This window comes from Lotus japonicus, chromosome 1 (assembly GCF_012489685.1).
Source record: "Lotus japonicus ecotype B-129 chromosome 1, LjGifu_v1.2".
NCBI classification, from domain to species: Eukaryota; Viridiplantae; Streptophyta; class Magnoliopsida; order Fabales; family Fabaceae; genus Lotus; species Lotus japonicus.
The window spans coordinates 1,385,113-1,442,553 of record NC_080041.1 but is presented as its reverse complement, the minus strand read 5'-3'; the positions used below and the strand labels follow the sequence as shown (position 1 = coordinate 1,442,553).

The window sequence follows — 57,441 nt, the reverse complement described above, 5'->3', positions numbered from 1 at the left end:
GTGATCCCTCTCTTCTGACTCAGTTTATTGCTCGCCTTCATGCTGAGTTCGCCATTAAATATCTGGGTAAGCTTGGCTACTTCCTTGGTCTTGAGATCACTTATACTCCTGATGGTTTGTTCTTGGGACAAGCCAAATATGCACATGATTTGCTTTCTCGTGCTATGATGCTTGAAGCCAGTCCTGTTTCGACGCCCTTGGCTGCTGGTTCCCATCTTGTCAGTTCTGGTGAGGCTTACTCAGATCCTACGCATTATCGCTCTTTGGTTGGGGCCTTGCAGTACTTGACTATTACTCGTCCTGACTTGTCATATGCTGTTAACACGGTTAGTCAGTTCCTTCAGGCTCCGAATGTGGAACATTTTCAGGCTGTCAAACGCATTCTGCGTTATGTCTGTGGCACGCAACATTTTGGTCTTACGTTTCGTCATACCTCATCCCCCACTGTTCTTGGTTATAGTGATGCTGATTGGGCTCGCTGCACGGACACTCGCCGCTCTACTTATGGCTACGCTATTTTTCTTGGTGATAATCTATTGTCTTGGAGTGCCAAGAAACAACCCACTGTTGCTCGCTCTAGTTGTGAATCTGAGTACCGAGCCATGGCTAATACTGCTTCCGAGCTCGTTTGGTTGCTTAATCTTCTCCATGAGCTTCGTGTTCGGTTATCTGCAACTCCTCTTCTACTCAGTGACAACCAAAGTGCCTTGTTTATGGCTCAGAATCCTGTTGCTCATAAGCATGCCAAACACATTGACTTGGATTGTCACTTCGTTCGTGAGCTGGTTGCTTCTGGCCGTTTAGCTGTTCGTCATGTGCCTACTTCTCTCCAGCTTGCTGATATTTTCACTAAGGCATTGCCTCGTCCGTTGTTTGAGCTTTTTCGATCCAAGCTTCGAGTTGGTCTCAATCCAACGCTAAGCTTGAAGGGGGGTGTTAGCGATAAATAGCCATAATATCCTACAGGATATTCCTCTGTTATTATTTGTTCTATTTTGTAATATGCCTCAGAATATTCCTTAGCATATTCTGTAATTTTCTATTATAAATAACATTGTCTACCTCACACACAATTTGTGGTGAGAGTATCCAATCTTACAATATTGTATAAGCTTATACTATCATGCTTAATACGGTGTACCAAACGAGCCATAAAGAAATCTACCAATATTGTGTAGGTGCAAGGAGCGGGGCACAAATTCTTTTTTTTTTTTAGTTCAAAAAAAAAAAGAATTGCTTTTTTGAAAATTAATATTTCTGTTTTAGGAAAAACCAGATGAAAGGGTACACTTACTTTTTTTGTCTTGAGCGTGTACGTGTTATTTTGTTGTCAATATTAATTGATTGGGATTATGGGAACGTGAAAGGTGATGCGTTAAAAGGAGAGTGGTGAAGTGGTTGAATACGTTACAACAATAAGCTTCGGTATTTGCCTCAAAATTTGGTGATTGGTCGATGGTGAAGTTGACTTAATCCACTATGACAGATACATTAAGCTTAAATTAAAAGGCACTTTCTTTGTATACAGGTCTAAACAGAAAAGAGTATCCAATCCAAACAATTAACTTTGCCGTTTTTTTATACCAGTGAGCTTTTCCCTAATCAAAAGCCTTCCTTGTTAGGAGTAGTAAACATTTTCTTTGGTAACATTTCTATACAAGCATTCAATTTTTATTTTCGACTCAATAAATTAATGTTTAGTAATAAAATGATGTGAAAAATGTAAAGTTAATTAAAACTTTTGTTAGGAGACAAATACCCACTTTAGAGTTGAAAAATTATCTGTTTCATAACAGTCGACTGTGAAATATTTTTGGCGCGACAAGAAAACAAATAAAAAATTTGATGTTATATATACAACCACTATTTTTAAGATATTAGATCATGATCAATTTTATTCTTCAGAGTATTATTTCATAAAGACTAATCTTCCGAGGTACTATCGAGCTCAACCATGAAAATAAGGATTTATTCGTTCTTCCAACAATGTACAATGATTTGCTGTAAAAAAAAAGTATAATGATCGAATCCACGATTAGATATGGATCATTTAAAATATTTGGTAAAATATAATAACATGGATTAGCAAAATTTGAGAGATGTGATTTAATGATTGTGTAAAACTTATTTACATTGTCGGTGCATACAAATTAATCTCTTAATATTTTTTAATTTTTTAATTATCAAGGTATAGCTAAGGAAAGATGGGGTGTGCAATTGCGGTTCGAGATGAGCATGGCCGATGGGTAACTGAAATTTCTCAGAGTTTTAATCAGGGAGGTCCTTTCCTGCAGAGGTATTGGCGTTAGAGTTGGGCCTGAAACACGCGATAGAGAGGGGAATAAGGAAGATGATTTGTTGGTCAGATTGTGCTGAACTTGTCACCCTTTTGCAAGCTGGGAATGATACAGCAAGCTTCTGGAACCGTGATGAGATCCAGCGTGTCCGACAACTGATGGCAGCCTTATCAATTTGGTTCACATTGTGCGAGACAAGAACAATTTAGCGGATGCTCTAGCTCGGGAAGCCTGTAGGACTGGGACGCCATTTCAACAGTGGAAGACCCCTTCTTTTGTTTATGCATCACTGCATTTAGATGCAATTAGCTAGTTTTTCTCTTCTGTTAATTTTCCTCTTGTAACAAAAAAAAATTGTTTGTATTTTGTAAAGTACGTTTCAGCCCAGCATGAGTGACTAGAGCAATAATGCCCATGGTTCCATTTTTATAATAGATCGAAGGCCCATAACGTTCGAATTAGGTTGCCATACTTTTTTTTTTGAAAGTAAGGTTGCCATACTTTGCTCCTATAGATTTAAACATTGTGTGGGCATTATATAGTCCAAATCCTAGCTCTGATCCAATTATCAGATGGGCTCGATCGACCAAAAATATAAAAACTGATATAGTTCATTCCAATTATAGATTCAAGTGCACCATAGATACATTGACCCAAAAAAAAAGTGCACCATAGATTTTTGTAACCCGATCCAGCATTTGTAATTGTTTTTTTTGTTAAATGGCATTTGTAATTGTAGGTGCAAAATGAGTGTAATCATTTAGAGAGTGATTAGCATTATTGCCTTCCTAATTATAATCACGTAATTGTCCCTAGTTGGTTGCACCTTTCCACGTTGTATATGACACCATGCCACGCGTATGGTCCGAATCCAACTTCCACATTCCAATTATTGTTTGCTTGACCTAATTACGTTATTATGCTCAATGATTACATATTAACAAATATTTTCTCTTCCGTATGTAAAAAAAAAAATTAACAAATATTAAAGGTCTAAACATGGCTCACGAATGTTTAAAGTAGGCCACGCATGGATATTTTATTTGGTTTGTAGAAATTTTTTGTGAGATGATAATGTCTTCCATACAATACAAAGAAAATTATTAGGTTTAAAGAATAGAGTATATTTATGAAAAAAATTAAATCCTTCGATTGTGTCACTGAGTCGTCCGAACTTCATTTGATAAGTGAAAAAGCTAAGTAAAGACTTACATTTATCTAATCTTTTTATTAATTTTGGCTTTAAAATATTTTATAAAAGGATATATCAATGCCACTCTCAATACTTCCAATGCTATAACCGCAAGAGATACTGCTCACACCATACTATACTATGAAACAAAGCTGAACTAAAACATACACACACTTCAATTGGGCAACCCCTTAAATTCATTTTCGTGTATTACATAACTGGAAATAAAACTTCTTTCTTTATACCTTAATTACTAAACTAAATCTACTAACTTAAAAAGCAAGAGGAAATGTCACTGTTCATCAGAGCCAATTTTTTTTTTGTTACAAATCTCTTGCTTTTGGGCCTGTTGGAGTATTGGGCTGCTTGGAGCATCTCAACTTCAGTTAGGGTCAGGGTTTAGGTTGTTCAGTATCCTACCTCCCTCTTTCCGTCTTTTCCGGCCGCCGCCGTCGCCAATGAAGCTTTTGTGCCTTTCTCCGTCAGGCTTATAGGTAGGAGCTCACCCCTCTCACCCGCCAGCTGTCCCAGCGTTCATTTATCGATGTCCGATCCCTAAGGGCCTAATATTTCCCCAAACCATGGATTTCTATCTTGGACGAACTTTCGACCCTCTGCTCCCTATACCGTGTAGCCTCTGCACCATGGCCGTCTCCCTTGTACGAACGCTCGTCCCCCTTCATTGCCTCTACCGTGTAGCCTGTGCAACAATCCTCTACTCCTTCCCTGGGCTATTCGGTTTTCTCATCTCTGCTCTGCCCTATGGAGATCACTTTACAAGTAATTTTCCTATCCCCTAATGTATCCTCTATTGTCTTTACAGCTGTTATGATTTGAAATGTTAAATTTCTGTTTTTTATTTCCAATTTGAATTGGTTTACGAAACTGCTGAGGGTTTTTCTATAAATTGAGCCATCTTCTCCTCAAATTCCCACATTGTGTGCCAGTTTTCTGTTCTTCTTCCCAACCATTTTTTTTCTCAAACTTGATCAACTTTTTCAAAGTTTGTGTTTGATCCATGGGTGGTGGTGTGACTCCAGTCAAGAGTCTTTGCCCTGGGAAGAGTTTTTTGAGAATTAGGACTAGGGTTATCCGGATGTGGGAAGCATGCCCTGTGAACGATCCCTTGAGTCCCTATGCCTTGCATATAGTTCTAATTGATGCTGAGGTTTATACCTTTCTTCTGAATGTTTACTACATTGCAGTGGTTATTTAAATTGTAGTTTTTCTTCTTTATTTGAATGAAATGTTGGTTTATTCATGTTCTGATAATTGTTGTTTTTATTTCGAGGGTGACAAAATTGAAGCCATTGCTCGGAAGGGTCTGATGTCCAAATTCAAGAGCGAACTCCGTGAAGGCAAAGTTTACACCATCACTTATTTCTCAGTTCTTTCAAACAGTGGCGGTTTTATGGCTTCTGAGCATGATTACAAGATTATGTTCAATGAAAAAACTAGGGCTGCAGTTGAAGAAGCAATTGGAATCCCAATGACTAAATACTCCTTCAAGGACACTGATCAGATATTGGCTACTGGTGGTGATTCTGACTTTTTAATTGGTATGCTACCATCAACTACATCAGCTACTTTTATTGTTTTATCAGCTCATATGTTAAGATGTTTATTGTTCAGTTTCGAATGTTGAATCCTAATTTTTGTAATGAATCATGTTTTGTAGATGTGATTGGATTAGTTACCAATGTATCAAGTGAGAAGAAATATCCTAAGGCTGGCAATGTAACACGGATGATAGAGCTGGAGCTGACAGATGATAAGTTAATCCCTATCTTACGTAACATATTCATGTCAAGATTTTACAATTATGATTGATTTCTAAATGACTATGAGCACATTACAAATTTTATGCTCTAATTTGAATGTTTCAAGAATAATTAGTTGTGAAGGATGTAAACTATGTTTCTGAGTATACCTTAAGGCTGGAAATCATGCTCTAATTTGAATGGTCATATATATATTTGGTTTGAAATGTTGCTTGATATATGTGAGATGTCACAAAAACTGTTCAGTCAACATATGCAAGTTTTCGTTGAGATCTTTAATTTTTATCATGCCATGAAATTGAAGTTGTGTTTTGAGAGACATGAGGCATTAGTAGCAAAACTGCATGTGGAGGATAGGTGAACTTTTAACTTATTTACTACGGAGATAAAGTGTTGATTTGAAGGATCATGTATACATTTTGTTGAAAGTGTTGCTTGATATAAATGAGAGGTTACAAAACTGTTTAGTGTACATATTATCTTATCTTTCTGCTGAGAGGCTTCGTATTTACATTAGCTTTCCTTTTTTTGTAGAGGGAAGATTAAGTGTGCTCTATTTGGCCACTTTGTTGATGTTGTAAAACAACATCTTGCTGCTGATCGCCAAATGCCTGTTGTAGTTCTTCAATTTATGAAGATCAAGACATTCATGGGTTGGTTATGCTATCTATTTTCTTAATATCAGATATCATTCACATGACATTTTTTTTAACAATCCTCATTAAGTAAAACAGGTCAGATTCTTATTGTTAGTAGATTTATTTGCATGGTGTGTTTTAGTTGAAATTATATTTCTTTCATTTTGTAGGCCATGTTGTAATTCAGAATGTCATGAATGCTACTGTCCTATTATGGAATCCAGCTATACCTGAAGCTGTCTCATTTCATAATGGGTGAGATATTTGTACTTATCTCATGTCATTTTAACATTGAATAATTTAGTATTATTTATGACTACTAACTTATATTGATATTGCTAATGATATGCTGCCTCTAATTTATTTTTATGGTAACTATTCCACTTCTAGGTTGGCCCTTCATGGAATCGATGCCGATTTGCCTCTAGCTGAAGCTGTTGATTCTGATCATGTACCAGTGATCACCTTAGAGGATGAATTTCTAAAGCTTTATCCTAGGAAAGACATAAGGGAACTCAATGATACTGCTGAGGTATACCTTAAACCACTTCTTATACACTGCACGGATCTTATGTATTCACCCCTCTTTCTTATGTCCTCCTTCTTTAATTTGGTAGGATGGTATTTTTATTGTTATGGCGAATATATCTGGTCTGGTTGAAGGGGAAAAGTGGTGGTACTCTGCCTGTAGTTGTCATAAGGCTGTGACTGTGGAAGATGGAATCTCTTATTGTCCTGGCTGTTCCAAAGTTGTGCTAAGTGTTACTCCAAGGTAGTTGTAAGCCCATTTTGCAATATAATGTACTGCTTTGAAACTGTAATTTTTAATTTCGTTGCATCTTATTGCAGATTCAGAATCAAGTTAGAAGTTGATGATGGTCTTGGCTGCGGTGTATTTGTTGTTTTTGACACAGATTGCCAACAATTGCTGAGCAAGACCTGCAAGGAACTGATCATGGCTTCCAAGGTGAATGTAGTTCACCTGCTAACTTTTCTTTACATGATCTAAATTAAAGTATGTAGCTGATTTTTTTTGTGTGATAATTGATTCTTTGCTGCTTACAAATCTGTTTGAAGGGGAAGGCTGCAAAAGATTACCCAAATGAGATTAAGTCCATCATTGGAAGACAGATTTTATTTAAGGTGCAGAAATCAAATGGCCATGGTACCACTTTTGATGACTCCTACAAAGTGAAGAAAATATGTACTGATGTCGTTATGGTTGAGAATTTCAAGGACAATTCCAGAGTTCAAACTCCCACCAAGGTATGTATTTGTTACTTTTAATGTTATAGACTATATATATCAAAATCTTGATATTCTTTTCCTTTTGTTCTAGATGATCAGCAGCCCCAAATTTTCTAAGTTTTCTGGTGCGGAACTTGATAACAACGGTGACTCTTCTGCAAAACTATCTGAAATAGGCCCCAGTGTTGTATCCCTTGATGAAATTTCTCTCACTGATGGATCTGTTATCTGCTCTTCTGTTCAGAGTGCTGGTAGTGACCTGAGTTCTAACAAACCTGCTAAGAGATTGAGGATCAGGCCTGTGAAGTTGGAGAAGGACTACGCACTGTAGCTGAATAAGATAGTTATAATTATAATATGAGATGCAATTTCCAACAATGTGTCTAATTGGAGTCTTTTTGTAATGTATTTACTGTAGGAAGATTGGTTAAGTTGCACTCTTAATATATTAGTAGTATTTCATTTTGTTATCATAGATCTAAGACGTTGTGGTTTGTAAGGTCAGTTGTTAGAGTCTCCTATTTTATACAATGGGTTGAAGTCTATTGAATGTATCTTTGTTGAAGACATCTTTCTTTGTTAAAGACATCAAGTCCAAACATTGTCTATTATTTGTCAAAATACTTTTATCACAATTGTTTCTTTAACATTTCAATTATAAATTTCTTGGTTGAGTTTTTCCAATAGTAAGCTTCATTAATTAATGTATACATTCAGTGTTGTTGCCTACCATAAAATTTATCTCTCTTCAGCTCATCTAACATTTGGTATAGCATTTAATGTATCACCTTTTAAATGACATAAAGCTATCAGTTCCCCCCCTGCTGCTTCCTTCCAACCCCATTCTTCATCCAACCATTTCCTTTCTTCCTGCTATTTCCCAAAATCTGCTTCATCTTCCTTCCAGATGCATAGTGCTGTTTTTTATCTATCTTCAATTGTTCCATACTTTCAGTAGTTTTCATTCAAGTACTTGAATTAAATGATCTGCTTGATGATATTTACTTCGTAAGTTAGTAACTCACTACCTCCTCATGACTTTTTAATTATTTTTGTCCATTGTCACAAACTTCAATTTGTTTCGTTCTATGTTTGGAAAACCATTATTTTTTTGACATATTTTGGCAGATTTGTAACTATGAAGTTACTCTTCAGATTATTCTTTCATCTATTAGTTAACTTTATTCTTTGTTGATTACAATATAACAACCTATGATTACTATAACATTGCTATTTTGGCTATCCCATTGCTATTTTGTAGATTTACCACAAAATCTATGTTTCATCTCTTATCATTTTTAAAAACATCTCCCATTTTATCTCTACATAAGACGGTGCTCTTAAACTATGTACCATAATGCTCATATGCAAAAAAAAAAAATCACTTTTCATATGTTGTTTTTAAAGCCTTTTAATGTTATATATACATGTATTGATATATTTGTATAACTCTATTACTTAAAATAATTAGGCTAGGTAAAAATTACTATCTTGGATTGCTCTCATAAAGACATGTGTGAAATACTAATTCATTTTCAAATACATGTAAGATGATGAAATCTTTTTTTTTTCCACATTTTATATTTGTTTTCAATTCATATTACAGATGTTAATTTTTTACTATAACCAAAATTGTATTAAATCCAAATAACAAATCAAATATTAGTTTGATCTAGCACACGTTTAAGTTTATTAAGTTTAGCAAAATAAACAACAATTAAAGTATTTGTGAACTTAATTTTTTTGTAAATCTGTTTTAGTATTTAGGATTATCTATTTTTCTTTTTCTTTTGTGATTTAATAGTAACTGACATCCTGCTAAAAGATACAATCTTTATAGTATTTTGTTTTCAAATCAAAACTAATTTAGTTTCAATAATAAATCAATATGAGTTTTAAAATAACGAAATTCTTTTTTGTTATTTAAGAGTATCTATTTTTCTTTATATTATGTGATTTAATTGTACCTGACATCTGTTAAAAGATCCAATCTTTGAAGTAATTTGTTTGTAAATCAAAACAAATGTATTAAGAAAGTTAAGAAAAAAAAAAACGTATTACATATTTAATAAAATCAGAACGCGTTGATTTCTTATGTGTTCTACTTTCTTCTTCCTCTAACGCTCATAGCCACCTCATTGCTCTCCAATGTACTTGATAGTTTAAAATAAGCCAATTCTCTGTCAATTGTGTGTCTGGGTCGTATGATGATAGCTAATCTCCCCTATCTACTGAAATCTATTGACCTAATCTCCTTTCCCACCCCCCCAATTCGACGCCTGTACTCCATGATGGGAAACAACTGTTCTTCACAACTACTGTTCCCTAAAGGTAGATTTTGTTGCTGGATACTCATATACTTCTCCTGGTTACTGATAAGGTTAGAAGATCATCAACTTTGTGCCTATAAATAGAAAGGTTTGGAACCATGATTCTGAAGATGTCCTTAACAGAACGTAGCAGGTAATATCCGAATCTATCGCCGGCTCTGTATCTTCTTATTTTTTGCTGCATAACTCTAGACTCTTGTGCTAAATAATCATCACCTCTACTCCAATTAGACATTCTATGTTCATTTTTTATTGTTCCCCCCTTATTTCCTGGATTCAGTCTGGGCTGTATTTTGATTTTGCCACTGTTTTGGAAGATCTTCATGTACTTTATGATGCAAGAAGCCCTCCAGAGCCAAGACCTCACTGAACTTAGCCTTTGACACTACTGCATCTGTTAATTTGAATTGTCATCTTCATTGGCTATAAAAACCTTTCATATGTTCCCAATTGATTCACAATTCTCTGAGTTCTCCAAACTCCTTTTCCTGCAAATTTGATTTTTTGATCAATTTGCTTAACTTCTAATGGATACTCGGTTGTCAGTCATTGACCATGTTACCTCCATTCATCAACAGGGTCCCTACTGGAGTATCAAGGTTCGTGCTATTGCTGTGTGGAGAGTTCCATTTGACCATGTTACACTAAGACCCTCCTGCATGGACATGATTCTGGTGGACAGATTTGTAAGTTCAAATCCCTCCATCTTCAACATTTTATGGACAGTTTATAAAAGTAAATATTGTGCTGTTTTCTTCACTCATAAATTTCCTCTATTTTTGTTAGGGGACCAAGATACAGGGTTCTGTGTGCAGGAGGCACCCTCCTATTCGTGCCATGCAGACTGGCAGAGTGTACCAGATCTCTAACTTTAAGGTTGTTCTGAATGATGATATTCGACTAACGCCACATCAATTCAGATTGATCTTCCATGCATGCACCATCATTGCTGAAAGTTTTGATGTTCGCATTCCTCGAAATGGCTGGTCCCTTTGCAACACTCAGATAATTCGCAACAGGAGTGATGAGTTCACCCACCTGATTGGTATGTAGAAGCCATATTTTATTCAAAATGACCCGAGTCCAATAATCCATGTGTTACAAGTTCCATATTATTTTGAGAAATAACACAACTCTAAATCTTATAATTTTTTTCCAGATTGTTTGGGAGTTATGTTGGCTGCCTCTCAGGAAAAGATATTTATAAAAGATGGTCAGCTCACTAAGATGTTATATGTTGATCTGCAAGATACAAGGTATCTTTGCCAAAGTAATTTATGGCTTACATTTAGTATATTCATTATTATGACTTACATCTCAAGCACCTCATATGTCAGGGGAAATATCAGATGTATGGTGATTGGGAGTCTGGTCAACATTGTTGCTGAGTACTTGGCTTCCAACTGGACTATGAGGCCTGTAATTGTATTACAGTTTGTTAAGGTGAAGAGCTTCAGAGGTATGTGCAAACTCTTTTGAATAGTAGTCAGAATTCTTCTACCTAATATAATTTCAAGTAATCTATGTAATCTAATTTATCTTTTGTCTCTCAATAACTATACACACTTTTTCTATATGTAGACAAATTCCTTATTGAGGGTACCCCTGTTGCGTCAAAAGTCCTCTTCAACCCAGATATTGAAGAAGCTATTGAGTTAACTCAAAGGCATTAACTATATACTACATCATGATTAATCTTTCATTACAAGTACCCCTTATAGTACTATCTCTGACCTTTATTTAACTGGTCTATTTGCAGAATGGATGCTCTTGGTTTTAATTACCATGGTCCTGTTGGTTTTATTCGATCTGATCAACCTAATCTGAGTCTTAGGGATGATATGCTGAATACTCACCCTAGGAAAACTTTAACTCAGCTGCTGGACAACAAAGAGGTGTTAAATTTGCTACATATTATCAACTTCATATTTATGTAGATTTGCTACATTTTTTGTGCTTTAGATCAATTGTTTTGTATCTACTGTAACTACTTCAATATTCAGGGAGGGATATTCATAGTTCACGCTGGAATAGTTGGAGTCCTTAAGGATGGACCGTGGTTTTACCCCTCATGCAGATGTTTTAGTGAGCTTAGAGTCAATGGTGTTAAATATGATTGTCTTAAGTGTGGACGCACCATTGATAAAATGATTAACAGGTATGTTGTAAGAATTCATATTTTTTAAATTTATTCAATTGTTAACGTTATGCTTTAGTTACCTAATGATTTAACACGTTGGTACTATACCTATTACAGGTTTCGGTTCAAGGTTGAAGTTTATGACGGTGTTGACAGCGCTGTTTTTGTTCTCCATGATCCTGAGGCAGAGTTGATTGCTGGTTTTTCCTGTGAAGAATTGATGAATTCATTTGAAGTATTATCTTCATGATTCTTGATTTTGATTAGTGTTTCTTCCTTTATTTACACTTTCCCTACAACTGCTAAAGAATTGATAACCAATCTGTTTCGTTTACACGTTAGCTTGAGAAGAAAGTGATTCCGGAAGGAGAATATCCTGATGACATTGAAGACCATATAGCTGGGTTAGAGATGCTTTTTAAGGTCCACAAAAAAGTTGGGAGGCTGTATGGCAAGGAAGGTTGCTTTGAGATTTTGAGGATTTGCACTGACCTGGACATCATTGCAATGTTCCATGACCATGATGCCATAGTTACCCCGGATAAGGTTAATTGTTAATTAACGGATGTTTTGCTGTCTTTTAAACTTAACACATAACTTCTTTTACTTATTTTCACACTAGGATTCACAATTGAATAACATGGTAATTATTTGGAGTAATTTATCCAGTTTTTTCTATCAATGTTCTAATTGTTTTGTACTCATGTATGTGGATGCACATCAGGCAAAGTTCATGCCATCTTTTACTAAGATGGGAAGTGCTGAGGGGAGTTGCTTGACCTTGAGTGACAAGGGTCATGCATTATCTGAATCTCACACTATTGAAAGAGGTGATCGTCGCCTGCGAAGGAAGCTGTTCATAGATTTTGAGTCAGAAGATGAGGATGTTGTTGCTGCGGATTTTGTTGCTGCTGAGATGGATGGAAAGAAACATATTGCTGATAGTGAGATTGATCTAAATAATGATCCAAAACCACCAATTGCTGAAATTGAAACTAAAGATGATGGTGAGAACAAATCTTTAGATGCAGATGGAGGCAGAGATTTATCCAGTGATGGTTCTCCTATTTCTGATGAGTTTGAAGTTCCTAAATCTGGAGTCGCTTATGCTGAAGGTGATGCTGCGAAAGAGATGATTGATTTCATATTTGATGATGATGACCTTACTGGCATAGTGTCTGATGAGGAAAGCATGGAAGACAGCGATTCTTCTGAAGGAGAAGACATGTCTGATAACTTAGATGAATGTGGCCTTAAATATAAGGTCAAGATTGAACCTGTTGATGATGACAAGGATAAACTGTTGAAGAAAGTTGCTGAGGATGATTATGTGATTGTGATATCAGATGATGATGAGAAGGGTGCTGATGAGGTGATTGTAATCTCAGATGATGATGAGATTGCTCCTTGAATTTCACTCTACTTATGACTAGGAAGTTTCAGACTATATGTGGTCTGCTGTGCTGACAAAGGATGCAGATTGTCTTCCACGACAACAGCCAAAATTCTTTTTGCTTATAGTAGTAGTAGCATTAGTAATGGTGTCAACTTCAGTCCTCACTGTTTGATGCATGAATTGGAATTGGTCACTGTACTATGACCACAGTTACACATTCCAATCAATGCTTTTATTTTTATCTTTTAATGTAATCCATAGGTATCTCTATGGTGTAACTGGTATATCCAGTAGATCCTGTATTGTGATCCTATCTATCTATGCAATGCTTTCTTTATTATATAGCTGCTTTCATTCCTTATCATTCTTTCATTCTCTCTTGATAAAGATAATAATTGATTGAAACTAGAAACATATAAGATAACATCACAGATAAGGGAAATGTTGTACTTAAAATCTGTTGTGTATAGATTAATTTTAGAGAACTTGTATGAAATTCCATGCTATGTTTCTTAATAATATGGTCCTGTGAGATTGATAAAGATTGTACATCCATTTGAGTATCACTTTCCAAGTTATAAAGACATAAAAGCTTTGAAGACAATTCAATTAAGCAAGCTATACAGGTGTCCAGTTTACTTATACTCAGTTTCGGCAAAGCAGATTAACTTGGTCACTGAAGTGGATAGATGCACCTTTCCTTCCAGGTATGATGATCAATTCATATAACTAATCAAAAAATCCTATATATAATTGTTAAATGTTGAGCTTGGTCAAGCATATGCTGCTAAGTATGAATAAAGACAGCAAATTTATGATTTTTTTTGCAGGTTAAAGTGTTTAATCCTTTAACATCACTAATAGAAAGAAAGAGTGCAACTTCTGAAATTGGCAACTCTAATGAATATTTGCACATGCCATTATTTTTCCAGCTATATGACCTTAAGCTAACTGTTGTAAATTTGATTGTAGGCACATAGATATGGTTTTTTTTATGTTGAATGTTGTTGCATCATGTAGATTGCTATTGATGTGGACACCACTTTGAGAGCAAAGAAGAAAACTCCCTGTGAGTAGCTTAGGCAAGCATCCCAGATAATGTCTTCCCACCAGCAGTGAAATACAAAACAGCAACTATCAAAGGATCAAGAGACAAGATATGGCGCAGGTGCACTGATACAGAACCTTATATAGCACAGCTAAAGCAAACACCACCCGAAGCTTCATATGTAATCTTATTTGAATGCCAGAATGCAATGATACCAGATAAATCATGGATGACTTTGTTCATGGCTTTGGGACCAACTATAGTCAATTTTTGATTTTGATTCACCATTTAAAATCATAAGTTACAAATGATTTTTGTACTGGTATATATCATATTTATCTCCTTCAACTATATTTTTCTATTTTTATCTAAATAATCTATATTTTGACTTGTAATCAAAGCTAATGTTTTAAAAATCCATATCTTTTCTATTACATAAACGTTATCATAAACATATGTCAGCAGATTTTACTTTTGCCCACAAAATCTGGTACTTCATATCTCTACATTAAATGGGTTGTACTACACCTATTTAACCACAGCTATATCAACAGTAAATATAATATTATTTAGAGGTATAGACTACCACTATCTCTATTCCATTGCTCAGCCAGATCAATATATAGAGGTGGTATTCATCATCTTTCTCTTCCTTATCCACCAAACTGATCACCAGGTTCTGTGTTCAACACTTTTATTTGGAGTCATCTACTTGAATCAATTACTGTCATCATTCCGGCCAGTTCCAATTCCGTCGTAGCCTCATTGCAAGGTAAGCCCTTTACTCTACCAACCTCCTATTTTGATTTTCATTCTGGGTATGTATCAATTTGCCTTTGGTTTCATGTTAGTTTGGTACTGTCAAGTGTGTGTTTGAAACTGTTGGTCATTGATAGTGATTATGTTTGCCATTGATAGTGGAGAACTTGGAATTGGGTTCGGATTAAGCTCAAAGGGTTTTCTGAAATCGATATTTCAGTGGTCTACACAGCCTTTAATTTTTATCCTGTCGGTGTAATTTATCAAGTTGTAGAGTTGCCTCAAGCTTGCGTGCTGGTGTTGTATGTTTGGATAGTATGTTGGTGCTTTTGTTTATTTGGCAGGTCTTTGTTTGTTTAGTTGTTTTGGCAGTGGACCTTTAGTGGGATTGTGGGCATTGTTTACTGTTGCTGGTGTGGGAATGATTTTTTAGGTTTTTTTTGTGGCTGTAGTAATTGAAGTGTGTATATATCCTGCTTCCACCATTTATTGATTACATCATATTCTGACTTGTATACATATAGATAATCTAGTCGAAATCTTAATGTTTTATCCAAATTATTTACTACTTATTACCTTTTTTTGCGTTCAATGAAGTTTCAGGTGCTACATCTGTTTTCGAAATATAATATGGACCAAGTTAGATTATCAAGCCTTCCCCAAGACGCAAATAACTTTATCATTATCCACCGATCTGACACAGTAAGCATTTAGCCCATCAAGTTTATGCCTTTTAGACTATCTTATATAAGTGCAATATCTATGATATAAATATATGTTGTACAATTTATTTTTATTTGTTCTTGGGCATGATTATTGCAAACTTCTTTGTAGGATTTTGCGAAGTTTCCTAGGCGGTTTGTCAAGAATAACCCTATTATCATGCCATACCAGAATGCTCTCCTCACTGATGCGGCGAACAACATATTCTCTGTGAGTCTTAAGACAGTGAACGGAGACAAAGGAATAGAAAGTTTTCAAGAAATCTATCAAGCGCACCACATTAATGGAACTGTTAGGGTGCATTACACCTACATTAGAGGGAGCCAGTTCTATATCCGGATATTTCATGATGAATACACTGAGGTAGCTTACATAGAGCAGGAGGATTCTGATGATGATTACATAGTCATGGAGCAGGAGGATTCTGATGATGAGGAGGAGCTTGCTTGGTTGAGTGATATCACTGAGGCAAAGTCATACGGAAGGCAATCTTTGGTATTACTCATCCCACTTCCATTTTCATGTTATCAAGTATAACCGTTCATAAGTGATTTTATTTTTTGCTACATTTTTGCAGCATGTCCCTACTAATGTCGCAATTGAGCTGATTCCACACAAACCTCCATCACTGAACATCATATTACCCAATGGCAATTCGGTTGAATGGATCCTGAAATGGGCAGATGGTAGGACCAATCAAGTTGACTTTGGTCATGGCTGGTATGAGTTTGGTAGGGAGGAACACATTCGTGCTAGGGACCAACTGCGGTTCTACAAGACGCATCAACCAGACACCTACCGGCTTGAAGTTCGACGTTACTAGATTATTAGATGATGAGTGTTATTTATGTTTTTGATTGTGATGTTTATTCAGACGATGTTTATTGCTTAATCTTTGTTCTTCAATTTTATTTTTGTGGTTCAGTAAGGTTACACTATGAATTATTTTGCTTAGACATTTTAGCCTTAGCATTTGTGTTGTGCTTGGCAAAACAATGTAGTAAATAGATAGTTTCAAGGAATATTTTACAAACACTGTCTGTTTTTATTTTACATTCTTGACCCCCCGAGACTTAGTAAAATAAACTATATGTTGCTTGATTGTACCTTCACACATGACACAAACTCAGTTCTTCAGGTTCAGTCACAGGAAAATTAGCATAAATATACATTACTGTGCTTTTATACTTGTATTTTTGTTCAATGGCACACCAATTGCACTCACATGCGTAACCAATTAGTTTCCTCTTTTATTTACAACTGACAACAAGTAGTTTATTGTGCTTTTAATTTTGTTGTAGGTAACCCTAAGTAAAAAAAATGGATTCTTTATTTTACGCAGACATACGCACTCAATTGCTATATTGTTCGATTAGATACGAACATAAAAAAATTGTGTATAAAGACCCCGTGGATAGCACGGGTCATAATCCTAGTGTACTTAGTAGTCGATCGCTTTCTTGTACTTTGCATTTTTTTGTGTGTGCATGCCCAACAAATTTGACAATTAGGAAATGCCTCGTGGGATTTGAGGTGTACGTGACAAGATGGAATATATCTTAGCCACCTCGTCAGTGCCACGTAACATGGTCATGGTCTCTAATTCTCTATCCTGACATCACAAACTCCTCCTCGTTTTCGTAAATCAAATGAATCCAACCCACCTTGCTTCCTTCCTTAATCAATCAAACATTGAAATTTCAAAGGCCAAATAAATGTTGTAATAATTACTCAAGGAGTAATAATTACATAGTGTTCCAAAATGATAAATGTGTTGCATTGAATGAATTTGAATGAAGTCCCACATAAAAAGTGGAGTAACTATTCAAAGCATTTATATATCATTAAATGCCAACCATTCAACAAAGAGACAAAGAGAGGATATAGTGTCACATGTGCATGGTTTGGTGGTCCCAAGTTTTTATGTCACATGTTCCATTAGGCGGCTTGTAGACGGCACGGCACTTGAGGCACTTGAGCACGACGCATCGACGACGACTCGGTTGCCGTAACGTCTGTTTGTTTTGGTCGTTTTGGAATTCGAATTTTGCACCTATTCATGAAGGGTCGCAAGTATTCACATATTTGTTGGTAACAGACATAATTCATGAAGGGTCGCAACCTTATGAATTGTTCTGTTTTTGCCTATAAATAGAGTGCATGTTCAGAATTCATAACACACACAATCTTATCCTCTGTTTTCCAGAAAATACTTCGCTGCTTATCGAGTTTTCATTAGTCTTGTGCGAACTCGAATCAAGGCTGATTATCCTGGGTATTCCTACATCCAAACTCTAAGACGAAATTCAGAAAGTGCTTGAAATACTTTAAGGAAAGTGATTTCTATCACGATCAAGCCTATTTTTCTAACAACAAACACAACAAATCAGCTGAATCAATCCACTCCATCTCCAAGTGTGTCAAGTTGCTCTCAATAATAAAAATATCAGACACGAAACGGTCACGTGTGCCTCGTCTCACCGGATATCTTCCCTCAATTATTAGATATATTTGTCTTTCACTATGATTTTCTTCGTTAAACCAACTTTTCACGTGGACTATGACCCACAAATCTCTATTCTTCCACGTCTGCCCACAACTTTTTCGGAAAACAATGATATTTTGTCCAAAAATATACTAGTGATTTTTATTCTTTTCATAATTAGACGACAAAACTGGATTTTTCTAAATGTAACAAAAAATAAAAAGGAGGATAGCATTATATACTACTAGTCTACTATTGATAAAATGAAATAGGTACGTTACATCCCAACAAAATAATGATAATTATGTGCATGTTTAAAAAATATCAAAGAACTATGTGTTATATGAAAATCGCTCAAAAATACGTGTTCCCTTCCTTCTATATATTATATATACATGATTATATACTCTCTTTTTTTGAAATTTACATGATTATATACTCGGGTAGCACTATACTAAATTACTAATTATACTGTATTTTTTTTACTGTAATCATATTTTTAAGTGACGTACATCACAATTTTGTAATTAGAAATTTAATATAATTAGTGCAATACCCATAATAAAATAACAAATAATTGAGAACTGTGCTTGTGAGTTGTAACTTCTTTATTTTGATTTGTTTTTTTGGCATTCCATGATGAGAACCTTTAGCTTCAAAAAAGTGAAAAGTAGACAAGAGTAGACCACATCCAGAGTATAAACTGTACCTGCAGAATGTGTCAAGTTGGCACCACCGAAAATTATCATTAATATTAATAATACAGCTTATGTCTACTGTGATTAATTGGAGTTAAATAGTTTTTTTTTCTCTTGTGGCGATTGCAAAAATATATATAAGAATATATCTTTTCTTTTCTAGATTGACAATTCATAAACCATTCATTCATTGATTTCATTCATTCATTCCTATAACACGGCGTTACGTGTTATCATCATCATCTTCATCCCATCATGTATACAATAAAAAAACATGTGCATAAGTTTTGATTTTTCATAAAGTTGAATAATGTTATTGGATAGAATAACAAATGTGTTTCCTTTTAAAGATAAAAGAAAGAAAAAAACCATCAAAGTTTAAATACTGATAGTTGATTAAACCATTTTGTGCAAGTTTTGTTAGCTATAAATACCCTTCCCCTGTTTCACTGCACATCACATCCTCTGTTTTTTCTCATTTGCATATTCCGAAACAGAGTATTTTCAGAGAAAGATGACTGTGGGAGCAGGAATTTCTGTTTCTGATGGCAACTTGATGGTGTTGGGGAACAAGGTTCTGAGTCAGGTTCATGGCAACGTTCTTGTTACCCCTGCATCTGGTGGTGCTTTGCTCAATGGAGCATTCATTGGGGTTCAATCTGATCAAAAGGGTAGCCGCAGAGTCTTCCCCATTGGCAAACTTGAGTATGTTCTGTTCATTCTATCTCTATTAGAATTTTTCTGTTTTCATTTCTTGTTTCAGTTTCTACATGCATATGTGTTATGTTGTGAATCAGTGAATGAATATCAGAACATGAGTTCAAACTGTTCTGTTTTTTTATTCTGTAGTTTGTGGGGGAATGCTATATTTTTTGGCGTTTTTGTTTCAGGGGGTTGCGGTTTATGTGTGTATTTCGCTTCAAAATGTGGTGGATGACACAGAGAATGGGAAATTGTGGAAAAGAAGTTCCCATTGAGACGCAGTTCTTGCTTATTGAAGCACATAATGGTTCTGATATTGATGGAGGGATCAACAATGGAGAAGACCAAGCTGGTAGTAGTAGTACCTATGCACTTTTCTTACCTATTCTTGAAGGAGATTTCAGAGCAGTTATTCAGGGGAATGATCAGAACGAGATTGAGATCTGTGTGGAAAGTGGTATGTGGTGCTCAGAACACAACAAACTAGTCATTAATTTATTTCATACATGTCATTTTTTAAGAGGGAAGCCTCGGCACAACGGTAAGGTTGTGGCCATGTGACTTTGTGGTCATAAATTCGAGCCGAGTAATCACCCTCTTGCAAAGTGCAAGGAAAGACTGCCTTTATAAGGCCTCTCCTCCTAGGTCTCGCGCATAGCGGGAGCTTTATAACATCAAGTTTGTCCTTTTATATGTGATGATTTTTGGTGTTCTTAGAGTGATGGAAAAATGTGTTTGATTGCAGGTTGTCCTGATGTGGAGGAATTTGATGGGACTCATCTGATGTTTGTTGGGGCTGGATCAGATCCTTATGAAGTCATAACAAATGCTGTTAAGTAAGTTTGACCTTTCAATTATCCACCAATTACATAACTCTTTAAGCATTTTCCCCTCCTTTGTTTTTGTTTCAATGTTATGCCTTATTTTCAATTCATAAAGGTCTTAAGGCTTGGTGATTTCACTTTACTCTTTACTCTTTAGTTGTTAAAAGAATTGGTTTTCAAGTTCATTTCATTACTACTTCAACTTCTAATCTTCTGAAGTAATCAGAATTGGAACAATCTTCATTAGTCTAGTAATGTTTGTTTTAGGCTTTTAGCTTTAGCATGCTATTGGATATGCAGTGCTTCTTCTTTTAAATGTGCTTAAAACACAAGTCATTGATTTAATTTATATCCAATTTTGATCAGGTCTGTTGAGAAACACTTGAAGACATTTTCTCACAGAGAGAAAAAGAAGGTTTAATATCTTTTCCCTCACTAAAATGAAAATATCATGGACTAACTTATTCTGAGTACTGAATCTCAAAGTTCATCACCTCTAATTTATTTCATTTTTATTTTCCCACTTGTATTCAGATGCCAGATATTTTGAACTGGTTTGGGTGGTGTACATGGGATGCTTTCTATACTAGTGTCAATTCAGAGAATGTGAAGCAAGGATTACAAAGGTGCTACTTCTTTCCAGGAAAATGGTCCAAGTTATAAGTTTTAATATGCATCCCATAGACATTAATTTGTGACCATTACTTTTTCATTGTTTTGCAGTTTTGAAAAAGGTGGAATTCCTGCTAAATTTGTTATAATTGATGATGGATGGCAATCTGTTAGCATGGACCCTAATGGCACTGAATGGAAAGCTGATAATGCAGCCAAGTGGGTACTTTTTTCTAAGTTTCATGATCAGATTGTAGTTTCATGTATGTTTGGAAACTTGGTAGATTTCTACAATAGGAGCAGAAGTGATTGTGAGAGAAGCTACATAGCTTTTCTGAGGGATAAAGTGATTCTAAAAAGTTTAAATGTGAAATCAAACATATTATTTATAAGGATGAATTACCAGATTGTAGTGCATGTTTGTTATCACCATTGACACAGAGTGCAAGACACTGAGAAGCTATGACTTGTAGCTTCTACGCATAAATGATTTAGAGCAGTTGACTATTAACCAAACATGCTAGTAGTTTCATACATTTTCTAACAATGAATTATTATAATTATTTTCCTTTTTCTTTTCCAACAGCTTTGCAAATTGCTTAACACATATCAAAGAGAATCACAAATTCCAGAAAGATGGCAAGGAGGGTCAGCAGGTAGAGGATCCAGCTATGGGACTTCGTCACATTACCAATGAAATCAAACAAGAACATGCCATAAAGTATGACATTTTCATTTTCTCTCTTGTGTTTCTTCAATGTTTCAGGATATCTAGTTTACACATGTTCATGATCTTTGGATCCCCTTTCAATTTTTCAGGCACGTGTATGTGTGGCATGCAATAACAGGATATTGGGGTGGTGTGAAACCTGGTGTTACAGGCATGGAGCACTATGAGTCAAAAATGACCTTCCCTGTCTCATCTCCTGGAGTAAAATGCAATCAAGAAGATGAATCTTTAGATACCATGACCATCAATGGGCTTGGGCTTGTGAATCCTGAGAAAGTTTTTCACTTTTATGATGAACTTCACTCATATCTCGCATCTGCTGGTATTGATGGTGTCAAAGTTGATGTTCAGAACATCCTTGAAACTCTCGGCGCAGGACATGGTGGGAGGGTAAAACTTGCAAGGAAATACCACCAGGCACTGGAGGCCTCAATCTCTAGGAACTTCCCTGATAATGGAATCATATCTTGCATGAGTCACAACACTGATGGATTGTACAGGTTGAGATTGCTTATAAAACTATAGCGAATGATTTTATGAACATTCCTCTAGATTTGTATATCAATAAACATAAACAAGCCTTATCCCACTTAATGACATCGGCTATATGGATACCATGTCATATTAAAAATACGGCGAGTTTTATGTTTACTGCCGCATGCCTAACACGAAATTCCCTTTGTGCAGTGCAAAGCGTTCAGCTGTTATCAGGGCTTCAGATGATTTCTGGCCTAGGGACCCTGCATCACACACTATTCACATTGCTTCTGTTGCTTACAACACTATTTTCCTTGGTGAATTTATGCAGCCAGATTGGGATATGTTTCAGGTAACTAGTCAAATATTGGACCATCTCTATTTATATCCTCCCCCCAAAAAAAAATGTACATACTTCTCTATAAGCAAATTAACTTGGATTTTTTTATGCATAATAGAGCTTACATCCGATGGCTGAATATCATGCTGCTGCTAGAGCAGTAGGAGGTTGCCCTATTTATGTCAGGTAATGAATGGTGATAACACTTATTTTTCCCCATACTTTGAAACTGAATCAGATTAATGATATCTACCACTTCAACTGGTCGGGGTTGTTCTAGTTTAAACGGAGGTTTCGGGTTGAAGCTCTTGTCGATGCAACTGCATTAAACAAAAATAATCAATGGTATCTTACATTAGGATGTTGTTATATTGTGCAGTGACAAGCCAGGACACCATGACTTTAATCTTTTGAAGAAGCTTGCACTTCCTGATGGTTCTATTTTGAGGGCTAAACTTCCAGGAAGGCCAACTAAGGATTGCTTATTTTCTGATCCTGCCAGAGATGGAAAGAGGTAAAAACAAATCCAAAATGATCTAGTTACCTAATTATATATATTTGACCAATTGATATAGTAGTAGCTTGTTCTTTATGTGTTTTTCTTAACTCGTTCAATGCTGCTTTTGCAGTCTTCTGAAGATATGGAACATGAATGAATTTTCCGGAGTAGTAGGTGTTTTCAATTGCCAAGGAGCTGGGTGGTGCAAAGATGGAAAGAAGAACCTTATCCATGATGTGAGTCCAGGCACAATCACTGGTATCATTAGAGCTAAAGATGTTGACTATTTACCAAAGGTTGCAGATGATAAATGGAATGGGGATTCCATTGTATTTTCACATGTTGGTGGTATGTTGTTATTCTTGACATAACACTTTCAAACCATGCAAAAGTTCATAAAATTTCTTTTCGTATAATGGTTTTTTGTTTTTATATGCAAATTTGCAGGAGAAGTAATTTACCTTCCAAAGGATGTGTCTATCCCTATTACCTTGAAATCAAAAGAATATCAAGTTTTTACAGTAGTTCCCTTGAAGGAGTTAGCAGATGGTATCAAATTTGCACCTATTGGTTTGATCAAGATGTTCAATGCAGGAGGGGCTGTTAAAGAGTTCAGTTTGGGGTCTAATGGAAGTAAAAATGTTACCATGAAAGTGTGTGGTTGTGGTCAGTTTGGTGCTTATTCATCAACTAGGCCTAAGTTAGTTACAGTTGATTCAGAAGAGGTGGAATTCAAGTATGAGGAAGATTCTGGTTTGGTGATCATTGATTTGAGAGTGCCAGAAAAAGAGTTGTACCAATGGAGCATTTCCGTTGATTTGTGAATGAGTGACTACTGTCTAAACTTCTGAGTATATGAAGAATTGGTGACATTTTGATCTGTATGAAGACCAGTAGCAGGAAGTGTTAGTAGTCACTGATTCTTGTAATGCATAATCAGAAGTGAAGTGAATGAATTTCACAAAGCTTTTTATCAATTTATTGTAATATACATGGGCAGAATGCAAGAGTAAAGCTTTGTATCAATTTTCTTGGTGCAAGAGCAAAGAGTGCAATTTGCAAAGCAAACACAATCTATAAGCAGAATGCAAGTTAATCTTACAAAGCTTTGACAAAAAATAAAACACCATGCAAAGGTAGATGAAATAAAACACCAATCACTCAACCTCTTGCGCCACCACCAGCGCAACTTCCTCCTCCTTCAACGCGGCTTCCTCCTCCTTTTGATGAAATTCAATCTGATGATGAATGGATAACTAAAAAGGTAGATGTAGAGGAGAATGATATTGATGATCATGATGATATTGTGGATATCATTGAACTAGTTTAAGACAACATTGAGAATTTGGTTCTTGATCCTAATGTTGGAGGGTCTAAGTCTATCTCATCTGAGGAATAACTTGATGGTGATGATGGAGATTATGATTCTAGTTGTTCTAAATTCGACGGTGTTGTAGGATTTTAAATTTGGATGACTAGTGACTTACTTGTTCTTGTTTTAAGTTTATCCTAACTTGTATTGATGTTTTGTTAACTTGTTATGACTTATGTACCTTAGGTTTGGATATTTGGTAATTTTATGTATGATTTTAATTGTCATTGTTGAGTAATTTGGATAAATTTTAGTACTATTAGTGTGACTTAATCATTATTATAGTTTTAAAAGTATTATTTATTGTATAAATATAGATTTTATTGTAGTAATTAAATAATTATTTTTAAATTAATATTGTATAAATATAGATTTTGTTTCTTTGGAGTGTAGCCTCTCATTTGTAACCAAAAACATATTAGTAAACAAATTTTCTAAGTATATATTGCACCCATTTTTTTCCTAGTTCCATATTCTAATGAGGATGTTTATGTTTTAACTTTTTGGTGCACAAAACGACACGTCGGTGGAGGAACATCACAAAACCTTGGTTAAACCCTCAAACTTAGAATTGCAGAAACAAAACAGAGTGAGAGCAAGAAGAAGAAGAAGAACAATGTTTGGGAGAGGAACAGCGTTTTCAATTCTGAAGCGAAGCAGAGAAGCTGCAATTCACAAGCTTAGAGCCACCACCACAAGGCCTTTCTCTCACCCTTCTGCTCAACAATCATTCAAGTTTCTTTCTCCTTCCATTGCCAGCCATGGCTTTCGAGCTTTTCGATCCCTTCCTATTCCTAAGGTTTTACCTTCACTTTCATCATTTCCACCTTGTTTTTTCATCTGGGTTCTTTTCAAAATTCATTTTTTTCATTCTTTTTGTTGCTTTCAATTCCATGTACCTTAACTCTGAAGCCAAGTTCAGTTTAATCACATATCACACTTTGTATTGGATGATCGCATCCTTCATGTTTTTTCAATCCAGATTCACAATCAGAAATAGAGTGTGAAATGTGTCAATGGTATTCTGGTGGATAAAAAAAGCTACAATTGTTGATTTTTATGCTTTGTGTGTGTGAATGTGTTTTTGTATCTGAGGAAAGTGTTATGGTGTTTTGATTAGGGACATCATGTGTCATTCACGAGGAGCTTTTCTAAGGTGGTTTCTGCTGGGGCTGAACATAAGGAGGGGTTGAAGCTGCTTGTTGCAGGAGGTGCTCATGCTCAGAAAGTGGTGGGAGTATGGCTATTTGGCTCTGCCGCATGGGTGTTTAGCATGGTGCTTCTTGGGGGTTTAACCAGACTCACTAGATCTGGTCTTTCAATGACTGATTGGAAATTCACAGGTGGTCTTCCTCCTTTGTCAGATGAGGAATGGTTGAAAGAGTTTGAGAAATATAAGCAGTCACCTGAATACAAACGGTAAGATGCAAACAATTGCTGTAGCTCAGCATCATATACTTGAAATAAACGTTTTTGGCACACCTATAATTTTTCATGAATTTTATAGGAAATATTCTGTTTCTTATTGTTCTGCCTAATTGAAAGTGTAACATATGGAATGCACAGAGGGATTTACTTATGCGAATTGAATGGTAAAACACTTCCCAACACTTGCACAGAAACCTTCCTGAAGATGGCTGAAATGAATGAATCCAACCTTATAAATTAGATGATTAATTTCTAAGGGATAATAACAATAGTACTCAAGTTTGTCATAAAAAATATCTACGTTTTGCTTAAGAAAAATTGTTTCGGTTATGTCTTTCAAGGAATATAGATGATAATAAGTATGATAACAATGGAGATAATTTACTAAATGAATCAATTTTTTAAAATTGGCATTAGGGGGGCTGTACCAATGGACATTTTTATTCAAGTGCTAATTACATCAATTTTTTAAAATTGGCCTCAGGGGGGCTGTGCCAATGGACATTTTTATTCAAGTGCTAATTACAATTTACAAGTTTAAGCGTTGATTATAGATCGATTGTAAAAATAAAAGGATTGATCAAGTGGAAGTGAGTTGAAGCTCCGCCTGAAAGAGCTGTAGTAGTTCTTATGAATGGTATGATGATAACTTATTGCAACTTGTTGCAGTGTTAACAAAGGGATGACGATTGAAGAATTCAAGTTCATATATTGGATGGAATATGCACATCGTATGTGGGGAAGGGCGCTAGGAGTTATTTTTGCTTTACCATATTCATATTTTCTCCATAAAGGGTATATTACCTTGAGATTAGGACTGAGACTTTCTGCTCTGTTTGCCCTGGGTGCTGGGCAGGGTCTCATTGGCTGGTGGATGGTCAAAAGTGGATTAGAGGTTGGAACATAAAATAAAATAAACGTCTTGTTTATTTCAAGTCAAATTGACTAGAACAGCCAGATTCTAATGACATTTTCCTTCCTTAGGAACCCCCAACTGAATATTCTCAACCAAGGGTAAGCCCTTATCGTCTTGCAGCTCACCTTACATCAGCATTTGCTATTTACTGTGGCCTCTTTTGGACTGCACTTTCGGTTGTTATGCCAGAACCACCAGCTGAATCAGTTACGTGGGTTCGTGGAGCAGCTAAAGTAAGGAGACTTGCATTGCCTGTCAGCCTACTTGTTGGTCTCACTGCTGTCTCTGGTGCGTTTGTTGCTGGAAATGATGCTGTAAGCTTGCACAACAGTTTCATGCCTATCATATTTGTGCTTGAAATTTTGATTGCGCCTTTGATGATGTTGAAAGATAATCATTTTGCTTCCATGTTGATTGCCAGGGGCATGCATTTAATACTTTTCCGAAGATGGGTGATACATGGATACCAGAAGACATTTTTGAAATGAAACCTCTGATTCGAAATTTCTTTGAGAATACATCGACTGTACAGGTAATTCCATGCTGATTTATTACTGATAAGTTTTTAAAATTGTTGTACCTTTGTTCTTTTGACTTATACTCTAGATTGGTTTCTTATGCACTATTCAAGAGTTTTAAATTTTGCAACGAATGAAGTATTCAGAAATACTTTTTGAAGCATCTAATTTTGGAGAGGTTAGCAATTGATTTATCCTCATGACTGTGATTTGCCAGTCAAAATTTAAATTTCAAATGTCAGCAGAACTTTTCCATTTCTTTCTTCCTTTGAACTTCGAAGCCATGAGTTTATGTTGTTGGACACTTAGACTTGTCTGCTACAAGGCAATAAAGGCACTTCAGCCCAGTTCCTTTAGTGGTTTGTGCTTCGAAATTTAACAACATGAAGTTTAAATAAGTGTTTTGTTTTAACAGCTCGATCACCGTATCCTTGCAACTGCAACTCTAATTTCCGTGGGTGCTTTGTGGGGGGCAACAAGAAAGCTGGACATACACCCTGCAGTACGATCTGTGATTGGAAGCATAGTTGGCATGGCAGCTCTTCAGGTCATTATTTCAGTTTCCAGATTTATATGTCTATAACATTTTTCATTTTATGCTGTTGGGTTCCATTTTGTCACTGGTTAGCTTTTTACCTCATGATATATTGCCTCCCTCCCTTGTCTGAGATGAATACTCATACTTGTTCCATTAGCATTTTACTGATTCATGAACTAGTCGAAGATGATGATGATGGTAATAGCTAGATAAAATAAAAAAATTCAAGGAAAACTGTTTGATGCTTGATTTTTTGTCATCAGTCTACTGTATAATATAAAGTCATTTGTGTGTCCACCAAATAGCTTAAACTATTGAGATAGTTGTTTAGTACATAGTATTAGAGTCTCTATAACCAAGTGGTATTGAGTTCGCTCCTTGTTATTCAAAGTAAAAGGTTTAATCTTAGCACAAGGTAATTAAGTCTGTGCATTGTCCACGCTTCTAGCCCAACAAACTCTTGCCTGATGGGACTTGTTGGAAATATAATTATAAAACTATATATGTCTTCACCAAACAACTTAAGCTTTTGGGATAGTTGATTAGTTTAATCTACTATGTTTGATTTTGTCATTAGTTGTATTATGTTATTAACTTTGTATGGTTACAGGTCACATTGGGGGTTTCAACACTTCTTTCATATGTACCTGTTTCACTGGGTACTGCACATCAAGCTGGAGCCTTAACACTTCTGACATTTATGTTACTGCTTAATCACACGGTTCGAAAGCCATCCTTGTCCCTTCTCAAATCTCTTCCTCAGGTTGTCAAAGCAAACTAACTGAAAAGAGTTGTGATATTTATTTTTTGATGCTGAGTTTGGCATTGAGCTCCTTGTCCAATTTTTCACTGTTGGAATCTTTAATTGGTTTGCACATTTGAGGCCTGAAAATTCATTATGATGCAACTGATCTGTTAATTATATCATCTATGATTTATGTAACTTATGCTGAAAGTCAGTACTGGGAATCTTATGTAAATTAATTCAACTTAGAGTGGAAGAAGAATCTATGGCCTTCCATCTTTCATAATGACTTTTTTCTTGACACATATCATTGTTCCAAAATTTACTCAGCTACAAATATCTGTCACTGCTCTCAAATTTTGTTTGTTTCTCAATCAAAGGTTCTTACTTCAAAGATTGAGGCTTGGTGATTTGAGCAAGTTGGGGACTAAAGCCTCGTAATACAGGGAAAGAGGTAGGATGATTGAACTGCATTATGCATCAAACTTTTTTTTTTTTGAACGGTGCATCAAACTTAAGTATATATTATTTATTAACATATATTCATAAAACACACACACAAGTATATTATATATATATATATATATATATATATATATATATATAGGGAGCATATCAGGTGAGAGGAGTGTGCTATTGTGAGAGGTGAGAGGATTCAATAATAACCATCTGATTAAAATCAACGTTTAGGATTCAATCTAACTTTACAGATGTCATGTTCTTCTCTCTCATGGTAACATTTTAATCCCACGCGCGTGTTCTTCTTCCTTATTGAGTATCGACTCCCCTTCTTCCACGATTCCATTGCCAATTTTCCACCTTTGCCTTTCTCATCGACCTTGTTCTTGCTGTCACCGTGACACCGTCGCAACTCTCTGTCACCGACGCAACTCGCGACCACCGCGAGGTGGCTGCGCCGCGCTCCGCCGTGTCCGGAGTTCCATCACGCACCGGCTTTGTCGCCACTGCCCTTCGCCGCTGCTCCTCCCTCGATCTCGTTCTCTGCTACTGCCAAGCCAGCCAAGGTTCCCCTCTGCCTATCTCAGGTTCTCTCTTCCATGTAGGCTAGGGTTCAATTCGTGCTCAGGTTTGAATCTGGGCTTTCATGCTGGGTAATTGTTGAATGCGCAAGTCAAAACAGAGGAGAAGAAGAAATTTGAACGTCGTTTGAGAACCTCATAATTTCTCAAATCCCTTAGTTACAGTTCTTCATCTATCTTAATTGAAATTGCATCTTGATACACAAAATTGAAAGTGGGGCTTCATGGATTCGTTGCTGATTGGGGATCTTTGATTTCTAAGCATAATATCATCATGATTTTGAGTATACTGTTTGATGAATTGCAACCCACATGGTGGGAACTGGGAAGGGGAAGCTGCAGTGTAAAAAAGAAAGGGAACGGGAGAAAAAGGAGATGCGCGTGGGTTAGCAAAATTAGAATCAGTAATGTGACGTGGAGTACATTAAATTTGATTAAATCTGAACCATTAATTATAATCTAACGGTTGTTATTGATTACTCTCATCTCTCACCATAAACAACTCTTCTCACCTGATAGAACCTCAAAATCTTGTATAATCACTTTTTTTTTATAAGTCAAAAAGAATGCATTAAAGGAAGTACAAGGGGTACTCCAACCCTTGATCATTTGATAACACCTAACAACAAACTTGGCTATTAAAACCTGAAAAAAAACTTGGCTATTACTTAATATCTTGAAAATATGAAATACGTTTAATATATTCTTCATTTAGTTAGTAGGTAAATGAACTTTAAGAGGATTTAGGATTATTTTTTCAGAATTTTTTGTTTGAGACAAAATCTCAGGTGAAGAAATAACATTCCTGATGTGATAACTTGTGGTTTTGAAATGCTTCATTTTTTTTTTCCATAAAGGAGAATTTCGGGTGAACATCGTTTTGGTGTGCAACACTTTTGCCCCAAAGGTTAGTTAAGGACTTAATCGTTGGTTGACAAAATATGTGAATTAATTAATGGATCAATAACGTGTTTTTAATTTCATCTCATATGAATAAATTATTAGTTACTATATTTGAATACTGATTTTTTTGGCTTGCGGAATGGTTGTAAATTAAAAGAATCTAATAACAATGCTAAAACACTTTTTTTTTGTTACATGGTGGGACTAAAGCACAAAGACTAGCTACCTATATCTTGCTAAAGACTTTTTGTTACATACGTCATTGGTCCAAGAATATTATATCTCCATGTTAAAGCATCAAATAATCGTATATTTATGTTTTGATTTAACATAAAATACGATTAAGTTAAATCTAGATGCTACCAAAAACATTAACCCAGTCTAGTTATTGCGTTGCGTGTTGGGATAAACCCTGTTTTGTATCCCTAAACTAGATGGTTATTTCTTACAAGCAAAGACATCATATACTATAGTGATATACACGTATAACTTCAGAGAAACCTCATTCACCAAAAAACAAAAAAACAAAAAGAAGCTTTCCGAAATTAGAAATTTAGAACCATTTCTTTACTAGAGTGCTAATTAACAATTGTGAGTTAGATCTAACTCTTCTACATTACAGGATATGAATTTTAGCCAATGTCCTTGGCGAAATTATTTATTTAATGTATTTCGTATGTGTTAAGTTACTTGTTGAATAAAAGGGCACTACGACGTAGGCTCTTCTTATATCTTAGTACATGGCGTATAATTTGATTAATATTATTATTTTATTACAGTAGGTAGGGTATAATTTGATTATTTTTATCACAAAATTAAATCATTATTATATATCTATAATAAGAAAGATTCATGATTCCCTAAGACCAGAACCATTGGTTGGTTAGGGTTCTATTTTAAATTTTTAATACCATCAAGTGGTCCAATAAAAAATAACTGGATTTTAGATGTGATGTTTGAAAATAGAACAATACAATTTAAACAATTTTTTTGGCAAAAAACCAATTTTTAAATTTATATAATTTTATTGCTTTAGAAAAAAATTATATAATTTTATCTACAAATATATTACATGATTCATACTTATGTATTAAACTCCAAGATATTTATAAATGTATTATATTACAAAGTTTTATTTAAATATATAGATTCTTAAGTAATCATTTGAATAAAAATACATGTAAATGGTCCATTGATTATATTATGATTTATAAATAATATACTTGATGTTAGTAAATTATTTGTTATTATATTTCTTATATGTTTATATTTTAATATTTATATATTATAATTTTAAAGGAAAAACTATAAATAAAAACTCAATCCAATAACATTCCAATTCAAACTTTTTCATATTGGACTAGGTAGATAGTTTGTCATATTTAACTTGAAAAGTAAACCGATTTTATATGAGAAGAAAACTTAAGAGATTTTTCATGTTTTTTCCTTCTAAGTTCCCTCGAATTCAATCTAGCTACCCGTCAAGTTTATCTAGGACTAGAAGCAAAGGACTCAAGAGATATAAATATATATATAGAAGTTCTACTTGAAATATTCATTCACATATACTCAAGCTTTTAATTTTCAATTTTTCATCACTTGTGCCTTGTGACAATTGAGCAGTGAACTAATCAACCATTGGAGGAAAGTATTCAAGAAAATGGGTGAGGAAGAAACATACAACTTGCCCTTGATTCAAAGAAGAAGAACCGGTAACTGCTGCTTCTATCTCTAAATTGGCCTCTTCAATCTTCAATGATTCATTATTTATCTTACTCATAAGCCTAACTTGTCCCATCCGAAATGTTTATACATGCTTTTTAGTTTTTATGTAGAAGAACACTCATCTTCTTCCTCCCAATGGAGTTTTTGCCTTTACTATTACATGCACAAGCTCTGTAACCAAACTAGTCTTTGTTAGATTCAAACAATGAAATAAAGATCATTTGTTGGACTGGTAGCTGTGTGAATGGCAGTTAGTAAACTTTTATTTAAAAAAGTTTATAAACTTCCAAATTTCAATGGAAAAAAAGTTTTTATTACAGCACTATTATATATGATGAAGAAAAAAGTATGAACTACTGGTGTAATAGGAAATGAATTGTGCAGTCACTATAGTCAAGGAATCTCAGCCACTGAATTTGACGGCTCAAATCACATGTAACTTGTTAAACTCAAAAGTTGAACTATCAGTCTACAGCTGAGATTTCTAAACTATAGTGACTGCACAAAAAAATTAATTGCAAGCAAGACAAATCACATGTATTGAGGGATTGTAGAGTAACTTTTAGCAAATTTGTTTAACTATTGAAAAAATCAGCTTTTAACTGCCACAAATGTTTGTGGAGCCAAAAGTTGCTCGTAATGTGTATGTTGAACAAGTGTGGGGAGAATTCCGTTGCTGTGTATCATTACTCTATAACTAATTCCAATTCAAAATGCTTGTGATGTGAAGGTAATGTTTGGAGTGCAGTGGCACATATTATAACTGGGGTGATAGGGGCAGGTGTGCTGTCATTAGCATGGTCTGTGGCTCAGTTAGGGTGGATTGCTGGTCCACTTGCCATTCTACTCTTTGCAGGGACTACCCTTGCTTCAACAAACCTTCTCTGTGACTGCTACAGATTCCCTGATCCTGAATATGGAACCATCACAAGCTCCTCCTACATGGGTGCTGTCAAACTCTACTTAGGTTGGTGAAGCTTTTGGTTTCATGATTTTTTTGATAATTTATTCTAAAGGCAAAATCAATTCTCGGTAAAGTTTTTTGAGTAATTTCTTGGTGCCATAATTGATTATGAGAAAAGACAAACTGACTCAAACATGTACTATTAGAATTTAAGACTTGTAGGTTCTATAAAGAAGTGATTACAGAGTATTTTCCATGGAACCAAACATGCTATAATTAAGTTTCTCATAAAATAGTATTTTTACTATTTTGTAATTATCAATAAAAACATTAGTTGTCTTTGAATAATGATTAAGAATTGTTATGATAAACTAGGAGATATAAGGGAAAAGGTGTGTGGAGTACTGGTGCATGCAAGTTTATTTGGGACCACTACAGCTTATGTCATTACATCTGCTACCAGCATCAGGTAAGCTCTATTTGTGCAATGTGAGAATTGTTTTTGAATAGGAATGATTTTGATGAAAATGATTATGGTAAAATTGAGTTTAAAATGAGTTGAAAGGGAAGTGGTTTGTGTTTGAAGTGATTTCTATATAGGTAATAATGTGAAATCCAAATTTGAAATCTCACAGTTGATTGCTGCAGAAGTTACTCTCTCTAATTTATCGCAGAATTGGTACCAATTCTCTGTGACGATTTCCAAACATACCTAAAAGTGATTCTGGTCTATGAGAAATTGAGAATTGATTCGAAGCTCCTAAACATGGAACCGAACACACACAAGACACTTTTGAGTTGCAGCTATCATCTTCTGTCCCATTAACACTTTTGTTCTTGTTCTTTCTGCAAATACAGAGCGATTCTGAAATCAAATTGTTATCACAAAGAAGGACACCATGCTCCTTGTCAATATGGGGATTCCATGTATATGGTGCTGTTTGGAGTTGTTCAGGTCATCATGTCATTCATACCAGATCTCCACAACATGGCTTGGGTTTCAGTTGTTGCAGCCATCATGTCCCTTACATACTCAACTGTTGGACTAGGACTTGGCATCAAAACAGTCATTGGTAAATTTCATTTTCATTCATTAATTTAAGGTTCTGCTTACTTATCAGTTCAAGTCTTTTGATCATTGAAGCAACAAGATGAAAAAATAAAAGTATTTTTGTACTAAAACCTATATCAAGCTGCTACACTTCTCAAATGTTAAATGCACAAAAGTTTGGATTTTTATATTATGGATGAAGAAATGAACTATATCATGAAATTTTCTTACAATCAAGAACTGAAAGGAGAAGAATGGAACATAAGGCTCCTAGAAATATAATATAAAACCACTCATTTGTCTTCACTCAAAAGCTTAGGTGTGTGTTTGAATTTTTGTTACATTCACCTAATGACTTTTTTTATTTCAATCCACTGTGAGAGAAAATGTTTGCACTGCCTATGCATCAAGTCCAATATGCTCTTGCGTTAGGAATCGTGTTAAAAAATTCATTTAAATTGTCTTCACCTAACAACTTAATATTTTGGGATAGCTGCTCTGAGACTTTTGTTTGCACTTGTAGAAAATGGAAGAATGATGGGGAGTGTAACAGGAGTACCAACTTCAAATATAGCTGACAAGTTATGGTTAGTTTTCCAAGCACTTGGGGATATTGCCTTTGCCTATCCATACACTGTCATCCTCCTTGAGATAGAGGTACCTTTCAATTCCAAATGGGTAAAATAAAGACACAAGTTAAAGCTGAAACGATGTATTGAACTTCTTTTTTTTTTGAGTGAAGGACACTTTGGAGTCTCCTCCACCAGAGAACAAGACCATGAAAAAGGCCTCAATGATTGCTATCTTGACTACAACATCCTTCTACCTTTGCTGTGCTTGCTTCGGATTTGCAGCTTTTGGAAATCAAACACCAGGAAACCTCTTGACAGGGTTTGGCTTTTATGAGCCTTACTGGCTCATTGACTTTGCTAATGCTTGCATAGTTCTTCATTTGGTTGGAGGATACCAGGTACTAGTGCTGCTAATTAAAGTTATTTTATGAAGAGTATAAAACAAATATTAACTAAAAAAAAATTCCTAGTACAAGTTTGGAAATCCTTATAGATTTAATTTTAAAGCCTAAATCAAATCTTGAGTAGTTTCTGGATGTTAGAATTGATTATGAGAAAAGAGAAATCAACTCATGCTACTAATTAACTGTCTTGACTTGGTTATCAATTACCAACCATGTCTTTTCAGAACTAATTATTTCAACAATCTTTACATTTTACTGTCTTATCATGTGTTTACCAAACAAATCATAGTTGTGATTCTTCTACCTGATTTTTTTCATCAGATTTACTGCCAGCCAATATATAGTGCTGTTGATAGATGGTGTTCAAGAAATTATCCCAACAGTGGCTTTGTGAATAATTTCTACAGATTGAAGCTGCCTCTGTTGCCAGCTTTTCAGCTAAACATGTTGAGAATATGTTTTAGAACAGCCTATGTAATTTCCACCACTGGACTTGCAATATTGTTCCCTTACTTCAATCAAGTTCTAGGAGTGTTAGGAGCCTTAGGCTTTTGGCCATTGGGTATATATTTCCCAGTGGAGATGTACTTTGTGCAGAATAAAGTTGAAGCTTGGTCTAGAAAATGGCTTGTTCTTAGGAGTTTTAGCTTTGTTTGCTTCCTTGTGACAGTTTTGGGGCTCATTGGATCACTTGAAGGAATCGTTAGTGAGAAACTAAGCTAAGGTTTATAGTACTTTGTGCAGAAGATATTTATTTTGAGTTTTGTCCCCTTAGTAGATGTTTGGTTCCATGATTCAAACATATAATCTAAGACAGTTTACTCAGAAGTGATTCTAGAGAGGAACCCAACATACTTCATGTAATTCAGTTTCACGTTCATTCATAGAAAACTATACAATATTTTTATACTTAATTTCTTTTTTCCAATTGTAATTTTAACTATCGTATTTTTTTTTCTTTCCATACATCTGATTATAGGGATCAAACCCAAGAGCACTTACTTAAGATCTTGAACCCTATCCACTCAACCCAACATGTATTTAAAGTTAGTTTCAAAAAAAAAACATGTATTTAAAGTTTATACCTAATTAATCTTGTGCTCTATCATACAAGTCCACTAGATATTATACCCGTGCGTTGCACGAGTTTATTTATAAATTTTTTTGATATTATATGAAAATTACTATAGAGTAATTCTATAAATAATAAATATTAAAATATTTCTTTAATAAAAATATAATAGAAACAATTATTGTGTTTAGACATCTAAATTGAGAGTATTAGAGTTTTTTTATGCATGAAATTGCTTGTATTAGAGTTCCTTTTATGTAAATAAATGATATTACTGAAATTTAATAAGTTTTTTGGTTAATGATCAAATTAGTCTCAGAGTTTACAAAGGACTTTAATTTTAGTCCCTCTAAGGATCAATTACGTTTAGTGGTAGTCAATTTTACAATCACTGCAGTTTTTGACTGCCACTAAACGTCATTTATCCTTAGAGGGACTAAAACCAAACTCGCTTACAAACTCAGGGACTAATTTGACCATTAGCCCTAAAAAAAATTTTTGAAAAGGAAAAAATTATTAATAACATAAGAAAATTTGAGAAAATATTTTTACTACTATATAATAGGTCAAAAAAAACATTTGAAAGTATTTTTTTTAAAATAATACACGCATGCGATATATTCAATAGTAAATATCTTATAGAGAAAATTATTTAATTTTTAAACTATTTTTCTAGAGTGTTTATTAATGAATTTTATCTAGACTATTATTTAATTTAAATTATTAATATTTACTACATATAAATATATTTCTTAATTTTCCCCTAATTTATGATTGATGGTTAATATTCTAACTATTTATAAAAACTACTTAATAAATTATTCTTTTGTATAAGAAATTGAAAAGTTGACAATTAATAGTTAATAAAGTTATATAATATCTATATCATTTTCGGAAAAAAAACATAAAATATTCATCAATAACTTATTACTATCATTATCAAGACAAATCACAAGTAATTTAAATTATTTTTTAAAACATTACGCAACTATATTGTAGTTAATTTGAACAACATACAAAATCATTTCATATTTTAAAAGTCAATTTCAAAATATTTATTTACAAAAAGCATTCAACCAATAACTAATTTCAATATCTAACATGTCTGTTTTATTTAAAAGATATTAGTTTGGGCTAATTTTGTATCTTTTATTTTCCTTTCAACCTTAGGTTGATAATTAATTGAAATGAAAATGGAAATGAAAAATTAATCAATCTTGCCAGTAATGTAGAACTCAAGTCAAATATTCTTTTATATATATATATATATATATATATATATATATATATATATATATATATATATTATGAACATGATATGTAACTTTAGTATTTAATTTATTATTTGTACCTAAGAAGTAGTAAAAAGTTTTATTGGTTAATAATTAAAATTCATCAACTTATTAATAAATCACTTTTGTTCTCGAAAAAAAAAGATTAATAATAATAATTAAAATCATAATTTTGATTTTAATATATAAGAATTTTAAATTTTTTACAATTAGTTGTAAATGTAAAATTGATGTTACTATATATTTTTATTGATGTAAAGGTAGTCAATTTAAATTATTATTTTTATTATTATTAAAAAAAATTCCTGAAGTTATAATTAATAATTAAAATTTAATCAACATTATAAATTATTTTAAAATATGAGAAAATGAAAAGGTTAATAATTATTAATTAATATAATGAATAATAAAGTAGATGTAGTTTTTTTTTTAGTTTTTTATTTGATTATCTAATGTATTTAATGCAAAGGTAAAATAATTAATACAAAAGTTCAAGTATGCTTTATATATATATATATATATATATATATATATATATATATATATATATATATATATTTGTCAAATGCAAAGCTCAAGTCAATTATAAATTTATGGATGTTGTTATTTAATATAAGAAGTTGAATAGTTTTTTTATCAAATATTTTTTTTAAGTTTTTAATATATTTAATATTTTTTGTTATTTTTTAATGTATTTAATATAAATGTATTGGAGCTTTATGGTTTAATGCATTTAATACATGCAAAACCTCAAGTCTCGTTTACATATATATATAGATTAGTACCCTTAAATATATTCAAACTCATGTAATGTATTCTAGATTTTTTCACCAAATGGAGTAATTTGTATGAAAAATTATTGAAGTGGTGCAAATTTACCATTTTTTTAATGCACTTCATTAATTAAGAAGAAATAAGCATATAGGCGATGATTACCTCACAATGGATAAAAGGACCACGACCAAAGACACTTCCACCATTCACATAGAAATTAGATAAGATGATGCTTTTCCAACTTAAAAGTCTTTATAAGTATTACAGATTTTTTTTTAAGAAATCACAAAATCATATTATAACATAATTTGTGTTTAGAAGATACAATATTACTCTTATTTCCATTTAGAAGTTGTATTTTCTACATACAACTTTCATTAAATTTTTACACATAATTTTGTATGGGCAAAACAATTTATTTTCAATTCAAAAATCAAATGAGGCAAGAAAAATCATGGATTATCATTATTTATTTTTTTATTTTCACCAACATACTACCATTCCGTTTGTTAAATTAAATATTTCCACGTAGTTTATAGTCAAAAAAACGTCTTATACATATGCACCTCCTTTCTACTGAAACTACTGAATTTGCCACTTCCTTTGAGTTTGAAGCTTCTTCTCCAAGTTACATCATAGGGCTGATTTTGTCTTTTCAAAAGTAGAGAGAAAGTTCACACAAGAGAGAAGTGAAGCGGTTACTGCTAACCAATTTCATGCTAACCATGGTAACCATATCTATCTATCTATTGTAATATATAAATTCCGAAGCGCAAAATGCAACGTTGCCACGTGTCATTTACTTCAGCCACATCACATATTTAGCTTAGTTGTCATCTCATAGAAATTATAGTTTTTCATCTTCCACAAAATACAAATAGTACTTTAAATACGAAAAAGTTAATATAAATTTATTATAATAATTTAATTTCTTATTAAAAATACAAATAGTACATTATGAAATTTAAAAATAATTGCAAATCTATTATTATTATTATTATTATTATTATTATTATTATTATTATTATTGTATTTTCTAATCTCTCAACCATCTTACAAAATTATATGCTCCCGCGTGTATTGCGCGTGTTTTTAATAGTATATTAAATCTAAAGTTGAGACGTGGAGATGCTACATCTTAAAAATCCGCTCTCATTTCCACAATTTTAAACAGTTGAAGCACTCTTCCCTATTCAACTTTCAAATGATCATTTTCAGTAACATTTTTAACTCCATCAACATCCAATAATGAGTTTCGAATAAGAAAAAAGTTTGAGATATGACTGAATGAATATAATTAACCTTTCATCTAATCTCTCTTTAAAATACATTTGCACACCTTTTTTTTTTGGTACATCGAAAAATAATTTGCACATCTATGAAGCCGCTTTAATCTATTATAATATATAAAGTTAAGTTGTAAGTTGTAGAAATGAAATTCATTACAAGAAAAATGAGATTATTGACGGACAAAAATAATTGGTAAGCCCTAAAAGTCGTTAGTAAAGAGAAATGCCGACAGTCAAATATCAATCATTATTAAGCTCCTCAGCAATATTTACAAACGATTTTTAAAAGCCACTGGTAACTTAGCGACAGTCATATTTGTTGGTAAGTTACTAACGACCTCAACTGTCGTTAAGTTATCAACGACACAAATAGTAAGTAATATATCCATTTGAATGGAAAAAAAATCGATTACTAGGAACAAAAATGCTTCATCAGTAGAATTATTTTTAATATACTGTGTTCTTCATGACAATACAATAAAACCTACTTATAGTTTGACAAAAATTACCTAGATTATTGGATAATATTATTTAAATATAAAAATTTATTATCAATTTTCATATTTAGCCCTTTCTAAATTAATAAAATAATAGTAACTACTAAATACAAAATTAAAAAAAATATTGAACATTAAAATTATTTAAAATCACAATTCTATTTGTTGATAACTATTCTATAAAAGTATATTATTTGTATGTAATTTTTTTCCCATATTTATAAATATAAATCAAAATATACCTAGAGACTTCTAGATTATCTCATAGAGTCTATGTGTTTTTATTCATAAAACATATAATGCATGTATATATAAAACACTTATAATGCATGTTTATATAATCAACATATATTACATGTTTAATATATATATATATATATATATATATATATGTGTGTACATATACAAATGCTCACAATATTTTATGAAATGCATTAATATATATTTAGTAAAACTAATAATATGAAAAGATTAAATTACATCTTTTATTTATTAAAATTACTTTTAATTAACTAAGTGTCTTTAAGAATAAGTAGGTACTAGGTAGTTAAATTAGTTGCATGAACTATTGTTAAATCTATTTTTAAGTAAGCTTTTAAATTAGTAGAACCCGTCCCTGAACTTTGAGCGAGATTCGATTTTCGTCCCTCGCCGGAAAATCTTCTTATGGACGCCCTCGAACTTAGGTTTTTTGTTTGAAAATCGTCATTGCCGTTAAAAACCTCCGGTCGCCGTATCCAGATGTCCTTTTTGGGCCTATGTGGACCTGCCACGTCATTTCATTAAATGACATGTAAATTTTTTTAAAAAATAAAATAAAAAACTAAAATTTTAATTTCAATTAAGTCCCTCAATTCTTTTCTTTATAATATATATAAAGAAAAGGAAGCAAAAGAGACAACGAAAGTCACATAATGATGGCCTTAATATAATGGAGTGTCGAAGGGATGTTTGATGTGTGGTGCCCACAAGTTTTAACTCCACGCATGAAGCGGACCTCAAACTTCCCTTTGGCACGCCACGCCGCTTCAACCACGTGGAAGGTGTCCTCGCCTTCAGGGTAATCCTTAACCAAGAGTAACATGTTCGACACTTGTAAGTGAATTCATGAAGGACGAGATGGGAACTGCACCGATGATTCGCTTCCGGACAAGTTTCAGACTAGTGCTCAATACTCCGACGTGATTGACGAGCTCATGGAGATCTACAAGCGCGGTGTCAGAAACTGCGTCTTGAAGTTTCCTGCTAACTTTCCGTCTAAGGCTGCTTCTGTGGAATTTCTCTTAGACATGAGCGAGATCTTGGTCTTACGCATGAGTGAGAGCCCGAAGAGGATTCAGAATAGAGCGCGATTGAGGGTGTACTTCGTGCAGGATACTAGAAGTACTGAAAATATGTACGTCTTTGTGGATTTCTCTGTATTTGCAGTTTTAGGTTTCTAATACAATCACTTGTTATGTTTGGCCTTCATAATTTTGGAACTGATTTTAGTATTATGCATGGCATTATTCTGTGTTGTGCGCGCATTGTTCTTTGATGTGTAGATTCTGGGAAAGTGGTTCAGGATGGACTTGACTGAACCACAATGGTAGTGGCTCTAAGAGTATTCACTATTGAGATGAGAGTGCGGATTTAATTGCAGCAGTGAAGACTTAAGAATTGTGTGATAGTAGTTTGCTGTGCTTGCTTTGGATTTGCAGCTTTTGGAAATCAAACACCAGGAACCTCTTGACAGAGTTTGGCTATTATGAGCCTTACTGGCTCATTGACTTAGCTAATGCTTGCATAGTTCTTCATTTGGTTGGAGGATACTAGGTACTAGTGCTGCTAATTAAAGTTATTTTATGAAGAGTATAAAACAAATATTAACTAAAAAAAATTCCTAGTACAAGTTTGGAAATCCTTATAGATTTAATTTAAAGCCCAAATCAAATCTTGAGTAGTTTCTGGATGTTACCAACCATGTCTTTTCAGAACTAATTATTTCAACAATCTTTACATTTTACTGTCTTATCATGTGTTTACCAAACAAATCATAGTTATGATTCTTCTACCTTATTTTTTTCATCAAATTTACTGCCAGCCAATATATAGTGTTGTTGATAGATGATGTTCAAGAAATTATCCCAACAGTGGCTTTGTGAATAATTTCTACAAATTGAAGCTGCCTTTGTTGCCAGCTTTTCAGCTAAACATGTTGAGAATATGTTTTAGAACAGTCTATGTAATTTCCACCACTGGACTTGCAATATTGTTCCCTTACTTCAATCAAGTTCTAGGAGTGTTAGGAGCCTTAGGCTTTTGGCCATTGGGTATATATTTCCCAGTGGAGATGAACTTTGTTCATAATAAAATTGAAGCTTGGTCTAGAAAATGGCTTGTTCTTAGGATTTTTAGCTTTGTTTGCTTCCTTGTGACAGTTTTGGGTCTCATTGGATCACTTGAAGGAATCGTTAGTGAGAAAGTAAGCTGAAAGGTTTATAGTACTTTGTGCATAAGATATTTATTTTGAGTTTTGTCCCCTTAGTGGATGTTTGGTTTCATGATTCGCACATATAATCTAAGACAGTTTACTCAGAAGTGATTCTAGAGAGGAACCAAACATACTATTATTACTATATTTCATGTAATTCAGTTCCACGTTCATTTATAGAAAACTACACAATATATTTATAGTTAACTGCTTTTTCCCAATTGTAATTTTAACTATTGTATTTTTTCTTTCCATACATCTGATTATAGGGATCAAACCCAAGAGCACCTACTTAAGATCTTGAATCCTATCCACTCAACCCAACATGTATTTAAAGTTTATACCTAATTAATCCTCCTGCGTTATCATACAAGACCATTAGTACCCCTTAAAATATATGAACTCATGTAATGTAGTCTAGACCTTTTCACAAAATGGAGTAATTTGTATGAATAATTATCGAAGCGGTGGAAATTTACAATTTTTTTAATGCACTTCATTAATTAAGAAGAAATAAGTGAATAGACTATTACATCACAATGAATAAAAGGACCACGACGAGAAGACACTTCCTTCATTCACATAGAAACAGGATAAGAGGACGCTTTTCCGGCTTAAAAGTCTTTATAAGAATTACATAACTTTTTTTTAAAATAAATTACAAATCTTTTTTTTAGAAAGATAAAAGTATATTAGCAAAAAGTTTGAGAGTTACCGATCAAACGAGCTCGGCGTCAGTAAAAAGAAAATCACAAAACATCCATATGCACCTCCAAGGACCATTGAGCTCGGCCATAAACCTACCCACGCCAGCAAAATAAAAGACCTACACGAAGCACCAAAAGAACGACCTGAAATTACAAAATCCTATTAAAGCATAATTTGTGTTTAGAGGATACAGTAGTACTTTTATTTTCATTTACAACTTTCATTAAAAATTTACACATAATTTGGTAAGGGCAAAACAATTTGTGAGAAAACCATTAGTTATATCTTAAGAATATATATTCTTCAAACAAGATGTTTTATCAAAAACATGAACATGTTTAATAAAAGAAAGAGTTTAACAACTATAAATAGTGAGTATAATATTTTTTATGCATATAGTGAGTGAGTATAATATAATATGCAAATATTATTTTATCATGTCATTATAAAATGCTTTTATTTATTTTTAAAGAGTGAGGGTTTATTGATCTGATGATCCCACACACTTGCAACCTCTCTCGTCATTTTGAAGAGAGAAGCACGCCGTAGCTGCCGTTCCCCGCCACCACCGGCGCTTTCCACTTCCCGTCGCCACCACCACCACCTGCTGCACGTCGCCGACTGCCGCCACCAATTTCTCAGGTTTCCTCTGTCTCCACTTGTTAGCCACATCCACCATGTCATCGCATTTACTCTGTTTGGATTCACTGTTTTCTGAATGCAATGTAACAGAATCAGTTCTTATACTCTTACCTCTGCCATGGATTCATCTTCATAGCTTCACTTTCTTCCTTGCAGTTTAATTTTTTTGCTCATGATGCTTCCCATTTTGTTGATTTTCAGTGTATTTGTTTTTGCCCGCTAACTGTTTGATCAATTGTCTTAACAATGGGGATACAGAGAGACAGAGATTTTGGTCCCAAATTCTGGTTTAGGGGTCTACTGTTTGTTTTATAGATTAATTGGAAAATGTTGGGCAGACAACCTAATGGGGTAGATTTTCAAAAAAAAAATGTGAGAAAGGAAGAGAACTGAGATAAATGATTGATGTTATATAATGTGATGTGATTGGAAGTGAGAGATAGCGAGAAAATTGGGGTGTCGATACTGTTTTAACAAACTTTTTGGAATTTTCACATGCTGTGTGAGTGAGGTAAGTAGAATGTTCAAATTCCTTCTAATTGTTCTGTTGAATGTGGGTTTTAGAATTACTTAAGTGTGTAAGCTTATTTCAAGGAGGGAAATGTCTATGGAGTGGATAACTTTATATCAGCACTTGTTCTCAAAATGAGTACTCCGGTGGATGCTTCGATCGATACTATATATATGAGAGCAGTATGATAGTCATTCCTAAGAGATAAAAGAACAATCTCTCAGTGACACATAACTTCAATATTGATATGATAAGCTTATAAGAACCTAACATTATCTTTCGTATTGAGTAAAACACAAGTAAGAAGCAATTGTTACTTGATCATACTCAGCTATATACTGCTACAAAATCATCCAAGTGATATATGAAAATATATGATATGATTTTGGCAATGGATGCTTGGCCATTCACTTGTTTTCCAGTTTCTTACTTAATTATATAATAAATCTGATTGGCATTGCAGCCATGTTTTTGTCAAGAGTATTTGGAAGAGCACTCCTTGGTGCTGCCAGATCAAAACATTGTTCCACTACAGCAGCTGCTGCTGGCAGTGAAGTGCACAATCCCCTTAAGGAGTTCTTTGAGCCAGACAGGAGCACTGATGGTGATAAACCTGTTGTCTATGGTATACACTATACACCTCTTATTTTCATTTGGATCTAGAGGGAAAAACTGAAATGGTTTTCTAGGCAGACACTTGCTCGGTGCAACTAAGATTTCTGATTTCTTCATTGAGCTTTTGTGCCACTTTTGTTCTGGTCTGGTAATGGTTCTGTAACTTCTGATTCTTTATCTTTTCACCCTTGGTGTTAGGTCGGAGTTGGAAGGCCTCTGAGCTGCGGCTGAAATCTTGGGACGACCTTCATAAGTTGTGGTATGTGTTGTTAAAGGAGAAGAACATGTTGATGACTCAACGTCAGATGCTTAATGCGCAGAACCTGCGTTTTCCTAATCCAGAGCGCATCCCTAAGGTATCACTTCCCTTATTTGCGCTTGTTCTGCTTTACTCATGTTGCTCTTTTTACCCTTAATTATATGGATGTCTGGTATAGAACAATCATAGTGGTAGTGCTTTTATCTGCTTTTCCTGAACAATGTTTTGTGTAGAACTCTAGAAAAATTGATAAATTCTTTATGGTTAGGGAAAATAGAAATATATGCATCATGGGTTATCAATGATTTTGGTTGATTTGTTTTATGTGAAATCAGGTGAGAAAATCAATGTGTCGCATCAAGCATGTACTTACCGAGAGAGCAATCGAGGAACCAGATCCTAGGAGGTCTGCTGAGATGAAGAGAATGATAAATGGTCTTTGATGACTTATAGTATGTTTGGTTCCGTGGTGAAATGATGTAGAATCACTTATGGTTAAAGTAAGCATGGCTTGGATTCTTTGCAAATCGTGAAACTAAATATCCACTTAGAAAAGGATCTGTTCCTGATTATCCTTGGATGAAAGATTGCTGACTTGAGGCAGGACTTTTTTGTTGTTTTGTTTTTATTATAATATTCTAGTTTTTGTTTGTTTTTTTGCCTTCATGGCCCGCTTGTACTAAACAAAAGAAGAAGAAAAATTGCTATTTAATTTAGAGAAAATAAATTTTAGCTGCACATTAGTATATTTTAAATTAGAATAATAATAGAAAATAAAATAAATTAAGGAGAGGCAATTTCAGCCTCTCAAGTTGTTGGATGTTGGATAATAAATGTCTGAGTAAATTGCATGGGGCCGTTTGATTTCTGTGCCTGATGACAGGTACCCTACACCATATTTCTATGGCTGATCTCGTGTGAAAATCAAATCGGAATGGGATCAAACCATTATGGGAATTTTTTTAGTGTGTTCGGAAAAAAATTCAACACTCTGCACATGCTTTCCAAGAGTTCCCGAACACGCAATTGTTTGATGATGTAACTTAATGTTGTTTTTATCTTTTTATTTGAGGATTTAAATATCTTAACTAACTACCTAACTACATGTAAGATTTCATTTCTGGTTACAAGAAATTACTTGTAAGATATGTAACTATAAAATATTTATTTTGCCGCAGTTAAATATACTTGCACCCTTATCCACCACTAATCAAGGGTGATGGCTATATGGTCCCTCTTAATAAGAGGGGCACCGGGTCTACCAAACTTTTTCTGGTGAGATTACAAAATTGCTTTTAATGTATATTTCAAATTTTAGAGATTAAAATAGGGTTAAAAAAGAACATTGGTCATTTTAATGATTCAATCTCAACCATCACATATTTTAATTTTATATCTATGGTTAAAATTAGTCTAAACACCCGATGTGTAGTGTCCCTCTTATTTTGAGAAGCACCGTAGCGTTTGCCCTAATTAAGTGCGTAAAAAAACTTGGTACATGTAACAAATAATGAGGTACTATGTAACATACTTTTATGTAAGTTGGGATTGCAATAACATGTACTACATAAAAAAATCCTTTACTCAAAATCTACAACATTCACTTTAACACTCTAATTTATCGGTTGAAATTTATGATTAATTACATGAATTTCGATCAGAAAAAAGGATGAGTGTTGAAAAAATAGTATATTAGAGTGAGTGTTTCAAGCATTATTCCATAATCAATTCTAGTCATAGTGTAGAAACCTAATTGTCTCCAAACACACATTAATAGAGTAATGATAAATATTGTCTAATTTACTCCATGATGTTAAATAACTCATCATATCATTAGCGTTGTTTTCACTAATCTTCAGTTTAAGGAGAAAACGTAGATCTTCATAAAAAAAAAGCGTAGATCTATCAAAGTTCACTCAAGTAATGAGTTGACATGGAGATAATTTTCTAATAATAGATGATATTGTTTGACAATCTATTATTGAGTATTACAATAGTATCCATGTGTCATTGAAGAGGTATGATAAAGTAGATACAAAAAAAGTTGTAATCTTAGTCATAATAAACCATTAGTACCTAGTCACTCTTTTAACCACTAATACAAATTTTGTGATGAGAAAAAGGATGATGTATTAGATGTTGTAAAGTTTTTTTACACCGTCAACCAATCAAATTTTAAAGATGTGTCACGTCAATTAATAAAATTAAATAAAATTAGAGATTTTCTCACATTCTTGAAATCTGATTGGTTGGTGCATAGAAATTAAACTCTTTTGTGATTGTGACACATCATAATCATATGGGGGTTTCTATGATACCCACAATGTATCATACATGAAGGATGTGATTGGTCCACAACAAAAATAATTTATATTTTCATTTTTTTCTTTTTAAATACGGAGGATGTGATTGGTCCACAACCTTTTCGTGTATCATACCTACACAAGTGTTATGGTATCGTAGCAAGCACCAATCATAATTGATACTAAACAACACAGTACGTGGTTTGGAACTTGTTTTGCAACTGATTGCGAGTTTCTCAATTTCTTCCTGCTCCTCGTACTTGCTCTCATACTTCCATTCATCCCCTAAGTTTCCCATTTTTGATTATCCAACAAACCTCATGCCTTTCTCACCATGATCCATATTCAACACTGCTCTGATCACTCTCTCGCTTTCATCATCCAAAGGTACAACAAATTTCGATGCCCATTTGTATCATTTGTTTTTTCTTGGGTAGAAACCACATGCATGATTCTTTTCTGAAATTGGGTCTCAAATTTCTGGTACTCTGGATCATTCTAAGTGGACTTCAACTCTGAAGTTGAAATGTGTTCACGTGGTGTTGCTTCCATCAAGAGCTAAATATAAATAATATATTTACTTGTGCAATATTATTTTTGCATTTTTTAAACACAGCTGTTCTCATAGTCAAATTTGCTGATGTTCATGTGTTTCCTGTGACTTTAATTTAAGGAAACTGTTTTGCCAATTGCTAGCATCTGCCCCTGGAATTGGCAAGAGTGAAGATTATTGAAACATGGGAGTGGCAGAAGCTGTGTCAAGTGACAACACACCCTTGTTACTCACCCCACCTCATCCTCTCAAAAGAACAGGTTTGTCATTTGTGTTGTGATCTCAGAAAGTTTTTATTTTTGTATGCTAGACAGGAAAATGAATAATGGTCCGGATTCTACTTTAATTACCATGTTGTTGTTGATTAGTGTGTTTATGATTGGAATTTGGAAGTGGAAGTGAGATGATGAACTTGATACTGCAAAATTATGTCATCAGGGACGGTATGGACGGCAGTGGCACACATAGTGACAGGGGTGATAGGTTCAGGAGTGTTGTCTCTTCCATGGAGCATTGCACAGCTTGGGTGGCTTGCTGGTCCATTCTCCATCCTCATTATTGCTTCCTGCACTCTCTTCTCTGCTTTTCTTTTATGTGACACCTATCGTTCTCCCGATCCTGAATATGGTCCTGATAGGAGTGCCTCCTACCTTGATGTTGTCAATTTGAATATAGGTACCCTTATCTGTTAAATTATTAAGGTTTTAGATTATGATTGAAGGCTCTTACTAGTGTGTGTTTATCATTTGTTAGTACTTGTGTTCATCCTTTTTAGTCAAGTATGGTACCACATGGAACAGCATATTCGTATAATCGTATGTTTCTATAGGCAAAAGAATCATTATAAGATTCATGCTTTGGTGGTTACAGGAGTAAAGAATGGATGGCTCTGTGGCCTTCTTGTGAATATATGTTTATATGGTTTTGGAGTTGCCTTCGTCATTACAACAGCTATCAACTTAAGGTGTGTCAATGACTTATCATACCGGTTCCTCTCTTAGTGTGTCATTTCCTTTTATTTGCTCTTGTTTTCCTTTTATCTATGGGTGTTACCTGTTGCAATACAAGACTTCTTCACTTGGGGACATGACTCCGTCTCAAGAATATTACTATACCAATATCTAATATTAATTTTGACTGCTATTTGTATTTGTGGCTGCAGAGCAATCCAAAATTCAATTTGTTACCACAACGAAGGGCCCGAAGCAGCATGTGAATTTGTAGATGCATATTACATGCTGCTCTTTGGGGCTGTCCAAATTGTGCTCTCACAGATACCGAACTTCCATAACATCGAATGGCTATCAGTTCTAGCTGCAACTATGTCCTTTACTTATTCTTTCATAGGAATGGGGCTTTCCATCATGCAAACAATAGGTATGCATCAACATCTATTATTGGAGTCTTTCATTAGGCTCAGCATGACTGGCTTGTGTGTTGAAACTTACTTGAAAATATACATTCGACCGATTATAGGTTGAGAAATGCTAGCAACACACTCTTTTGAACGCGCTTTTCAACACATTTCATGTGACTGCTTTATTTTTTAAATGTGAATCAAGTGTGTTTATCTTTTTGATAAAAAGACCAACCATAAGGAGTGTGTAAAAGAGTGTGTTGCTAGCACTTTCTTATTAGTTTTGACCAGATACATGTAAATAATTCCTCATTACCATTTTCTCAGAAAAAGGACATGCTGAAGGTTCAATTGAAGGAGTCATTGCTTCTAGTGGAACTGAAAAGTTGTGGCTGGTTTCTCAAGCGCTTGGTGACATATCATTCACCTATCCATTCTCAACAATTCTGATGGAAATACAGGTATCTAACTTGTGATCCCAGATAGCTAGAATGCAACTTTAAGGATACTTTGAAGTTATAAAGGCTGATATAACCTACAATAATTCTTGCAGGATACTTTGAAGTCGCCTCCACCAGAAAATCAAACAATGAAGAAAGCTTCAACAATATCAGTCATTGTCACAACATTCATATACCTCGGTTGTGGATGTGCAGGGTATGCAGCCTTTGGTAATGATACACCAGGAAACCTTTTAACAGGATTTGGATCCTCCAAGTTTGTTTGGATTGTGAACTTTGCTAACGTTTGCATAGTGGTTCACCTACTTGGATCCTATCAGGTATATACAATAGTATAATGATACCATCGTCAAATTTTATTATGATGCTTCCCTGTTGTTTCTATTCTGTATTATCAATCACATATTCACGTGTCTACTTTTATCTATCTTCCATTTGTTCCTTCAAAGATTAGTATGTCAACACATTAGTCTTTCAAAGTTTTTTGTCACCAAATTAGTTTCTGAAAGATTAAAATGTCTTCATAGTATCCTTCAAATTATTTTTCACCGAATTAGTCCTTTAAAGATATCAATTGACACCAAATTCATCCATATGAAAAACTAAAGGGGTAGCATAAAAGAATGAATTTGGTGACAAGCTTTTAACTTTGTAAGACATATTTAGTGAAAATTATACTTCAATATTTCAGGGACTAATTTGATAGTGAATATTTGACAGGAGGACTAATTGGAGAGTTAATTCCTGCTATTATAGAATGCTTGTTCATTTAACTCTGTCTTCTACCTTGTTTTGGTGCAGGTGTACGGCCAGCCACTTTTTGCTACTGTTGAGAATTGGTTCCGATTTAAATTCCCAGATAGTGAATTTGTGAATAACACATTTATCTTGAAACTCTGGTTGCTTCCACCTTTTGAACTAAATTTTCTCAGCCTGTCTTTCCGAACTGCTTATGTTGTATCAACAACTGTGATTGCTATGATCTTCCCCTACTTCAATCAAATTTTGGGAGTTTTGGGTAGCATAAGCTTTTGGCCATTAACCATATATTTTCCAGTGGAATTATACTTGAGTAGGTCCAGTACTGATGCATGGACAGCTAAGTGGATCATGCTTAGGACTTTCAGCATTTTTGGCTTTGGGTTTGGATTGTTCACTCTCATTGGATGCATTAGAGGAATAGTGACTGAGAAAATAGGATGAGAAGCTTTAAGACCTCTCAAAGGAATTGAAAGTGGAGTGTTCTATTTATTGGGAAAGCTTGAGCTTTATTGGATTTTTGTTTGAAGTCTTACCAATACGAGATTAAGCTAAATTATTGGGAAACAAAACATATGTGAGAGTATTTTCCAAGGGAAGTTCTGAGATTATGCCTTTGGATCTGCTTATTCTTAGGAACTAGTTATTTGTTTTTCCAGATTTCTTTGTAATTACTTCTTTGTTGATTAGACAAGTAATGAAGTAAGGAGTTGTTATACAGCTCATAGTTTCAGGTTTTTTGAGGTTGTTGGCATTTTAAATTTTCACTTATGTATCTCCTGTATTTAAGGGATGTTGAGATCAATGAAATTTAGAGCTTCAACTTCATTTCAAATTTTCTTGTGTTTCATTTATCTCCAAAAAGTTCTTATATGCTCATGAAGAAATAATATGTCTTCCTCCTCCAAGAGCATCTCCACCATTAAACTCAATGATAGGACCTGTGTTTCAGCAAATAGTTCATTCTGAACATTCCATATTAAAAACTCTGCAAATGCAACTGCTTTTGTAACTATCTCACAGTTCACTCTCAATTGCAATGAGATAGATCATGTTTGAATGTTCTACAAACGGGGACTTTAGAACATACATACTTCAAGGTAAAAAGTGCATTTAATTATGAATTGATATGAAAAATTGTTCACGTTACCCTCAACCGATATCCAAACAAACACATGATGATAGTAACATGCTGAGCAACTAGATGCGTGAAAGTAGTTAACATATTCTACAAACTCTGCGGTATATAAGGTTATCATCGTACTATGTAATTTTTTTTTATGCATAAAGTATTTCCACAACCAACAACCATGCAAGTAATCTCCTCAAGACTTTTATATGACATTAAGTTAGTAGACTTATTCCAACCAACAACCATGTGACTAATCTCCTTAATACTTCAAGATCACATTAAGTGGGTAGACTTTTTCCAACAGATCTATCTTCATACATGTAGCTCAAGGATCGAAGCCTCGACTAGAGTCAAACTATTTACCCAGTGTGTTTGACTTGTGGGTATAATTTGTTTTCCATTTAAGGTAAAACATTACAATCCCATTGATTATTATAGGTTTAAAAGTTGTGCTCGCCTTACTAACCAAATGACCTGAGTAAACCCGAAATTCAACTAAAAATAAAATTGAAACAGCAAGGTCCAAAGATGAAGCAATACTAATCATGCAGAGAATCTATCCTAAAATGTCTGTCATATTTAACAACAATAAACGGGAACCTACATAAAATATAGTTAGTAGATAAGAGTTTGTTTCACCAAGTCTTCTGATCAAACGTTCATCTCAGCTTAACTAAGCTAACTACTATCTTTGTACAAAATGAGAAAAGAATGAAGGCTGGCTTGACTTCAACATGAGTCCCAAGGCAAGGCACAACAACCAATCATTCTTCTCCCAACATCACAAACACAGAGCCAAGAATGATTTGCCGCTGGGCATGAAAATTGCCAAAGTATGTATAGAGATAACCAAGGTACACATCACTGAATAGCAAGACGCCTCTGTGAAGTGTGCTCAGAACAGAAACTTGAAGGTCGTTGCGAACCATTATGATTATGGTAGGAGCCACTACCACCACTTGCATAGCTGTGTTCTTGAAATCTCTCATGCACTTTAGATCCTCCTGTGGTTGCTTGTTGCACACTTGGAGAATTCCAAGTCTCAGCAGAGTCAGAAGGTAAAGGTTCAGAACCAGATGAACTAATTGACTGTGATGGTGGGATTGGACCACCGCTTGTATCAGCTTCGGTTTTCTTTGCAAATCGTCCTCCGCTACCCCTTGCTCTTCTCATAGCATGCTGATGCCGAGATTCATGAAGATATGGCTGTGCAGGAATGGATGTTAACAGAAGCCCAGAAAAGAATTCCAGATTTGCATGTGAAAAAATAGTAAGTATTATTAGTACTATATTAGATCCAAACAAGCATAAAACATTTATATTGACAAACATGCATTCAAAGCATTAGTCCATCCAAAGCTTGTGCGCATCGTACCTTTCTAACTTTAATCAACTTCTTTTCAAGCTCTGCCTTAGCACGAGCCTGTCTTCGTCTTAGAATTCCTAGGTATTGTTTGGCATTCACATAAACAGGCTCTTGAGCCATCTCAAGGGGCAAGGCCATTCTAGGATGAGGCATTGCTATAAAAGGACCATATCCCTAACAGTGAAAATATCGTATGTTATTCATCACAATGATATCCTAATACCACTATGTCTGAAACAGGACAGTTGACCAAGTAGCATGAAATAAATTTACCATATAACAAGAAGAATATATCCTTCAGGGTTATGCACAATGCAGATCATGAGTGAAAAACTACATGTACTAATCATTAATGTATGAATACTGGTTAGTCTCACATACCAACTGCTGGTGTGCGTATGCTGCCATCATGCCCCCGTAATACGGATCCTGATAAGGATTTGAAGCACAAGCCTGCAGTAAAAGAGTTAATGCTTACATAAGGAATCCAGTGAAGACCAACCTTGGTCCATTAAAATGAATACTATACCCTAAGCCCAAAAGCATGCATGATGGAAGTCTAATAATTGAATTTTCATCATTACAATTAGATATACAAGAATCAGCAAAAAAAATGCAAGAAACAGTCAGAAAATCAGGATCTATGCCGTGCCAAAAAGATGATAAAGAAAAAAAGGGAGGGGGGAGCCCAACAATTGAATGACCAACAAGTTCCACCTGTGGAGTCTGTGTAGATGCAGATGAAGCATGCTGTATCCCCTGATCTCCTGGCCCATTACTTCCTGCCAAAAAAATTTGCATTGTATCAGTATCCCCATAAGCTTGGAACACTGCTAACGAAAAAACTACATAAACATATTTGAGGCACCAATGTAAGTAAACTTAGTCTTTCCTTTTAAAATTTATATTTTTCTTTACAAAATAGTTTAAAGAACCTGATTGATTAGGAGCAGTACCAGTAGGTTGTGATTCTTTAGTAGCATCATCTTCTTCATTCACCCCATTATTGTACAAAGATTGGTCTTCACCGGTTTCTGAAGAATCACTGTTAGCGCAGTCAAGTGAGGATGAATTGGATGCATTTGCCCCTGACATTGTTTGGGAGACAGGATTTTACCCAGTACCACAACACCAGGGCTCAGAATAAACACTGCTAGGTACAAAGGAATGTGGATTAAGCCTCAGTTGATGTGCAGCTTCAGATTTGGATTGAATATCTTATCTTCAGATCCCTACAAGATTATATTGGATTAGGATATAAAAATTTGACTCCTTACTCCAAAACAAAAGGCAAGAGAAACAAAAGCTGGTAAAGTGAGTGAGCAAATAAATTCCTTTTCCAATGAGAGACCATCCAATGCATTAATATGGTATTTCTGATTCCGAAACAGAATCATGTGATTAAATGAAAGCTGTTTCCATAAATGTCTCAGAAACATTGATGTGGACCTTTACATCTAAAAAATTCTCAAGATGATATCAAGCACAATTTGAAGGAAGTTTCAATAAATTTATATCATAACTTCATAAATTAATTAATGAAAGAGTCACTTAAGTCAAGGTATGAGTTCACAAGAACAAAATATCGTCTAGTACAAAATCCAAGCACTCAGCTACATTTGTTTCTGCCATTTCAATTTTTACTCATACAAGCAAACAGAACCAGGGGACATTCCAAGTTCCAACATGCAACCTTAACAATAGTCAGAGAACTAGACAAACACTTGCTGGTAAGCTCAATTTGATCAACTATCACCAAAATTAGGACTTTCACTAATCCTCAAACAAACACCAAAATCCCAATTCTCCCCCATCTCACACATTTGCAAATTGCAACCAAACCCAGCTCAAAGAATTTCCCACATCACACACCACCAAAAAGACTAGGTTTTGGTGATACCATGCAAGAATTTCCACATGCAGGCACAGAATCATCACACCCAGAGAAGAAAAAGTCAAAAAATTAAAATAAAATCCCTAATACCCTAATCCTCAAAAGTCCCAAAAGGGGAATGAAGCAAAAAATCAAATCAAGTTCTTCAGCTGATTAAGGAAAAAAAAAAAGCAAATAAAAAAGAGAATAACTTTGCTTACCCTAGATTGTGGGGTTCTGACATGCCACTTCAGCTGTCAACTGAACATGGAGAAAAGTTGAAGAGTGATCACCGTTTGTTTTAAGTAACAACAGAACACTAGTACTACCAACTGTAGTGTGGTGGTGGAGTGTGTAAATTTCACAAGTGACATCTTATGATGACGTCACCGCCGTGTGGGGTCACTGAGTCCACCAAGGAGACACGTGTATCACGGTGGGGCCAAAATATAATAACATATGGTTAGTTTAATCTGTCTTTAACTATGAAATTCAAGATTTGTCTCGCAAATGAAGCTCATATTATGTTTAAGTCGTGTCCTCAAAGGATAACTCAAGTGGTAAGAACTAAGGACATAAGGGTTGGGTGGGATGAAGGGGGAAGGGTCTCGGGTTCGAACCCGGAGGAGGGATTAATTTACTAATATTTCTAATAATTAATATTTGCCTATCAAAAAAATGTTTAACTCGTTTACTCCGTAGTGTGACCACTCTGAACTCAGTGAAGAGATTATTCATTGCTAATATTGGTGCCCAAGGTTAGCTCAAGTGATAAAAGTAGTTAGAGGATATAAGGGTTTGTGAGGGTGAAGGGTCCAGGGTTCGAACCCTGAGGATGACTAATTTAATAACATTACTAACAACTAACATTTGCCTATAAAACAAAATAAAAATCTTACGAAACGTCTATTAGTGTTTAGGAATTGAAAGGGAAGATATCAAGATACTACAATGATAGGGGTTACTATCTCACTGGTTGCCTTTAAACTTTGAGCCAAAACTTTCAATTTTGTGTTTTTTGCTATGCATGATAAAGTACGAAACGTGAGCCAAATGCTCAAACATATTTTCTTGCAAAACATCCTCGAAGGTTAGCTCAAGTGATAAAAGTTAGAGGATATAAGGGTTTGGGAGGATGAAGGGTCTAGAGTTCGAACCATGAAGATGACTAATTTAATAAATTACTAACATCTAACATTTTCCTATAAAATAAAATAAGAAATCTTACGAAGCGTCTATTAGTGTTTAGGAATTGAAAGGGAAGATATCAAGATACTACAATGATAGGGGTTATTATCTCACTGGTTGCCTCTAAACTTTGAGCCAAAACTTTCAATTTTGTGTTTTTTGTTATGCAAGATGAAGTGCGAAACGTGAGCCAAATACTCAAACATATTTTCTTGCGAAACGTCGCCGAAGATTTGCTTAAGTGGTAAGAGTTAGGGGATATAAGTGTTTGGGAGAGTGATGGGTGGACAGTCCAGGGTTCGAACCCTGATGAGGACTAATCTACTAAAATTACTAACAACTAACATTTGTCTCTAAACTTTAAGCCAAAACTTTCAATTTTGTGTTTTTTGCTATGCAGGATAAAGTGCTGCTGATACTCCATCCCACCTTCTTCTTGACTTTTGGTTTTTTAGAAGACAACATAGAAATGTCCTTCCGAATGAAATTGAAAATTAAAATATGAAAAGAATCTAAAAATCAACGACAACTACCAATGCAAGCATAAATTTGTCGGAAAATTGTCGAGCTGGTCACCGTGGGTTGCATTGTAGTCTAACTGTCTAAGTCTAACCTAGGACAGACAAAGCAATTTAATTCAAAGAGTTTTTCAGGTAATGCACTACTAGAGATCAGCTCGTTGACATGACCTGAGAAACTATGTAATCATTCAAACTAATTTCAAATCCACAGCACGGGTCGTATCTAGGGAGGGACTGACTGGGGTCATCGCCCTCCCCCAAATAATGTTAAAATTTTTACCGACTATAGGTATTTTTTCGAGCTAGAAAAAATGAATTTGTCGTTCCAACCGAGACATTATTATTCAGATGTTTCCCGAGATCCTAATTTAGGAAAAATTTCCAGTTTATCCGACTTTTACCAGAAGTTAGTTGAAACTGGAAAAGAAACATTATTTCCACTTGTTGATAGATTGATACGTCTTGTTTTGACCCTCCCTATTGTAAGATCAAGATTTGGTCATGTGGTACAACTCTATGTTTTGATGATAACAAGTATTTATTTGTGGATGAACAACTATGATACTCTAATGTTTGTCTTGAGTGTTTTGACAAACAGGTTCTGATTCTGACACCAGAAGATATATTCGTCAGAAGTTCAGAAGATCTGAGGATCAGAGGATCTGAAGATCAGAGGATCTGAAGATCAGAGGATCAGAAGATCAGAGGATCAGAAGATCTGAGGATCAGAAGATCTGAAGACCAGAAGCTCTGAGGGACCA

The 57,441-nt window shown here is 34.4% G+C and overlaps 9 protein-coding genes across 10 annotated transcripts; 8 read left to right on the top strand and 1 right to left on the bottom strand.

Annotated features, from left to right (window-relative positions):
• The first annotated feature begins 4,810 nt into the window (after positions 1-4,810).
• Positions 4,811-5,418, top strand: LOC130731491 (uncharacterized). Its single transcript, XM_057583803.1, has 2 exons — positions 4,811-5,048; positions 5,168-5,418. Exons 1-2 carry the CDS (start codon positions 4,817-4,819, stop codon positions 5,317-5,319), a joined length of 384 nt encoding a protein of 127 aa, XP_057439786.1. The 5' UTR covers positions 4,811-4,816; the 3' UTR covers positions 5,320-5,418.
• Positions 5,419-6,098: 680 nt separating this feature from the next.
• Positions 6,099-7,677, top strand: LOC130731490 (uncharacterized). The gene is made up of 5 exons (XM_057583802.1): positions 6,099-6,440; positions 6,526-6,680; positions 6,758-6,875; positions 6,986-7,174; positions 7,248-7,677. The coding sequence occupies exons 1-5, from the start codon at positions 6,255-6,257 to the stop codon at positions 7,485-7,487; spliced, it is 888 nt and encodes a 295-aa protein (XP_057439785.1). The 5' UTR covers positions 6,099-6,254; the 3' UTR covers positions 7,488-7,677.
• A 2,336-nt stretch (positions 7,678-10,013) lies between these two features.
• On the top strand, positions 10,014-13,037 carry LOC130732440 (uncharacterized). The gene is made up of 10 exons (XM_057584487.1): positions 10,014-10,172; positions 10,273-10,531; positions 10,646-10,742; positions 10,824-10,945; positions 11,068-11,152; positions 11,246-11,381; positions 11,490-11,644; positions 11,744-11,861; positions 11,969-12,172; positions 12,351-13,037. The coding sequence occupies exons 1-10, from the start codon at positions 10,014-10,016 to the stop codon at positions 13,035-13,037; spliced, it is 2,022 nt and encodes a 673-aa protein (XP_057440470.1).
• Positions 13,038-18,929: 5,892 nt separating this feature from the next.
• LOC130732942 (probable galactinol--sucrose galactosyltransferase 1) lies at positions 18,930-24,453 on the top strand. Its single transcript, XM_057584966.1, has 13 exons — positions 18,930-19,440; positions 19,626-19,894; positions 20,183-20,273; positions 20,628-20,676; positions 20,796-20,887; positions 20,985-21,092; positions 21,460-21,594; positions 21,693-22,103; positions 22,291-22,432; positions 22,539-22,606; positions 22,800-22,934; positions 23,050-23,267; positions 23,367-24,453. Exons 1-13 carry the CDS (start codon positions 19,250-19,252, stop codon positions 23,741-23,743), a joined length of 2,286 nt encoding a protein of 761 aa, XP_057440949.1. The 5' UTR covers positions 18,930-19,249; the 3' UTR covers positions 23,744-24,453.
• A 308-nt stretch (positions 24,454-24,761) lies between these two features.
• Positions 24,762-28,722, top strand: LOC130732943 (cytochrome c oxidase assembly protein COX15-like). Its single transcript, XM_057584967.1, has 7 exons — positions 24,762-25,090; positions 25,412-25,710; positions 26,389-26,614; positions 26,704-26,949; positions 27,057-27,167; positions 27,569-27,700; positions 28,302-28,722. The coding sequence occupies exons 1-7, from the start codon at positions 24,908-24,910 to the stop codon at positions 28,470-28,472; spliced, it is 1,368 nt and encodes a 455-aa protein (XP_057440950.1). The 5' UTR covers positions 24,762-24,907; the 3' UTR covers positions 28,473-28,722.
• Positions 28,723-31,819: 3,097 nt separating this feature from the next.
• LOC130732941 (probable amino acid permease 7) lies at positions 31,820-35,969 on the top strand. Its single transcript, XM_057584964.1, has 7 exons — positions 31,820-32,091; positions 32,835-33,071; positions 33,384-33,477; positions 33,867-34,081; positions 34,583-34,716; positions 34,802-35,029; positions 35,357-35,969. The coding sequence occupies exons 1-7, from the start codon at positions 32,040-32,042 to the stop codon at positions 35,756-35,758; spliced, it is 1,362 nt and encodes a 453-aa protein (XP_057440947.1). The 5' UTR covers positions 31,820-32,039; the 3' UTR covers positions 35,759-35,969.
• Positions 35,970-43,613: 7,644 nt separating this feature from the next.
• On the top strand, positions 43,614-45,905 carry LOC130732940 (uncharacterized). Its single transcript, XM_057584963.1, has 4 exons — positions 43,614-43,782; positions 44,757-44,918; positions 45,107-45,264; positions 45,503-45,905. Exons 2-4 carry the CDS (start codon positions 44,759-44,761, stop codon positions 45,608-45,610), a joined length of 426 nt encoding a protein of 141 aa, XP_057440946.1. The 5' UTR covers positions 43,614-43,782; positions 44,757-44,758; the 3' UTR covers positions 45,611-45,905.
• A 1,774-nt stretch (positions 45,906-47,679) lies between these two features.
• On the top strand, positions 47,680-51,435 carry LOC130732939 (probable amino acid permease 7). The gene is made up of 8 exons (XM_057584962.1): positions 47,680-47,857; positions 48,144-48,283; positions 48,462-48,698; positions 48,894-48,987; positions 49,186-49,400; positions 49,708-49,841; positions 49,934-50,161; positions 50,643-51,435. The coding sequence occupies exons 2-8, from the start codon at positions 48,208-48,210 to the stop codon at positions 51,042-51,044; spliced, it is 1,386 nt and encodes a 461-aa protein (XP_057440945.1). The 5' UTR covers positions 47,680-47,857; positions 48,144-48,207; the 3' UTR covers positions 51,045-51,435.
• An 818-nt stretch (positions 51,436-52,253) lies between these two features.
• LOC130732937 (nuclear transcription factor Y subunit A-1-like) lies at positions 52,254-55,313 on the bottom strand. Of its 2 annotated transcripts, none has more exons than XM_057584960.1 (6): positions 55,193-55,313; positions 54,034-54,330; positions 53,816-53,880; positions 53,480-53,551; positions 53,108-53,272; positions 52,254-52,938 (listed from the first exon to the last, which is right to left on the bottom strand). In XM_057584960.1, exons 2-6 carry the CDS (start codon positions 54,191-54,193, stop codon positions 52,594-52,596), a joined length of 807 nt encoding a protein of 268 aa, XP_057440943.1. In that variant the 5' UTR covers positions 54,194-54,330; positions 55,193-55,313; the 3' UTR covers positions 52,254-52,593. The 2 variants fall into 2 exon arrangements, with proteins under 2 accessions (XP_057440943.1, XP_057440944.1); XM_057584961.1 differs by having other exon boundaries at positions 54,055-54,330.
• Between the last annotated feature and the right edge of the window lie 2,128 nt (positions 55,314-57,441).

Coding starts and splice junctions, on each gene's coding strand:
- LOC130732943 (XM_057584967.1), top strand. CDS start 24,908: ATGTTTGGGAGAGGAACAGCGTTTTCAATTCTGAAGCGAAGCAGAGAA. Junction 25,711..26,388: donor CAGTCACCTGAATACAAACG/GTAAGATGCAAA, acceptor AACTTGTTGCAG/TGTTAACAAAGGGATGACGA. Junction 26,615..26,703: donor TGGTCAAAAGTGGATTAGAG/GTTGGAACATAA, acceptor TTCCTTCCTTAG/GAACCCCCAACTGAATATTC.
- LOC130732940 (XM_057584963.1), top strand. CDS start 44,759: ATGTTTTTGTCAAGAGTATTTGGAAGAGCACTCCTTGGTGCTGCCAGA. Junction 44,919..45,106: donor TGATAAACCTGTTGTCTATG/GTATACACTATA, acceptor CCTTGGTGTTAG/GTCGGAGTTGGAAGGCCTCT. Junction 45,265..45,502: donor ATCCAGAGCGCATCCCTAAG/GTATCACTTCCC, acceptor ATGTGAAATCAG/GTGAGAAAATCAATGTGTCG.
- LOC130732440 (XM_057584487.1), top strand. CDS start 10,014: ATGGATACTCGGTTGTCAGTCATTGACCATGTTACCTCCATTCATCAA. Junction 10,743..10,823: donor GTTGATCTGCAAGATACAAG/GTATCTTTGCCA, acceptor CTCATATGTCAG/GGGAAATATCAGATGTATGG. Junction 11,153..11,245: donor GCTATTGAGTTAACTCAAAG/GCATTAACTATA, acceptor GTCTATTTGCAG/AATGGATGCTCTTGGTTTTA.
- LOC130732937 (XM_057584960.1), bottom strand. CDS start 54,193: ATGTCAGGGGCAAATGCATCCAATTCATCCTCACTTGACTGCGCTAAC. Junction 53,881..54,033: donor TACTGCTCCTAATCAATCAG/GTTCTTTAAACT, acceptor TTTTTTTGGCAG/GAAGTAATGGGCCAGGAGAT. Junction 53,552..53,815: donor CATCTACACAGACTCCACAG/GTGGAACTTGTT, acceptor CTTTTACTGCAG/GCTTGTGCTTCAAATCCTTA.
- LOC130731490 (XM_057583802.1), top strand. CDS start 6,255: ATGCTGCCTCTAATTTATTTTTATGGTAACTATTCCACTTCTAGGTTG. Junction 6,681..6,757: donor GTGCTAAGTGTTACTCCAAG/GTAGTTGTAAGC, acceptor ATCTTATTGCAG/ATTCAGAATCAAGTTAGAAG. Junction 6,876..6,985: donor AACTGATCATGGCTTCCAAG/GTGAATGTAGTT, acceptor ATCTGTTTGAAG/GGGAAGGCTGCAAAAGATTA.
- LOC130731491 (XM_057583803.1), top strand. CDS start 4,817: ATGTCCAAATTCAAGAGCGAACTCCGTGAAGGCAAAGTTTACACCATC. Junction 5,049..5,167: donor TGATTCTGACTTTTTAATTG/GTATGCTACCAT, acceptor CATGTTTTGTAG/ATGTGATTGGATTAGTTACC.
- LOC130732941 (XM_057584964.1), top strand. CDS start 32,040: ATGGGTGAGGAAGAAACATACAACTTGCCCTTGATTCAAAGAAGAAGA. Junction 34,082..34,582: donor TGGCATCAAAACAGTCATTG/GTAAATTTCATT, acceptor TTGCACTTGTAG/AAAATGGAAGAATGATGGGG. Junction 34,717..34,801: donor TCATCCTCCTTGAGATAGAG/GTACCTTTCAAT, acceptor TTTTGAGTGAAG/GACACTTTGGAGTCTCCTCC.
- LOC130732942 (XM_057584966.1), top strand. CDS start 19,250: ATGACTGTGGGAGCAGGAATTTCTGTTTCTGATGGCAACTTGATGGTG. Junction 20,888..20,984: donor GTGAAGCAAGGATTACAAAG/GTGCTACTTCTT, acceptor ATTGTTTTGCAG/TTTTGAAAAAGGTGGAATTC. Junction 22,607..22,799: donor GGTTGCCCTATTTATGTCAG/GTAATGAATGGT, acceptor TATATTGTGCAG/TGACAAGCCAGGACACCATG.
- LOC130732939 (XM_057584962.1), top strand. CDS start 48,208: ATGGGAGTGGCAGAAGCTGTGTCAAGTGACAACACACCCTTGTTACTC. Junction 48,284..48,461: donor TCATCCTCTCAAAAGAACAG/GTTTGTCATTTG, acceptor TTATGTCATCAG/GGACGGTATGGACGGCAGTG. Junction 49,842..49,933: donor CAATTCTGATGGAAATACAG/GTATCTAACTTG, acceptor TAATTCTTGCAG/GATACTTTGAAGTCGCCTCC.